The following is a 72,089-nucleotide window of genomic DNA, read 5'->3' on the forward strand; positions in this document are numbered from 1 at the left end:
CGGGAAAGGCTGGTTCTGGCCCGACCCGAATATAATGAGATGTCTATCCCTGCTATCCTTTCCACTCTTGCGGCAATAGAGAGGGAAATGGATAGAAGAAAACAAGACAAGGCCAAAGTTCTTATGTCCCAGACCCCACACGAAAAACCAAGGGATCTGGGTCACAGGAAGGATAGGCCCCCACCCAGGTGCTTCCAGTGCCACCAAACGGGGCACATGAAGAGGAGCTGTCCCCAATTACCTAAAGGTCGGTGGCAGTTCATTCCTGATGAGTCCTCCGCCCCTATGACCACCATGGTAAGTAACTCCTATGAATCCTCATAGGAAGTTGGCAAATCAGTGTCGGCCCAGATCCATCTTTTTCGAGAGGAATTAAAAAAAAATCCCCTCCCTTGCCTCACCGACACCAGTGCAACAAGAACGGTCCTGCGAAAACAGGACATCCAAGGCAAGGTACCCCTCTCAGGGGAAAGCCCTCCTAACCCCTACTAACCTCACTATCAAATGATGCACTATTCTTAACCCAGCTTCTCTTCTTCCTGTGTTGGAAGATGAGAAGGGGGGGGGAGGACAGCAATGACAGTGCTGAATTTTGCAACACGACTAACAATACTAACACCTCTTCTGCTAACATGTCTTCTTTGTCCACTACTAATCTCTCTTCCAAAGGACACGACTGCATTTCTTTGGTGGAACTGGAGTCAGCGGCGACACACCCCATATCACCCCGAGAGTAGCGGTAAGGTTGAACGTCTTCCGATACCCAAAAACCTTGGCCTGAGTGTCTCCCCATTGCCCCCTATTCCATCCGGAATGCCCCTCGGCAACCACATGGGCTGTCACCCTACGAGGTGTTGTTTGGGGGACCTCCCAAAACAGGGTTGTACTTTCCTCAACAGTTGTCGTCTTTGCATTCACAGCTTACAGGTTATGTGCAATCTCTGCAACGGGAGCTGCAGAAGATACACCATCGGGTTCGCGAATCGCTCCCCGATCCAAATGCAATAACAGGTGTTCTTTCTATTGAGCCAGGTGATTGGGTCGTCCTAAAGAAACATCAAAGAACCGGACTCGAGCCACGGTTCACCGGACCATACCAAGTCCAGCTGACGACACCTACCTCACTCAAAATCGAGGGACGAGACAACTGGGTGCACGCAAGCCACTGCAAGAAGCTTTTCAGCTACACCAGAGAATGAGGGGTGTCATTTTCCTTTTTCTTTTTGTTTGTATGTCATACATGTGTGTGAACGGAGGAAAAGACGGCAGATACCCCAACCTTTTATTTAAAATGCACCTGCGTTTAGCCAGAACCGCCAACAAAACCAACTGTTGGGTATGCTCTAAGCCCCCACCCAGTCATCACATGTCCGCAATGGCCACTGTTCATGCCCTATATGACATCCGCGTCGGCATGAAAAAGCAAGGGACCCCTGGTCAGCCCCCACGTAGACATTTGTCGGTAGAACTTAATGACACATTTTTAGCAGGTAACATCAGTTTCAGCACCAATATTAGCTCTAGCTCCTGTAGGACCCTCGTCAGTCCATTATGGGTAACTGGACAGCTAGGCAGCCCTCAGGTGTGCTTTAACATCAGCTTTGGCACAGGTAACAAGTTTGTTGGGACTACCACCTGCGAGGGAGGTATAACTGTCAATCTGACTAACCAGACTTCCTTTCTGAGTAACCACACTGACCGACCAGACCACGTGTGTTGGAAGGACGGATGTGATGTGCAGACTGAGGGAGCAATCCCCCAGTCTGTGCAACTGTTGCTCAGTGCCAGAGGCCGAACGAGGAACTCTTCCTGCTCTGCTCTGACAGGTCCATACTATTTTCTGTGTGGTTCGGCAGCCTATAGAACATTTCCCCAGAACGCGAAAGGTTCGTGTGCCCTCATAAAGCTAGTCCCCGCATCCTATGTAGTGATGGACCATGAAGAGTTGATGGTCCACAAGAAGGTAAGGATGGCAGGGAGAGTTCGCAGGGAACTGTTCTCTGAGGGCGACCAGGCATGGGCTTGGTTCCCCTCATGGACAGGATGGGGAATAGAACTTATGAAGCGCCTGAACAATTTTTCTGTCATCGTGGATAGTATGTTTAACGAGACCGTAGAGGCTGTCAGAGAAATTGCCCAAGAACAACGGCAGATGGGAATTTTAGTGCTTCAGGAGAAGATGGCCCTTGATTATCTTTTAGCCGCCAAAGGGGGGTTCTGTGAGTTCATCGGAGAGGATTGTTGTACTTGGATAGAAGACACCGATGACAAGGTCCAGGCCCATATGGACAAAGTTAGTGAACTACAGGGAAAAGCTAGAGCTATAGCTAGTGAGGGTTGGAATCCGTTCAAGGGTTTGGGAGGATTGGGAGATTTCCTGTTCTCCATCGGATCTTGGTTGAAGGAAGTGGGAGTGTATGTCCTGATGCTTCTCTTTTTCATCTGCCTTTTATATGCCGCGGTGAGATGTTCCTGTTGCCTCATCGACCGTGTAAGCCAAGCTCGGGCAGACGACCACATCTCCATGCCCGCTCCGGGGATCCCACTCCAACCACTGATCGGGGGAAGACCTCACCAACCAACCACCTTCTCTACAGATTACGTCCTGGCTTCCCTCTAATTTATCTCTCTGAAGACCACATTCTCCAAGACCTTCAAGCAAGCTTCAAGCCTCATCATTGTTTGTGTCTGCGATTTGGAAAACTGTCTGGGTCGAGACCAGCCTTGTGTGGCCCCGTCTGCAGGGGCAATTTGAGAATCTGTTGCTGGATCTCCCCAGACCACCGTGGGATCACAAGCTTTATTCATACCACAAGTCTGTTTGTGGTTTTTGCAAGAGCCTTCCTGTAGTGAAGGTTCCAACGCTCTTGAGGATCATCGCTTCAATCAAGCCTGTTTGCGTCGAGTCTGCGTCGGGTCTTGTTGTTTCAGGTACCCCGTGGAGCTTTATTCTCAGGGACAACTACAGGAACTCTTTGAAGTTTGAGACTACACCCATCAAGCTGAAGAAGATCAAGAAGGGACACGAGGAGAATATGATAAAACAGGAGGGAATGTCATGGAAATTTTGTATTGTTGGTCGAACTTTAAATGTGTCATATATTCGTGTTATTCATATGTCTCTCGTGTGGCTTAATTAAAGCTCTGAAGGCTGCAATTGGGCCATGCGCATGTACAATGTATGTATTACAGTACTCGGCTTGGTAATGGATGAGATGGCAGATCTGCGCTTATAGACCGGCGTGTGTACCACCACAGCATTCCATGCGAATGCTGCTGTCAGTAGACCGTGGGCCTGTATCCACATATCAGCAGCATGGTACCACATGGGCTTCATAACGCAATGCGCAAGCGGTGTGAACTCCACGTGTAGGCTTATGCATATCTTACAACCCATTACTAATCTGAACTGTATCTCGGATGGATGTGTTTTAATAAAGATCGTATCGGGCCCATCCAGGTACAGACTGGTATTTTTAGGAGATGCTTGTGCAGAGAATTTTACATACCAATAGAAGCTAGTAGGACAGGAAATATGACCTCAGATGGCTCATAGGGGGGAAGGGGAGGAAGTCTGCTGACCTCAGAAGATTCATGGGGGAGGACCAGTGATAGATAATAGCAAAGGCTATGCTCCAATTGGAATGTACATCCTCTGTATAGGCAATCCCCATTGCATTGTTCGGTGGGAGGGGATTGACTTTATTCATGTGGGGGGCATGTGTGTATTTTTAATAAAACAGAGAGCTGAGCCTAAAGCCGGGCCTTATGTGGATTGCAACCAGCCTTAGAGTGTCGTGTGATCATTCTAGGGTAACGGAGCTCCAATTCTCCCACAATTCAACAGAACCAAAGTATTTGGATGGGCAGGAATCGTGTAGTTTAGCTGCAGTCGTGGTAAGCGGGATTCGCACAGCTTTATGGGGGATTTCTGCGCATCCAACTGCGAGTACTCACGGTAAGGAGAAATTCGTTAAAGCGAATTTCCAAGACAATGCTCAGAATCCTCTGGCCTCTTCACTAGTGTACCTTTCGTTGGACATTTTGGACTCTAAATTTACAGGTACCTAGTGCGACTCATGGGAAAAAGAGCACCTGGCTGTCAGGGACTGCTTGAACCGCTACAAAACAATTTACCTGTGCAGGCCTGATTCTGTGAACACTGCGGTTTTGTGTGCAATGTATTATAGGTGACAGTGATCAGAAATTATACTGACAATGCACTTCTTGTTATGGGTGGGGGGCGTTGGGGCTAAACGCTAGTGCTGGCAGTGAACAGGGATGATCCTGCTAACTTTGCATTTTTGGGGACACTAATACTAAGGAGGCTCTGGTATAGATTTGCTCGTGATCAATATATTGATCCTTACAAACACTATACTAGTAATGACGGTGATCAGCGACCTATAGCGTGAGCTTGATAGTGTGCAGGAAATCTAATGCTAGCTGACCCTAGATGGGAGGGATGCTAACTGACCCTGACACTATCTGACATCACTAGTGGCACTAATACAGTTATCAGTAGAAAATACTGTACTCTGACACTGTACTAACAGCACTGGCAAGGGGCAATCAAAGGGTTAAATGTGGAAATCAAGGGGTTAAAATGTCTCTAACATGTGTGGGTGTAGTGCGCTGCTTTTACTCACATGTAATGTCTTTCTTCTCTCACTGGAACAAAATGGTGCCATGGATGGAAGAACCAGCTAGATCCTGTGCCTGTATTTACAAATACAGGCACAGCTCTGCATCTCCATTTGCTGTAGGAGATCGACAGAGTCCCGGCCAAAATCACTGGCCGAGACTTGCTGACATACACCTCCTACAACAAATGACAGCGGGGGCCACCGGGGGCCACCTGGAGCCACGGGGGGGGCGCGCACATGCTCGACCTAAACCCGGAAGAGCGAAGCGATGTACGGGTACGTCACTTTGCCTGCAGCTGCTGCCCGTCCACAGAACATTGTGGGCGGGCGGGAAGTGGTTAATTTTCTTAGGTGCAACGTAGCCTGGCCCAGAAACCCATTGGTCTTCAATGGCTTTTGAGATTGGTTACAGCTGCACCAAAAATGTTGTGCAGCTCCAGAGCTTCATTATTCAGGCAGAACCTCAAAACAAATATTTTGCCTCTAGACTAAGTAAAGGAACTGTTAGAAGTTTATTGCCAAATCTTCAGGTTGATTTACGCTTTGAGGCATTTCACAAAGAGTGTGTGCATTCCTTCCAATGTATGAATTCACTGAGCATATCTATTTGTTGAAACATATTATACAGGGTTTAAAGCATGGACCAACATAAGTATGGCCATACCTGTGGGAGAATCACTGTAATAGTCACTGCTACTAGAGTGATCGCTGCTGTCTTCTGGCTCCCATGCTCAGCGGTTGCCCTGCTGCATAGAGTACATAGGGGATCCCTCTCTTGGCCTAGGCACTATTCACAGATTGCCTTGAATTTTTCCTATCTGGAATTCAGCTCTAAAGTGGGAGCCCAGCTTGGGATCGAGCCCACACGAGTGCCCAATAGGTATGGGGGCACTCGGAAAACAGAAGGAGCCAAGAGCACCAGCAGGGGAACCCAGAAGAGGAGGTTCAGGGGCTGCTGTGTGCAAAACCATTGCACAGAGGAGATAAGTATAAAAAATGCCTTTACAATCACTTTAAAATATTCTAGGCACAGTTAAATTTAAAGGTGTTATAGTTCTTTTTTCTTTAGAAAGCAGCAACACCCTTAATAGAAAAACCTAAATGCCAGCATGCTGTGGAGAAGGACCATTTATTTCTGCGTAGTGGCAGTAGTCTGTAGAGATCTGCAGACATTCTTCAGTCTGCAAGATTCATGCTCCCTGCTGGTTGGCAAGCTGTATTTATGGACCTCTGCAGAGACCACACAGAGAGCAAGAGATCTTTTCTGCAGCATGCTGGCAGGGAACAGCTACGGAGTCCCGTGGTCTCGGGATACAACCAGGGATTGTGACGGTGCGCGGCGTCAGACCCCAGCCCTTCTCACCAACTTGTGACCGAAGGGCCAGCCGATCTTAGACTGCGCTGTCACTTGCATAACAATGCCACTCTCAGCTGCGCCCTGCACAAAGATTTTCCAGCTCGCGGGGCCACAATCTATGTGCCAGCAGCCTGAGAGCGATTGTTACTGGGTCAGGTTAATTACGCAATTAACCCTTCACACTGCCACCACCACCTTTTTACAGAGAAGGAGGAAACTCACAAATCTTAGCAGTAACACTATGATATTAGTATAAGCGTCTGTAACACATACTGTCACCACAGACAGATGTATTCAGAGGATTCATACATACAGTAGCACTCTTCAGAGACAGGGATTCTTAGTTTGCATTAGGTGCTTTAGAAACAGTTCAACACTTTTCAGAAAATAGGATTTATTACTAAAAAGGTCAAAATGGTGCAATTAAAATATTTACAGAAAAAGATGTAACAAATATATATATATATATATATATATATATATATAAAGAGAGCAATAGAACAACAGTGAAATAAAAGAAAGAAGTTTCAGAAGGCAGAATACTTGCAAGAGTCCAAGCGTCCAAACAAAAAGGTTGCCTTTCTCCCAAAGATGGTTCCTGATGTTAAAAGGGAGAGATCTCTTACTTTTCTCCAGGCATGTCAGTCTTTTTTCTATTATCTCAAAGGGGTGTCTCCTGAGAGCAAATAACCAATCGCCTCATTTGGGGATGGGTGTTAGGCGGTGACCAAGGTTATGACCAAATCCCTTACAAGTTCATACTATGGTCAATAACCTTCAATAGGTACAGGTAGCATCCTAGCAACTGGCAGATTAATATGTAGAATCATATTCCAAACGCACAGACATTAGTCATGAGAAACATTAGTCATGAGACAAAATGGTAGACCTAACAAAATGGTTGCCAGCGTCCATGTGTCTAAGCGCACAATTGCCACAGGGATGACCTATATTCACTACCTCATGTGATCATATTTGTGTCAGTCGAGACACTAAGCAATGTGAGTGGTTTTATGCTTTTATTGGAATAAAAGGCAAGCACATACGGGGAAAAATAAAAACGCTCAATTTTAAGAGAGCTGTTTTTCCAAGGCTGAGAGCTGCTCTCCAAGACTTGTACTGGGAGGGAATATTGGCATCAATCAACACAACACAGAAACGGGAGTTCTTCAAAAAGACTGTATGTGAACAAACTGCAAAATATATTCCCATGGGCAACAAGTTTAAAAAGATAAAAATCAAACCTATGTGGCTTACGGACAAAGTAAAAAAAGCTATAGATAATAAGAAAAGAGCTTTTATTAAATATTAAAATGAATCAATGCTATCATCGTTTAAACATTACAAAGAATATAACAGAATATGCAAAAAAAGGAAATAAAGGCCGCAAAAGTTGAAACAGATGACAGATTGCAAATGATAGCAAGACCAACCCCCAAAAATTCTTCAAATATATTAATAGTAAAAATGTCCGGTCCGAGCATGTAGGCCCTTTACAAAATAATCTAGAGTGGGTGACTGGGGACAAAGAGAAGGCACATTTATTAAATACCTTCTTCAGCTCTGTGTATACAAAGGAGCATGGGGGAGCTCTTGTCTATAATAGGTATGGTATTGACACAGCTCCGGATGATCCACATTGGCTCACAATTGATATGATCCAAAAATATTTAGACAGAATAAAGTTGAATAAAGCACCTGGACCAGATAGCATACACCCACGGCTCCTTAAAGAATTGAGCTCTGTCATTTCAAAGACATTGTTTCTAATTTTTAGGGACTCTTTAATGACTGGCATAGTACCACTGGATTGGCGTAAAGCCAATGTGGTGCTTATATTTAAAAAGGGTCAAAATCGTTACCAAGTAATTATAGACCTGTTAGTTTAACTTCTATAGCTGGGAAAATACTGGAGAGCTTAAGAAAAGACCACATAGATGAGATCTTGCTGGAAAAAATATTTTAAGCAACAGACAGCATGGATTCATGAAAGACAGAAGTTGTCGAACAAATCTGATTTCTTTTTATGAGGAGGTGAGCAAAACCTAAAACGGCTAATGTGTAAGGTAAAGTCTACAGGCTTGAAAAAATCTGTATGTAAATGGATAGAAAACTGGCTAAAAGATCGTATTCAGAGAGTAGTGGTTAATGATTCATACTCTGAATGGTCTGGGGTCATCAGTGGTGTACCCCAGGGTTCAGTGTTGGGACCCTTACTTTTTAATATATTTATAAATGATATAGGGTCTGGGATTAAAAATCCCACTTCAGATTGCAGATGACACCAAGCTGTGCAGTGGAATAACGTCCTTACAAGATGTCTCCAATTTACAAGCCGACCTCAATGCACTGTTTAATTGGGCAACTACAGTTGCAAGAAAAAGTATGTGAACCCCTTGGGATTACGTGGAGTTTTGCATGAATTGGGCATAACATGTGCTCTGAACGTCATCTAAGTCACAACAATAGAAGAACACAGTCTGCTGAACATAATACTACACAAATATTAGATGTTGCCATGGTTTAATTGCACATAACATGTAAACATTCACAGTGCAGGGAGGAAAAAGTATGTGAAGCTTTGGACTTAATAACTGGTTGACCCTCCTTTGGCAGCAATAACCTCAACCAAACGTTTCCTGTAGTTGCAGATCAGACCTGCACAACGATCTGGAGTAATTTTGGACCACTCCTCTTCACAAAACTGTTTCAGTGTAGCAATATTCTTGGGATGTCTGGTGTGAATCGCTCTCTTAAGGTCATGCCACAGCATTTCAATCGGGTTGAGGTCAGGACTCTGACTGGGCCACTCCAGAAGGCGTATTCTGTGCTGTTGCAGCCATTGTTTTGTTGAATTACTTGTATGCTTTGGGTCATTGTCCTGTTGCATCACCCATCCTCTGCGGAGCTTCAGTTGGTGGACAGATGGTCGTACGTTTTCCTGCAAAATGTCTTGATAAACTCTGGAATTCATTTTCCCATCAATGACAACAATCCGTCTAGGCCCTGAGGCAGCACAGCAGCCCCAAACCATGATGCTCCCTCCGCCATGTAACGTTCAGAGCACATTTTATGCTCAATTCATGCAAAACTCCACGTAATCCCAAAGGGTTCACATACTTTTTCTTGCAACTGTATGTGGCAAATGAGGTTTAATGTTGATAAATGTAAGGTTCTGCACTTGGGGGCTAAGAATATGCATGCATCATACATACTAGGGGGAGTACAACTGGGGGAATCAATGGTGGAGAAGGGTCTGGGAGTTCTGGTAGATCACAAGCTTAATAATGGCATGCAATGCCAAGCTGCAGTTTCTAAAGCGAGCAAAAGCCTCTCTTGTATTAAGAGGTATAGACTCCAGAGAGAGAGATATCATTTCACCCCTGTACAAATCATTAGTAAGACCTCATCTGGAATATGCCGTTCAATTTTGAGCACCAATTCACAAAAAGAACATTGGGGAACTGGAGAAAATACAGAGAAGGGCAACCAAACTGATAAGAGGCATGGAGGAGCTCAGCTATGAGGAAAGATTAGAGGAACTGAATTTCTTGTCTCTTGAGAAGAGGAGATTAAGGGGGGATATGATCAACATGTATAAATACATCAGTGGTTCATATAGTGAACTCGGTGTAGAGCTAGTCACCCTGAGGTCATCACAGAGAACAAGAGGGCACTCTTTACGTCTGGAGGAAAAGAAATGTAATCTCCAAACATGGAAAGGTTTCTTCACAGTGAGAGCTGTAAAAATGTGGAATAGACTCACTCAAGAGTTCTGGCCAGCTCAGTGGATTGCTTTAATAAAGGCCTGGATTCTTTCTTTGATGCACAGAATATAACTGGATACTAACATTACTAGGTAAAGTTGATCCAGGGAATATCCGACTGCCTCTCGGGAGTTCAGGAAGGGATTTTTTCCCCGCAGGAGCAAATTGCATCATGCTTTGCTGGGGGTTTTTTTTTTGCCTTCCTCTGGATTGATCCACCCTGTGCATGTAGGATTATAACTTTTTTTTTTCAGTGGTTTCACTGGATGGACTTTTGTCTTTTTTCAGCCAGACTAACTATGGAACAGTATGGTTTTACATTATGGAAGTTCCTCTTTTCTTTTCCTTACAAGTCAATATAGGATAGAACCATATTGGTCCTAAGAAGCCTTTGGAGATAGGATTACAAGCTGCAGATCGTCACTACCAGAGCTAACAGGTACTTTCACTGGTTTATAACCTGACCAGCATATCGCTCTGGTGAGTTTGTTTAAGCTATTTGGTGGTGAATGAGCACTGTATGGTGATTGCAAAAGAGTGCCACTAATATAGAAGAATATATACTGGACTTTGCAACTTGTTAGATGTCACATCACTTGCACTTTATACATGATTACACTGGACACTTTAATATTTTCGATCTATGTTATATAGAGGTCACTGATTGATTTGCACTTTAATTTGCACTGAACTTTTTTTTATATACATATGCTTTTTAAGTTGAATGTATTTGTGATGAGTAACTCTTAAGGCCTGGCTAGTAGCTCAGGACCTGAAATTTTGAGCCCTGACATATAACATGGTCTTAAAGGTGGAGTTAACCTTTAAATTTCAATTGTTCTCTCTGTTTTCAGGTGATGTTCACAACTTTTCCATTTGTACCAGAAAAATGTGTGATGTCAGAGACATCTGAAGTGGCACACTGATATGGAGCAGATCTGATCTATAAACTTCATACGTATGAAATATCCTGTACAGGGGATGAATATGAATTCACAAATGACTAGGATCTCATTAAAAAAAAAAATCTGGCCATAACTGCTGAGACCATCTAAGCACTAATAAATCCTACGTATAAATCTATGAAAGTGTTCACTATAGTGACAACAGTTCTCTGTAGCAAACACAAGTGTCAGTGCTCTTTCTACTTATTTGTAATTGTCTTTTTGTGATTTGTCATTTTTGCAATTGTTTTTTAATTGTAACTGTCATTACTGTTTGTAATTGTTAGACACTTTAGGTTTCTAGCTCTGTTCATTGCGTGTGCATGCTTGTACCCGTTGCTGAGAACTAAAGTCTCCATTATCAAAAATATCCACATGTTGAGTCTAGGAATAATAAATACAATACAGTCACGGAGAACAGACACAAAGTTTGGAAGACAGTGAGTACTACCTTTTTATTTTGTTTGCGTAAATGTATGCACCTGTCCAAATATAAACTCTTGACATTATAAAAGAAGTGATTGAGGTTGCACTGCGGATTGTCTTCTATGTAAATTTGCTTTTATTACAGTTCAGTGAAGCAAATCATTGTGTAAATTTTATAAAACACTAGGTGGAGCTGGAATACAAATAATGTGACTAGGAAGTGTTAAGTTTTACAGAGATGTGTTTCTCTGCTTCCATCTTATGTTTTCCATCCTTAAAGGTAGAAACAGCTTAACCACTTGCCCTTCAGAGGATTTACCCCCCCTTCCTAAACAGGCCATTTTTTGCGATATGGCGCTGCGTTAATTTAACTGACAATTGCATGGACATGCAACTCTGCACCCAAATGAAATTTACGTCCTTTTTTTCACACAAATAGAGCTTCAGGTATTTGATCACCTGTGTGTTTTTAATTTTTTTGCGCTATAAATAAAAAAAGACTGACAATTTTGAGAAAAAAACTATTTTTTTTACTTTTTGCTATTAAACTTATCCAGTAAAAAAATTTAAAAAATCAAATTTCGTCATAAATTTAGGCCAAAATGTATTCTGCTACATGTCTTTGCTAAAAAAAAATTCCAATATGTTTAAATTAATTGGTTTACGTGGAAGTCATAGCGTTTAGAAATGGTGGTATATATACTGGGCTTTTTTTTTTTTTAATTTTTACTAGTATTGGGGGTGATCAGCGACTTATAGCGGGACTGCAGGTCTGCAGCATTCTGACACTGGGGGGAACTGACTTGGTGTCACTGACATCAATACAGTGATCAGTGCTAATAAAAAAGCACTGACACTACTAATGGCACTGGGCATGAACGGGTTAACATGTGGGGCGATCAAAGGGTTAACTGTGTGCTGTGTACCGTTTTACAATGTGTGCTGTGTTTGTGCTTCACTGTAAGCGCACTGCTTTGCATGGCGGTGCTGTGTTGGAGATCCTCGGAAATCCCCGGGCGCCAGCTAGTAATCCCTTCCCGGAAATGTAAAATCACGCATATATACGTGATTTTCCGCACAGCTGCCACCCTGTAGCAGTATTTCTGCTATGGGGCGGAGCTGAACAGGTTAACAACATGAACCCTCACACCTGTATACTCCTCTGGACCAGAGCATTTTTCATTGTATTTATTGGTCTATTTATTCACAATAACTTTATCATTTCTCATTATTTATGATAGCAAAGTAATACATATTTTTTTTTTTTTTAAAAAAGGAATTCCTTTGGCATTTTTATTCTTAAAAAATATTTTTTATATATCATAAAGACAAAAAATAAAAAAAAATACTTTGATCAGTGGCAGTTTAAAAAAAAATGCTGATAAAATATGTAACATCATTTGTTTTGCAACAGATAGGGGGATCTTATTAACATTTTCATCCAAGATTCACACAGTTTAAGTTAACATTCTATTATAAACATGTGTGAATCTTTGGTGAAACTTGTGTGACTCTTTAGTTAATTAGACTTCAAAGTTTTCATTTTGTTTTGCACAAAATATTTATTTGCAATGCTAACTAATAAAGGTAAAAAAGATATAAAAAAATTCCAGTTGCAAGTTTGACCAGTCTTCATATAGAACAAGTGTTAATGTAGATACAAAGTGATAATTTAATGTTGTAGTTTGTCCTGTTTAAAACAATACTAAAATTATGTTTCCGGTACGAAGTATTTACGATATAGTTATTTCTTAATAATACTGGATTTTTTTAATGCAATGCTACGAAAAAAAACTAAAAGGTTTACATTTGAATTGCAAAAATAAAATAAAAAATATTACAATTAAATTGAGGAGCCAAAGCAGTATGAATATATAGTATGGACTAATTGTAAAACTGGAAATTAGGGATGAACATTGAGAATCCTTTGAGGTGTTAAATATTATGTTATTTTTATATTTAATCTTTTTACTACCAAGCCTGTTTTTCTACAATCTGCATTTTTGGCTAGAAAATGACTTAAAGAAGAAGTAGAGCCAAAGTTCTTTTGGGCCTACTTTTCCCGGGGATCACAAGAGTACACTTCTCTGACCCATTTTCGTTACAGAACCGGTCCAGGCTCCAGAGCAGGGGTAGGCAACCTTTGAGAGGTGGAGATCTACCTGAGCAACAATGAAGAGATCAAAGATGACCCTCCCCCCCTTTTTTTAATTTTTTTTTTTTATTAACTAGCAAGGCCCCAATAAAAAGGATGGTATAAAGAAAACATCACAATATAAATAAATGTAAAAAAAAAGCTGTATATACTTAGTTATTTTCAGCGAGCCCCAGTCCGGTCATGTGATCTTCCCTGCTTCAGCCAGTGATTGCTGCAGAAAAGAGAGCACTTGACAATGGCTGATAAAAACTGGAGCAGTGATGTTACCATGCCATGTCCCAGTCATTGTTGGCGCTCCCTCCTCTCCCCTACGTACACCACTGGATCACACAGGTGAGATAACGTGACCAGAGCAGAGCTCCCTGAAAAAAGGTTAGTCACTATAGATGCTAGGAGGGGGGAGGGGCATTTTTAAGGCTAGTTAGGTTTAAGTTGGATATCTACTTTAACCACTGTAAGACCGTCTTTGCGGATCATTTCTGGTTTAAAGTGGTATATTGGGATGATGCCTGCAGCTACAGACATCATAACAGTATTGTTTTTTCAGGTAGGCAATGCTGTTTTTTGTAAAAGCAATCCTAGCGGCTAATTAGCCGCTGGATTGCTTTTAAAGGTGGCGGAAGAGAATGCCTCTCTGTACTGGTGGTAGAGTTAAGCTGGCCATAGATGGTTCAAATCTTGGCCGGTTCAACAGGGACCTGCTGAGATTCGAACCCTGTATGGGCAGGCTGAATGTACACAAGTTGGTCGATCGAACAGCTTGGGTGCAACTAGCCTGTTGAACTTTACTTGCAATTATTGCTAGCCGCTAATATAGCCATTAGCAGTAATCACTTTGTTCTCCCGGGGGGAATGGTCCCCCCCCCCCCCCGCTGGGAGAACACAATAGCTTCGCTGAAGTGATTCCAATCACGACCCTTGGTTGCAAGAAAAAAAATCACTTAATCTATGGCCAGCTCCCTATTAGTGGGCAGTGGCCATTAATTAACCCCTTTGTGCTGCATTAGTGGCACCAGTGTTAATGTTAGTTACCCCTTTGTCTTGCATTAGTGGCACCAGTGTCAGTGTTAATTACCCACAAAGAAGTTAATTAACTGCCACTGGTCACTAAGGTATCAGTGACCATTAGGAGCACATTGACCTTTGACCCCTTCATGCTGCACATTACTAATGTCAGTTTTAATCCTCTCTACTGAGAGTCTGAGCCAGCCCAGCCACTTATGCCTCCTGCACAGCTCAGTGCTCCATTTAGTGTGTGAGCAAGGTGAGAACCTACAACGGGGAATACAGACTGCACCTGCCTACAAGCGCTGGAGGGACAGAGCAAAGAGCTGGTGACTGACAGTCACCGTCTCTCTGCTCACCGAAGACCAAGAACTGAGCAATCAGCAGTCTTTGACTGATCAGTTCTTTGCCTTAGAAGTGGTGGGGGACAGATGCAGCATCAAAGCAATGCTGCATCCACCTAGGTGATTATGATTGTGTTTTTTTTCCATATCCATAATCCCACAACATTATATATTTTCAGAAACTGTACTGTAAAAAAAAGATACAAGTGATTGATCAATGGCGTGATGAAATAAAGTAAAACAGAAATACAGGCTGTATACATCTATGGTGGTGGATAGACATCTACCATCTAGAGATCATTATTGGGGGAAACATTATTGGGACAGGTTATATACTTGTTTAGATCACTATTGTTGTCCCCTGAGATAAGCAAGGTCAGAAACATCTGTGTGCAATGCTTTCATTCTTTCTCATTATAAACTGACATAAACTTGCAAGACTGGCAGAACTAACCTTGCAAGGTTGAAAGACAGCCTGAGGATAGTTAGCCTGTTACTTTACATGAGCACCCAACCTGCCTATATTGCCTTATTCTGCTCAAATTAAAAAAAAGGCATTAGTATAACCTTAATCTGTCTTTCCATATCTATCTTTCCATATAAATTAAAAATAAGAACTATTGTGCAGGTACCTTCTTACATAGAATCTCTTAACCCACAACTTCTTGATGAGGACACACCTTATTATGTGTGGCCAGGATAAAGTTGAACTCCAGGAAAAAAAAGTTTAAGACACAGTTGAAATAAATATTTAGGAGTTGTTTTATTTGCCAAAAGATTTGTAATTTTGCCCAGCCAGTTGTGAGATTTACACAGCCCTGCTAGATAGCAGAACCAGATTGGTGGCCTCACTTTTCTCTTTTTTCTTTGAACAAAACATCATGGTCAATTCCTGGCCCCCAGGACAATGAAGGAGCAGCCCAGTTGGATGCGGTCATTGGTTTCTAGTACTAACCCTACCTCTCCCAGTCTGAGTTTAACTGTGCAGGAACTTTCAAGGGGCTGATATTAAGACAGATTTGGGTACTTTCACTAGTTAAATTTCAAAATAAATTGAATAAACTTAAACAAATACATTACGTCAAAAAAGTATGTGTTTTTTTTAACTGTATGAAGTCCAGCTCTAAAAGTTAAAACTGGCCATAGATGGATTGAAATTTGGCCCATCCAGCAGGGACCATCTGAATTTCTATCAGTGTGTGGAAGTCAGTTGTTAGATCAACTTCTGCCAAATGGACAAGTTTGAAAACGTTTGTCGATCAGCTGCTGCAGCCACTGATCACTGTATTCTGACAGAGCCAAGTCCTGCTGTCATAATGCAATTTCCCAGTAGGGGGGATTCCACCATCCATCTAGTTTGTGTGGTTTTCCGCTGGCAAAAAGAAAAAAAGCTACCCATTTATGGCCAGCTTCAGTTCACAGAAAACTTGATATTTCAGTTTTGGGAAGGTAGATTTATTGCCTACACATAATTAATGTCTGTGCCTCCCAAAGTGTGCACAAATGTACAGCAACCTGTGTTCTAAATGGAGGTTGTTCTGCTTAGCTGTGAAATCAAGATAGACTTAGTGGATTCTAGACTCCTTGCTTTGATACCAGGGAAAATGCAGTAGTAGCCCTTATTCTGACTGTTGGGGTTTTTCCGTTTCTTACACTGCAGAGGAGGCAGCGGGAGCAGTAGAACTGCAGTACGATGAGTTCATCATAAGAGGCATCAGAGAGGGAACTCCTGTGTGCAGATCTAATTTTTGAACTCTCTAAAGATATAATGAGAGAGTGATTAAGTCACCAACAAGTTTCCTTAGGGATGGTTTACACTACCTGCATGGTAAGATGCCACATTTTTCCCATGCAGGTACTGTCATTCTGGTTGGCAGTGCCTTGCACTAAAGTGCTGTTTACTTTTTTAAACTTTATTTAAATATCATAGTGTGACACCTGAGCTGGGGTGCATAGAAATGCAGACAGAAATGGCGCTGCAGGGGGCCATGCATGCAGCTGAAGATGGCGGATGTGTGAAGCCTCAGCGCTGGCACACTCCCGCTGACCCTGATAGACAGTGATCCAGCCCGCACAATAGCTTGTTTCAGCTTCTGCCACCCTCTGGACACGGTATATGGCCAAAGGCAGGCTGAAATCATCTTCACAGCCGCAACTGGGAGTTATAGCAGTAGACGCGCAGGCCCCACCACAAATAAGACTACAGCCACTCTTTCAGACCCAGGAGGATTTTCAGTTGGCAGGGATGGGTGAGACAACTAATCATTCTCAAGATACACCTGCTTCCCCTGCAAGCGATCTATTTTCCTTTCAGGCCTCTGATATGGATAAGGCACTCTGTGAGATAGTGCTAAGCCAGGGGAGCATGGAAGACAGCCCTCCCCCCACAACTAAATGCAAAGAAAACAAACAGAGGGTGCACCGGCCTAGTGCATTACCTTAAAAAACATTTATTGATAAAAGGGGATACATAATATACTCACAAATGACAATAATGTCAAAGGCACATCATAAAAGCACTGTCCACTCCACACTAAGTGACTGTCCACAATGGGAACCCTGGACCTCCAACAGGCTAACGCGTTTCAAGGACTTGCCTCTTATCAGAGCCAGCGCACGCAACACCTGTATCCTCTCTTATATATTCTGACATTCAGTTCAAATACAGCAAGTGGGCCATCACTGGGTAGCTCTACGCTGTATGTATCTAAATAGAGGTGGGTTTGGGAGTCCCTCACTTCCTCCACTATTATAGAGCTGTGCAGTTGGTTCAACTTTACCAAATTTTTCCTACAGCTTACAAACTTGATTGGGTCAGGCTGGAGGTGCAAGCCAGCTCTCCACTCCCCACTGACCTTCTATTATTGTTATTCACCCGGGAGCTTAAGGTAATTCTTAGTCTTTCCCTCTCTCACTCCCTGAGCCTTTGGGACACACTGTGCAGGATATCCTAGATTGTAAGCTCCAAGGAGCAGGGCCCTCCTATCCCTCTTGTATTGAACTGTATTGTTGCTGTATTGTTTTCCGTTATATTGTAAAGCGCTGAGCAAACTGTTGGCACTATATAAATCCTGTATAATAATAATAATATACCCTTTGAAGTCACCACATACTCCAGTGGCCCCCCTTTTTGGGAACCCCTGCTTTTTTCCTGGACAAAACCCTTAACATTTTGCATGGTGGGTCAACAAGGGTCTCTATAGAATAGCTCACTTTATAGACCACAAGGAAATTAGACAACCTTCTTATTTCTGGGGGATTTTACAAATGCCCCCTTCAGAGACCTTCTGCTTTTGCCAAATCACTCATTTTTTAAAGACTTTGGGTCTAGATCTGGGGGACATTACTACCATAACCCTATATGAGAATAGATGTCTGTGCAGCCCGGGCATGTACAGCAGTATCTCAGAATTATACTCCCTGTTTGCAGACCAAGGCCCCAAACTCTCTTACCAGGTGACTTGAGAATTGGAGTTAGGGGAATCCATAGAGGAGGAAGTCTGGTTTCAGTGGTCAACTATGGTGCACAGGGAAATTCTCAATACTTCCTTGGTGGAGGCAAATCATAAAGTGTTGTCCCATTGGTATCTTGTTCCAGAACGGTTAGCCAAGATCTATCTTGATGCCTCACCATTATGTTTCAGGGGGTATGGGCAAGAAGGCACTATGTTCCACATCTGCTGGACTGTCTGGACATGTCCAAAGGTCCAACGGTTTTGGACCAAAATATTTAACCTACTTTATTCAGTAACTGGGCTGAATATCCCCAAAAATGCCATGACAGCGCTATTCTCTGACCTGCCGAGCGAGTTACCCAAATATCTCTGAATCCTAGCCTTCTATATCTTTTCAGCACCCAAAATCACTGTGGCATGAGCATGGAAAACACCTGTGGTCAACCTTGCGATACTCAAACACAAAATCTCCTGGATTATGATTAATGAAAAATTGGTCAGTATCCTCCAGGACAAACAGCCTCGATTCGAAAAATTTTGGATTCCCTGGATCAGGTATTGTCAATCTCCCTAGTGGGTGGAGTGGCCTAGGGGTCGGTAGGCAGGAACGGGGCGATCTGTCTCATTCTTCATCTTTCTTCTTCCTTTGCTCCTTTTACTATTTTATTCCACCTTTTTCCTATATTCTGACTTTTTTACTGACCTTCTATTAATGTATTGTTACAAGCCTGAATTATTCCCTAACCCAACATGGTTATGGTTGGTTACAGGGAACTTCATGTGGTTGTGTAGTCATAGTTTATTTTACCTTCACACTCATTAGTCTCTTTACATACAATTTGTATCTGTTGGATATTCTGTGATACTTAATCCCTATGTCTTCTATCTAGGCATAGATGGGACCTCTCTGTATTATCAGTAGGATTCACCCTTCACCTTAGGGCACAGCTAATGATGGTCATCATCTCCATGGTACTGGCCTGTTGGTAGTGAGGAGTGGGGGGAAGGATTCAGTCTTGTCGGCTAATGATGTATATGTAGTGATTACCTGACACTTATTTTGTTGGACTTTGTGCCACACTGTCTTGAAAAAACTTTTTTTCAATAAACATTATTGGAAGAGAAATGGAGCTGCAGGTAGGCTGCGATGCAGGATGAAAAAATTCAGACCTATTGCAGATTTCCATGCTGCACCACAGTTCACCCGAAGGCTGTATTTAAGTGAGAATTAGGCACATAGAAAACAATCTGATCTGCTTTTTTCTGCTCTAGATTTCCACACAAGGGTGAATGAACCGTTAAACAAAACAAGAATTTTTGTATGAGCTGATTGTTTAAATCTTAAGCATTTTGAATAGCATATCACTTGCTGTACAATGTAACATTTAAAGTGGAGCTCCACAAGGTGGTATCGTGAAGGACCACATAACCATCAACTATAATAGGTCCCACGTCCCCAAGGCTGACTAATATCATCTGCTGTATTTATATAATAATTATAGTACCTTCATTTGAAGTAGTTTCCTTTTAAGGATTATTGGTTTACCCAGAAAACGACAGTGAGGCTGATTTATTAAACAGAAATAAATAAAAGTAGGAATAAACCACAAGCATACAATGGGATGAGTTTGCTCACATACATAGTTGCCATTTATGAACCTATCTAGCTGACCACTCACTGATGTTCAGTGCTTATGGAGGGGTGCTGTGTGTGTTTTACATCCAAAAAGCATTGTCTACTGTTTCTTTGAGGTGCACCTTAGAATATGCAGAGCAAAAAAAATTTTGAAAACAAAAAGTTGAAGTTATTAATTAGCAATGTGCCAAGTTAAAAAAACACATAGATCACCTGTATGTACTGTATTTGTAAGTATGTATCAATGGAATCTGTTTTCCAAGTGCCAGTGTACAGAATCTCATGAGCTGACTGTTCTTTGAATGTCTCGGCATGCACACAAAGATTTGCAATTGTAAAGCACTATATCTCAATGAGAATATTTTTTACAGTCTTCTTTAACTATTACCATGTGCACTTTTGTACTTTATGTTTGTCCATTTATAAATGTTAACAGTAAAACCTTTGAAACTGTAAATATTAACAGTAATTAGATTACAAAATATTGGAGAAAATCACATTTTTATTTAGGCGCTTAACTGCTGTACATTTATACAGTGCAGTGTATATTCTATAGGAAATCATCCTTGTTAATAAATTCTGAATTTATTTGCTATAGCCTTTGTGCATGCATTTGTGTACATCATGGATGACAAATAATATTTTTATTTGCTTGTGAACCCAGCATCAATGCGTGAACATATGCACATGCCTACTAGTAAATCAAGCTCTTTATACGTGTATGTGTACTTGTACTTCAACAGAAGTGCTCTTAGTTCAGTTAAAGCTCTCACTTTGCTGGATATTTATAGAACAAATAATAGGACTTGGTCATTGCCCACTGTAATTTTTTATTAAAGACATAGATTTTTAAAAATAAAGTACCTTTTGTTATGGCATAATTATAGCAATTTCTCCTGCACTTTTTATCCATGGCACTGCAGTAACAAGCCTGCTCATCACACCAGGGTGTGCTCTTTAAAGTATGTTTTGTACTGGGTGTGCACATGTGATTTGTATATAAGTATGTGTAATATAAGGTGTTTACTCCTTGTTAATGGATGTGTAATGATGTGGTTAATGGTGATGCAATGTCTCTATTTTCACATTAATACAACTCATATAAAATCTATCTATTCATGTTCAAAAAAGGTGTCAGTAAAAATACAGATATCTTTTTTTCTTTTCTTTTCTTTAATTCATGGGCAACGTACTGGTTTCAATTAAATTATTTAAAACCAAGATGGTTCTTAACAGCATTGAAATACAATACATATTTCTCATGTTTGTGTCTACATCAGCTATCAAAGTAGAACTGTAGACAAAATTATTTTATATGCTTTCAGGTAAAGCAACAAAGGGTTAGAACCTCCTTTTAGGTCTGTGACCCCACTAGTGAGGTTCCCTACTATTGCACACCTTCCTGCTTTAAAGGGCACACAAAATCTCACCTTTGACAGTTGTAAATGGGACATGCACCTTTACTGGGGGATTTCTTTCTTCTCTATGCCTGTTCCAATGACATTTCCTCTAAATTGACACAGCTGCTAAATATACTGTGTATATATATATATATATATATATATATATATATATACTCTATATTGCCACAGTGATGAGACATCCGTCCAAATCATTGTATCCAGGTGTTCCAATCACCTCCATGGCCACAGGTGTCTAAAATCAAGCACCTAGGCATGCAGACTGCTTCTACAAACATTTGTGAAAAAATAGTGCAGGCCATAGACGGGTCGAAAATCGGCCGATTTTTCTTAAAAAAACGAAAAATCGGTCGTTCAAGTGGCCGACGTTACCAGCAACGGTAAAATAAATCGGCCGATTTTCATCCCGTCTACAGCCGTAAAAAAGTGTCCCTGCAGAGAGCTCCGCTATTTCTTTGACAGTTCCTTGACATTTATAGCGGTTGCAACAATGTATCTATTTGTATACATTTAGGATACAGATGTTTTTATTCGGAAACAAATAGATACATTGTTGCAACTGCTATAAATGTCAAGGAACTGTCAAAGAAATAGCGGAGCTCTCTGCAGGGACACTTTTTGCCGGACTGGAATTCCTCTTCTTCTTCATCCTCTTCTTCTTCATCCTCTTCTTCTTCTTCCTCTTCTTCTTCTTCATCCTCTTCTTCTTCATCCTCTTCTTCTTCTTCATCCTCTTCTTCATCCTCTTCTTCTTCTTCCTCTTCTTCTTCTTCATCCTCTTCTTCTCCTTCCTCTTCTTCTTCATCCTCTTCTTCATCTTCCTCTTCTTCTTCATCCTCTTCTTCTTCATCCTCTTCTTCTTCTTCTTCCTCTTCTTCTTCTTCTTCCTCTTCTTCATCCTCTTCTTCATCTTCCTCTTCTTCTTCATCTTCTTTTTCATCCTCTTCTTCTTCATCCTCTTCTTCTTCTTTTTCTTCCTCTTCTTCTTTTTCCTCTTCTTCTTCATCCTCTTCTTCATCTTCTTCATTCTCTTCTTCTTCATCCTCTTCTTCATCTTCTTCTTCTTCCTCTTCTTCTTCTTCATCCTCTTCTTCCTCTACTTCTTCTTCTTCTTCCTCTTCTTCATCCTCTTCTGCATCCTCTTCTTCTTCTTCCTCTTCTTCTTCTTCCTCTTCTTCTTCTTCCTCTTCATCCTCTTCTTCATCCTCTTCTTCAGCTTCTTCATCCTCTTCTTCATCCTCTTCTTCTTCTTCATCCTCTTCTTCTTCATCCTCTTCTTCTTCATCCTCTTCTTCTTCCTCATCATCCTCTTCTTCTTCCTCCTCTTCTTCTTCATCCTCTTCTTCTTCATCCTCTTCTTCCTCTTCTTCTTCATCCTCTTCTTCTCCATCCTCTTCTTCTTCTTTATCCTCTTCTTCTCTTCCCCTTCTCCTTCATCCTCTTCTTCTTCATCCTCTTCCTCTTCTTCTTCTTCCTCTTCTTCTTTTTGTCTTCCTCTTGCAGGTCACTGCTCATGCACAGATTTTTTTATCGGTAAAAGATCGGCCAATTTGCCCATCATTCCCGCGAAAATCGGCCGATTTTTTTCCAACTTTACCGATAAAAAAAATCTGCCAAAATACTGAAAAACGGCCGAACATTTAGCCCACTAACGATCCGAAAATCGGGCAATTTTATTTTCGGCCGAAAAATCGGACGATTTTCGACCCATCTATGGCCTGCATAGGTCACTCTCAGTAGCTCAGTGAATTCAAGTGTGGTCTTGTGATAGGTTGCCACCTGTGCAATAAGTCCATCCATGAAATTTCCTTGCTGCTAAATATTTCACGGTCAACTGTTAGTGGTATTATAACAAAGTGAAGCAACTGGGAACAAGAGCAACTCAGTCATGAAGTGGTAGGCCACATAAAATGACAGAGCAGGGTCAGCGCATGCTGAAGCGCACAGTGCGCAGAAGTCGCCAACTGTCTGCAGAGTCAATAGCTAAAGACCTCCAAACTTCATGTGGCCTTCAGATTATCAGAACAACAGTGCATAGAGAGTTTCATGGAATGGGTTTCCATGGCCGAGCAGCTGCATCCAAGCATTACATCATCAAGTGCAATGCAAATGTCAGGAATGGACTAGCCAGCAATGGTGGGACTCACCTGCCTTTTGATCTGCAGTACCAGGGCTGGCCAGCGGGTGCTCCCAGCAATCAGAGACTCAACTTTGCAGCCAGCTAACACCTGGAACTGATTATGCTGGGGTATTTAAGGGATGGCCAGACTTGCAGACTCTGCCTTGGTGTTGTGTTTGTCCTGGGCCCTGCATCCTGTTTCTGTCCTGCATCCTGTTTCTGTCCTGCATCCTGTTTCTGAACCGCTGCTGACTTCTCCTGCTCTGATCCCGGCTCGCTCCTGACCATCCCTCTGTCTGACCCTCTGTACCACGCTGCTTGCTACCTGTTCTGATCCCTGGCTTGTGACCCTGATCAATCTCCGCTTGCTCCCCCTGTACCTACCTGCCCTATTGATATTGACCCGGCCTGCCTGACGACGCTTGCTTGTATGTACTGTTATCTGTGGGTGGTTTGGTTGGGTTTGTTTGCACTGTATTATGTTTAGTATTGCACTGCGTTTATGTTTGTATTGTTAGTGTTAATAAATTATATTGTTTATAACATATCTGAGGTCTGCGTTTCCCTGCGTCAGTCACACATCTCTGGTCACACCTGGGAGCCCTGACAGCAAAGCATCGAATGCATGGGTGTAAAGTACACCACCACTAGACTCTAGAGCAGTGGAGAGGTGTTCTTTGGAGTGATGAATCATGCTTCTTTGTCTGGCAATTCGATGGACATGTCTGGGTTTGGCTGTTGCCAGGAGAATGGTACTTGCCTGACTGCATTGTGCCAAGTGTAAAGTTTGGTGGAGGAGGGATTATGGTGTGGGATTGTTTTTCAGTGGTTGGGTTTGGCCCCTTAGTTCCAGCGAAGGGAACTCTTAAGTCGTCAGCATACCAAGACATTTTGGACAATTTCATGCTCCCAACTTTGTGGGAACAGTTTGGGGATGGCCCGTTCCTGTTCCAACAAGACTGGGCACCAGTGCACAAAGCAAGGTCCATAAAGACATGGATCAGCGAGTTTGGGGTGGAGGAACTTGAGTGGCCTGCACCTCAACCCGATAGAACACCTTTGGGATGAATTAGAGCGGAGACTGTGGGCCAGGCCTTCTCGTCCGACACCAGTTCCTGACCTCACAAATGCGATTCTGGAAGAACGATCAAACATTCCCATAGACACACTCCTAAACCTTGTGGATAGCCTTCCCAGAAGAGGTGAAGCTGTTATAGCTGCAAAGGGTGGATCAACTCAATATTGAACCCTACGGACTAAGACTTGGATGTCATTAAAGTTCATGTGCGTGTAATGGCATGCGAAAATACTTTTGGCAATATAGTGTGTGTGTGTGTGTATATACAGTTGTGTTCAAAATAATAGCAGTCAGACATCACTAACCTGATCAATCACTGGTTTTGGTAGAAATGATTTTTCTATATGGGAATTAATTTACTAGCAGGTGTAGTAGAGTAATAAAAATCCAACAGACCCAACAGTCATGACATGCATGCTGCTGATTCTGTGTAATTGAATCACTAATTGAAAGGGGCATGTTCAAAATAATAGCAGTGTGGAGTTCTATTAGTGAGGTCATTCATTCTTTGAAAAACAGGTGGCAATTATTGCCCTTATTTAAGGAAGGATGGCAGCAAATGTTGTACATGCTGGTTACAGTGTTTTTCTCTCTGAAATTCGGAGGAAAATGGGTTGTTCCAGACATTGTTCAGAAGAACAGCATACCTTGATTAAAAAGTTGATTGGAGAGGGGAAAACATATAAAGAAGTGCAGAAAATGATAGGCTGCTCAGCTAAAATGATCGCAAATGCTTTAAAATGGCAACCAAAACCTGAAAGACGTGGAAGAAAGCGAAAAACTACCATTCAAATGGATAGAAGAATAGCCAAAATGGCAAGGACTCAGCCAACAATCAGCTCCAGGAAGATCAAAGAAGGTCTAAAGTTACCTGTGAGAACTGCTACAATTAGAAGGCACCTATGTGAAGCCAAGCTATCTGCAAGAAGCCCCCGCAAAGTCCCACTGTTGAAAAAAAGACATGTGCTGAAGAGGTTACAATTTGCCAAAGAGCACATTGACTGGCCTAAAGAGAAATGGCGCAACATTTTGTGGACTGATGAAAGTAAGATTGTTCTTTTTGGGTCTAGTGGCCGGAGACAGTTTGTCAGACGACCCCCAAACACTGAATTCAAGCCACAGTACACTGTGAAGACAGTGAAGCATGGTTGCGCAAGCATCATGATATGGGGATGTTTCTCATACTACGGTGTTGGGCCTATTTATCGCATACCAGGGATCATGGATCAGTGTGAATACATCAGAATACTTGAAGAGGTCATGCTACCTTATGCTGAAGAGGAAATGCCCTTGAAATGTTTGTTCTAAGAAGACAACGACCCCAAACACACCAGTAAACGTGCAACATCTTGGTTCCAGACCAACAAGATTGACATTATGGAGTGGCCAGCCCAATCCCCGGATCTTAATCCAATAGAAAACTTGTAGGGTGACATCAAAAATGCAGTTTCTGAGGCAAAACCAAGAAATAGAGAAGAACTGTGGAATGTAGTCCAATCATCCTGGGCTGGAATAGCTGTCCACAGGTGCCAGAAGTTGGTTGACTCCATGCAACACAGATGTACAGCAGTTCTCAGAAACAGTGCTTATACAACTAAATATTAATTAAGTGATTGAAAGGAAAGCAAAATCTTCAAACATTTTTCAGTTTATATAGTGAATGTTTGAGTTTGTAAAGAAGAATACAAACACTGCTATTTTTTTGAACAGTCTAGTATTCACTATTCTTCAATTTTTTTAGAGGAACAACACAAATTTGATATATTTTTCTTCATGTTTTGATTTGGAATAGAATGTGTAGTGTTCCCAATGCATTTGTGTGTATGGAAATAAAAGCTATTAGAAGGATTTTGAGCTTTATTCACTTTTTTTCAACACACTGCTATTATTTTGAACACAACTGTGTATATATATATATATATATATATATCTCAAAAGATGTTTTCAGAAGTAAGTGACTGCTATTGGATAGAAACTTTATATGTGTCTTCTGCCAATGCCTTCAATGTATCTGCTGCAGAAAAACACCTTTAAAGCATTACTAAACCTAGGACCCTGCATTCACTATATCTTGTCTCAACCAGTACACAGAACATGGAAATGCAATAATTTTAGTAAATATAAACTGCTAAATACCTTTTCCTGATGCCAACATGGCAGCATACATTTGATAAATCTCCGCCCCTATATCCACCCACAGGACCTGTGTATATCTATAAAAGTCTGACTGAGAGCAACCTCCCCCCATTCTCCTTTTTGTCCTTAAGATCTCCATCTGCAAGACCATGATGTTGCGATAAGTCTCTAACTGCAACTGAGTCGGAGTCCGCCTGGGTTCAGCCTGTCCCAGGCGCTTTCCTGCATCTTAGGTTGCTGAATGGATCAGCAAGGTGGGTAGCCCCTTCTGGTGGTCTTTTGGGGTTGAGGAGTTCTCTAACCAGAGACATCAGAACCTCATGTGTTATGCCTGAGCAGGTGTTTGTTTGCTGCAGGCCATGCTGCATGTGTTTCTCTGCACACCTGAGCAGGATCATGGTGCTGGAGTTAGTGCTGCCTTTTTCTTTTCTCCAACAGGTTAGTGCTATCCCATTTTGTCTTCCTCCCTTGCCTCTACCTTCATTAGATTTTGTCATTTTTCCTTTGTGAGAGTGATTTGAGGGGTTTTCTTTTGTCAGCAGTTTTCCTTTCACTTGTGGCCAGCGTGTGTACACGATCCGGTCCGGGGTTTGTGGCCATTTCCGGTCTCATGGCTGGCTATGGCATCCACACATACACTGTGCAGAGGGCCTCTTGTGGCGACCATCTTTGTTAAGGCATGTCCAGGCTCACGCAGGTGCAAGGTGAGTTTGCACTGGAAACATCTTTTTCCCTTGCTTATGCTGCAGATGAATGAGAGGGGGAGGGAAATGATTCAGGCACATGTCTATGATCTGTTGCTTCTTTCTCTTAGTCTTTCATTTTACTTTCTGCGCAGTGCTGACATCCTTGCTCCAACATGAGCCTTCTGCCACATAACCAAGACCTCCATGTGCTCAGATAGGGACCATCAGTGTGGGCAGAGTTTTGGACCTGCAAGTGCTTCAAGCTACAGAGTCCTACATCTTCTGTCTTCTAAACAAGTTGGGGCCTATGCCCCTTGAGCACCTTTGTCCCCGGGTGGCTTCAATTTTCATCTTACAAATTGGTGATTCCATCCTTTCTGGCACAGATGGTACCTAACCTACACAAGCTGGATGTACCAGGTATCTAAGATTCTTGCCTTCAAGCTGCTTCCTTGTTTAAATCCTCCGGGAGGCTGTTCGTGTTTTCATCAGGCAAATTCAGAGGAGGAAGCTGCAGTAAATCTTGTCATCTTGGAGTGTCAAGGTCATCCTGAAAACATAGTGCAGCCAGGCAAGAGCCTCCAGAAATGGTAGAGGCTTATTCAGCCAGGTCGATCTCTACATTCAGGGCAGCGCATGCAAAGTGTCTATGAAGACTTTTGCAAAGCAGCAGACTGGTTACCACATTGCACCTGCCTCAGGCGCTACAGGGAAGATCCAGAGGTTTATACGCTAATGGACTTCAACAGAATGGTACTCTAGGCTTCCATGTTCATTGTAATGCAGTTTGATTATACAGTTTAGCCCTCCCTGTTTAGCTAGTTATTTATCACATGTATGCTGCCATGTTGGTGTCAGGAAAACGGAAAATTGTATCATACTTACCGTAATTTTCCTTTCCTGACGCCAATCCATGGCAGCATACGAACCCTCCCTTGTTTGATATTGATTGTATGGAGAATGGCGGAGGTTGCTCTCAGTCAGACATTTATAGATATACACAGGTCCTGTGGGTGGATATAGGGGTGGAGATATATCACATGTATGCTGCCATGGATTGGCTTCAGGAAAGGAAAATTACTGTAAGTATGATACAATTTTCCGTTTTCTCATCAGCAGTATATAGCAGTCATATAAATTCAGTGTCCAGGCGAGTACTGGTTCAAGCTTGTAGAAGGAGTTTTCATTCTCTCCTGATTGTCATAGGAGGCTGCATAACCCCTGGCCCTCTTTCTGGACAGTGCTGATTGGCCCTGTGCTAATCACATGCACACTCCCAAAGGAAAAAGAAAAACTCTTTAGCCATACACACTAAATTGAGCATGTGCAGCTTGCCCCCAAGGCTCTGTTCTTCCAGGACATGGATTGGGGACAGTAGAAGAAGGGGAGGATTAGAGAAGACAGGATCAAACATCCTATTTAAACAATGTGGAGAGTTAACCCCTTAGGTTCCACAGTGAGTATAACAAGCATGCTTTACTGCATACGTATACAGACTGATTTTACTGTTGTGGGTTTAGTAACACTTTAAGCACGTAAACGATTAACTGTCTGCTATGCATGTGTACTTGTGTTGTGTACTCTTAGTATCTGTATGATTCTGAATAGTTAAATCAAATGCCAGGCTAATGCAACTCTATCCAGCATAGGAAGTAGTAGCCTCATTAATGGCTGCACAAGGACAAGGCCAAGGATGAAAGACGCTAGTTATGGAAGAAGTATTGCCGAATATAGAAGTTGAGCATGATGAGCTGTAATCACTGCAGGTGGTTAAACTCAGAGGTACGTTTGCCATAATGTGCATGTATGCTGTGCCTGCACCCCCTCCCCACTTCCTTCCTGGCTAAATTCCCCTTTAAGCGAATAAGGGGTAACTTTAGCAACGAGCAGGTTATAACAATAAAGAGGCAAATGAGAAATTATTGTGTACGTATTACATTTAGTGAGGATGTTACTGACTGGCAAGAAGCTGTATTTGGAAGGGAAATGGTTGTGGAACAAGACTATACAGCAGCCTTTCTCAACCAGAGCTCCTCCAGAAGTTGCTAGAGGTTCTACCTCTTAGATAATTTACCACTGACAACAATAACTTTTTTTTTAGCTATCATTAATGGGGAATTCTTCCCAATGACCACAAATGTAAGGAGCATTCTTTCTAGTGACCTTCACTTGAATGTACCATGAGCTGGAGGTTATGTATAATTATTAGCAGGGATTCTTTGAGACGGTAAAGTTATTTCAAGGGTTCCTCCATACATTTCCTCCGTTACATATTTAGACAGGTTTCAAAAACTCTATCTAGTTCAACCAATAGAAAAATACATAAATAGAATAAATAAATAGAAAAACTCCCCCTACAGAACCTTGTAATCACAGATGACCAAGAGAATGTAAAAAAAAACCCTATAGGTTTTTGGTCACACCAATCTGATTTTATAATAATGCAACTTCCAGTGAAGTCGCACGATTTCAAAGTTGGATCTCAGTCCGACATCAGGTGTGACTTGCAAGACATCTGCGACTTGCAGGACACAGATGTCTATGCAAGTTACACCTGAACTGGCAAAAAGTAGTGCATGCACTACTTTCAAAATCAGTGTGTCTCTGACAAAGTCGGAATTGCACCGGTATGACCACTTCAACTACGGGCAATAGGATGCGATTTGAAACTATCAAATCACATTACAAGTCATATCGGTATGACCGGGCACTTAAGCATGGTCCAAATTGCTCAAGTTGAGGGAAAAAAAACTTTTCTGAGTCCCTGAAGGCTTTTGGATTGTCACTGGATCAACAATCGCTGGGATTATTATCTATATATGTTAATATCCAGTTATATTTTGTCCATATAATAGAGAATAGATTCAGTTCAGCTAATTTTTCTTTATAGCCCTTTTCAATTTGGTTGCCCTTCTTTGCACTTTCTCCAGTTCCCCAGTATCTTTTTTTAAACAGGTGCCCAAAACTGAACTTAATATTTCCTTTTGAGGTCTTATGAATGCTTTGCAAAATGATGACTTCCTCTGGAGTCTATACCTCTTTTACTACAAGAAAGTATTTTGCTTCCTTTAGAAACAGCAGATTGGCATTGCATGCTAATAATAACCACTTGAGCTCCAGAAGGTTTTATCCCCGTCATGACCAGGGCATTTTTTTTGCTATTCAGCACTGCGCTACTTTAACTGGAAATTGCACAGTCATGCAATGCTGTACCAAATACAATTTCTATAATTTTTCACACAAAAATAGCTTTCTTTGGTGGTATTTGATTATGACTGGATTTTTTTATTTTATAAATTAAAAAAGACTGAAAATGTTGATAAAAAAAGAATATTTTTTTACTTTCTGCTATAAAACATATCCAATAAAGAAATTTGAAAAATCAAATTTCTTCATAAATCTAGGCCACAATGTATTTTGCTACCAAACCAAATTCCAGTAAGTGAATATTGACTGATTTGTGTGAAATGTATAACATCAACAAGCTATGGTATATATACTGGAATTTTAATAAATTAATAATTTTTAATGTTAGTAATGGAAGTGATCTGTGACTGTGACAGTGTGGCCGGCAATCTGACACTAACTGGCAATGGGTGGGAGGTAGACTAGCTGACTAACTGACACTGATATCACCAATGACACTAATACAGTGGGCAGTGATAATACTATACACTGTCACTGTACTAATATCACTGGCTGGGAAGTGGTTAATATCTCGGGGTATTCAAGGGGTTACTTGTGTTCCTAACAGGTGTTCATTTGTGTAATATGTGCTGCTTTTTACTAAAAATGTGTTTGTTCCTTCTCCCTGCTTTGCAGAGAGAAGAAACAGCTCGTTCCCTCTGAATAGAGCCCTGTGCGCTTGTCAACACAGAGCTCTGGGCTGTGATTGGACACAACTGATCAGCAGGCTGAAACCTGCTGACAAAATCCAACTGTGTCCAATCACAGTGGGAGTTGGCAGGAAGGGGGGAGGTTTATGCGTGCCCCATGAACCCCGAAAAAGGTGCCAACTTACAGGTATACCTGATTACTGCGGGTGGTCGGCAAGTGGTTTTATATATATATATATATATATATATATATATATATATATATATACAGTCAGGTCCATAAATATTGGGACATCGACACAATTCTAACATTTTTGGCTCTATAAACCACCACAATAGATTTGAAATGAAATAAACAAGATGTGCTTTAACTGCAGACTGTCAGCTTTAATTTGAGGGTATTTACATCCAAATCAGGTGAACGGTGTAGGAATTACAACAGTTTACATATGTGCCTCCCACTTGTTAAGGGACCAAAAGTAATGGGACAGAATAATAATCATAAATCAAACTTTCACTTTTTAATATTTGGTTGCAAATCCTTTGCAGTCAATTACAGCCTGAAGTCTGGAACGCATAGACATCACCAGACGCTGGGTTTCATCCCTGGGGATGTTCTGCCAGGCCTCTACTGCAATTGTCTTCAGTTCCTGCTTGTTCTTGGGGCATTTTCCCTTCAGTTTTGTCTTCAGCAAGTGAAATGCATGCTCAATCGGATTCAGGTCAGGTGATTGACTTGGCCATTGCATAACATTCCACTTCTTTCCCTTAAAAAACTCTTTGGTTGCTTTTGCAGTATGCTTTGGGTCATTGTCCATCTGCACTGTGAAGCGGCGTCCAATGAGTTCTGAAGCATTTGGCTGAATATGAGCAGATAATATTGTCCGAAACACTTCAGAATTCATCCTGCTGCTTTTGTCAGCAGTCACATCATCAATAAATACAAGAGAACCAGTTCCATTGGCAGCCATACATGCCCACGCCATGACACTACCACCACCATGCTTCACTGATGAGGTAGTATGCTAGGACCATGAGCAGTTCCTTTCCTTCTCCACACTCTTCTCTTCCCATCACTCTGGTACACGTTGATCTTGGTCTCATCTGTCCATAGGATGTTGTTCCAGAACTGTGAAGGCTTTTTTAGATGTCGTTTGGCAAACTCTAATCTGGCCTTCCTGTTTTTGAGGCTCACCAATGGTTTACATCTTGTGGTGAACCCTCTGTATTCACTCTGGTGAAGTCTTCTCTTGATTGTTGACTTTGACACACATACACCTACCTCCTGGAGAGTGTTCTTGATCTGGCCAACTGTTGTGAAGGGTGTTTTCTTCACCAGGGAAAGAATTCTTCGGTCATCCACCACAGTTGTTTTCATTGGTCTTCCGGGTCTTTTGGTGTTGCTGAGCTCCCCGGTGCGTTCCTTCTTTTTAAGAATGTTCCAAACAGTTGTTTTGGCCACTCCTAATGTTTTTGCTATCTCTCTGATGGGTTTGTTTTGCTTTTCCAGCCTAATGATGGCTTGCTTCACTGATAGTGACAGCTCTTTGGATCACATCTTGAGAGTTGACAGCAACAGATTCCAAATGCAAATAGCACTCTTGAAATGAACTCTGGACCTTTTATCTGCTCATTGTAATTGGGATAATGAGGGAATAACACACACCTGGCCATGGAACAGCTGAGAAGCCAATTGTCCCATTACTTTTGGTCCCTTAAAAAGTGGGAGGCACATATGCAAACTGTTGTAATTCCTACACCATTCACCTGATTTGGATGTGAATACCCTCTGCAGTCTGCAGTTAAAGCACATCTTGTTCATTTCATTTCAAATCCATTGTGGTGGTGTATATAGCCAAAAATGTTAGAATTGTGTCGATGTCCCAATATTTATGGACCTGACTGTATATACACACACACATCGCATATATCATTATATATATATTATATATATATATATATATATATATTATATATCATTATAAACACCCTTTTTCCCTTTTTATATAACTAATCACATACCCTCTGTTCTCCGCTGCATAAGCAACTCTGAGAACTGGTGGAGAGCTGGAGAGGAGAAACTACAGAACACTGCTCTTCCCAGTGAATGGCTGTGCAGTTGGGGCATGTGAGCACAAGTCTGATCATTGGAGGAGAGCAGGTTCAGTTCTCAGCACAGCCAGAACACTAACCACAATGTGCTCTCATGCCTACTGTGGTCAGTTTTTAATAGTAAAGCAGGGGGACTGGCAGGATCACCAGGAATTTCACACAAAGGAAGCAATATAAAGATAATAGGATACTTTTTCATACAAGTAAATAGTACAGCAAGCACATATCAGGAATATAAAATGTTGGGTTTACATATTATTTACATGATCTATCAAACTGTTATGGGTAAAGCCCCACTTTAAAAAATAAGGGTTCCAACACTGAAGCTTGAGGTACACCACTAACCTTTGACCATTCAGTTATTAGTATTTAGTCATCAGTCATTATTCTCTGAATATGGTCTTTTAGCCAGTTTTCTCTCCATTTACAAACTGAATTTATTAATCCTACAGACTTTAACTTATACCTTAGCCATGTGTGGGGAACACTGCCAAACTCTTTTGCTGAGTCCAAGTATACTATGTCCACAGCCACTCCTTTGTCTAAGCTTTTGCTTACTTCCTCATAAAAAGAAATCAGATTTGTTTGCCAACTTTGGTCTTTCATGAATCTATGCTGACTATTGCTTATATTATTATTTTCTAGCAAAAACACTTCTATGTGTGTTTTTAATAAACTCTCAAGTATCTTTTAGACCAGGGGTCTCCAAACTTTCTAAACAAAGTTACTGTCCTTCAGACTTTAAGAGGGCCAGACTGTGGCCATTTTGAATAGAAAATGTCCCGGCATCAGATGGAGTAAACAATGCCCCATCGTTGGTGTAACTGGTAGGAATTGGTCCCCATTATTGGTAGGAATTGTGCCCCAACATTGGTGTCATTAGGTACCATTGTTGGTGTCACTGGGAGAAATTGTGCCCTGTCATTGGTGTCAATGCTAGGAATTGTGCCCCATCACTGGTGTCATTGGGAAGATTTGTGCCCCGTCACTGGTGTTATTTGGCCCCATTGTTTGTGTCATTGGGAGGAACTGTGCCCCATCATTAGTGTCATTGGGAGGAATTGTGTCCCATCATTAGTGTCATTGGGAGGAATTGTGTCCCATTGTTGGTGTCATTGGAAGGAATTGTTCCCCTTTGTTGCTGTCAGTGAATAAAGTAGTTCTTCAAAGGCCAGATAAAAGCAAGCAAAGGGCTACATTCGGCCCTTGGGCCACAGTTTGGAGACCACTGTTTTAGACTATAGAAGTTAAACTAAATAGTCCGTAGTTACTTGGTAGAAACATTAATCATTTTAAATATAGGTACCACATGAGGCCTCATGGGTGTATGCTATCTGGTCCAGGCACTCTATTTACTTTTATTTTGTCTAAATGTTTGTGGACCATATAAATTATTAGCCATTTTGGTTCTTTTAGAACTATCTCAATACTATCCCTGTGAAGGATCTGAGGTCTCCTATTTTGCTTTGTGTACACAGAGCTGAAGAAGGTGTTTATTAAATCTACTTTATCTTTTTTCCCAGTCACCATCTCTACGTTACCTGGTAAAGGGCCTACATGCTCAGACCCATTTTTATATTTGTAAAAATCCTTTTCTTATCTTTATGGCTTTTTTAACTTTGGGCATTAGCCACATATAGGTTTTACTTTTGGTTTTTAAAACTATTGCCCATAGAAGTATATTTATCAGTGTGATTGCATACAGTCAATTGGAATCATTCTCATTTCTGTTTTGTGTTCTTTCATGACAATATTCTGTCCAAATCTAAGTCTTGTAGAGCAGACCTCTGCTTTGGAAAATTTACACTCTTAAAATGAAGTGATTTTTTCTTTTTTAGTATGTGCTTGTTGTTTACACTTTTATTAAAGGAAATCATGTTAGTCACTGCTACCCATATGTTCTTTTATATAAATATTAGTAAAAAGTGCCACGTGGTCTGAGAATACCAGGTCCAGCAGAGCATCATTTCTAGTTGGGGTTGCTCTAAACTGTACCCAAAAATTGTTTTACAATAGATGAATCGATTTCTGCTGTTTTACTGTTTCAGCATTGCCATTACTCCTGTCCATTCCAGGGTATTTAAAATCTTCCATTATTACTGATGTTGTAGCCCTTTCTATCTGTGCAATGGGCTGAGTTTCTATTATCTCATTAACACTGGGAGACCTGTAACAAAGTCCAAAAATGTACAGTAAGGGCTCATTCACGCCATACGTGCATGAAAACTGACGGCAACTGATGTGCAGATTTCACTTGCAGACACATCAGTTTACATCAGTTTTCATGCAAGCCTCAATGCGTTTTATACACGATGCAGATTCCTGTGAAGAAAAAAATCTGATAATAGAGTTGTGGTGTGAACAGGGCACATAGAGAACAATTTATTTCAGTGTGCCCTTGCAGTATGCATGCAGAAAAACTGACATCTCCGCACCATGGTTTGAACAAGCCCTTAAGTATGCACACCTATATGCAGTTCCACCTATAATGCTTCTGCACCATCCCACTCTCCAACCACAAGGTCCTTGTTCACACTCACTTTTAGATCACCTCTCACACAGACATAGACAACTCCACCTTTTTGTTTTACCCTATCTCTCAGAAAGAAAGCATAACAGGGAATACTAATAGCCCGGTTGTGTGAAGAATGAAGCCAAGATTCAGCAATACCAAATAAATAATGTTTTTTTAAAGGTTGATAACAGTTGCTATACAGAAAGTGCAGATATGATGAAGAAGGAACTTTCATAGTTTATTAGATGTACATTCTTTATATATTATGCTTATGACTTATAACTCATCCCTTAGTTGCTAACTTTCATGTACACTAAATAACTGAGACAGTGATGAATGCATTTTTAGGTGTACTCAACCACTTGCTCTCCAGAGGATTTACCCCCCTTCCTAACCAGACCATTTTTTGCGATACAGCGCTGCATTGCTTTAACTGACACTTGCGTGGTCATGCAAAATTGTACATAAATGAAATTTATGTCCTTTTTTTTCCCCCACAAATAGAGCTTTCTTTCGGCGGTATTTGATCAACTGTGCGTTCTTAACTTGTTGCGCTATAAACAAAAAAGGACCAACAATTTTGAAAAAAACCCCCAATACTTTTTACTATAAAACATATCCAGTAAAAAAAATTAAATAAAATTTCTTCATAAATTTAGGCCAAAATGTATCCTGCTACATGTCCTTGCCACAAAAAAAATCCCAATACGTGTAAATTAATTGGTTTACGGGACAGTTATAGCATCTACAATTGGCGGAATATATATTGGAATTTTTATTTTACTAGAAATGGCAGCGATCAGCGACTTATAGTGGGACTGCGGCAGGCATTCTGACACTGGGTGGGAACTGACTAACTGCCACTGACATTCCCAGTGACACTAATACAGTGATCAGTGCTAATAAAAAGCACTGACACTGTACTAATGACGCTGGATAGGAAGGGTTTAACATCTGGGGCGATCAAAGGGTTAACAGTGTGCTGTGTGTGTTTTACCTTGTGTGCTGTGTGTGTTTTACTAGGGAGACAAACTGCTTTGTATTGCTCTGCTGTGAAAAGCAGCCTGTTCGTGCTGACAGGGGAGAGATCTGTGTTGTTTACATACAGACCTCTCCCCTGTCAGCTCCGCCGACGATCACCGGTGATTGACATGCCAATTAAGGTGCGGGTAGCGAACACGTGTGTGCTCCCTCACTGCCCATAAAAACAAAATCACGTATATATACGTGATTTTGTGCACCCCTGCTTATAGCAGTACTTCTGCTATAGGGTGGTTGGGAAGCAGTTAAAGTAAAAATCTGGTCAAAACCTAAATTTAAACCTACTCCCAAACCCATTCTAAGCTCTATACTAACTACTCTGTAAAGGTAAGAGTAACTAGTCTAGAGTGCACTCCAGGAGAATGGTTAGGATATGGTGCAGTGTCCCCTGAGAGGTACTTCTTAGCATACGCAATAGGAAACATTCTCTGTGTAACAGCTATAAAGGGCAGTCTTTAATCCTAACTCAGCTGGCTAGCGTCAGGTCCCAATCGTACCATTGGTGCACATGGGATTAGTCCCAGTCAAGCCTGCAGGAAGGAATAAGGCTACTAGATGGCTGTATGCTCAGTTACTAAAGGGCTCAGTCTTCTTTAGCAGCAGATAGTAAATCCCCACAGCAGCAGCTCATCATCCCAGTGATATTTCAGCTTACCATCCGGTCACACACAATGATTTATCCACTCTCTGCTCTGCACCCACGTGACTCTGGATGTTGACACACCTAGACTCAGCACTCTGGATTCTGCCCAGGCTGCTGTTATGCAGCAGTGGTGGTGCACACTGGACAGCGATGTCCACTTTCTGGGGCTCCCTCATGTCAAGAGGAAGCTGTGTCCTTTATAGCTTGAGAAATTTCAGTTCTTCCCCTCCTCCTGGCAATCTCCCTCTAGGAAACGCAGCCCAAAAGCTCTTCATTACAGGGTAGTCTCTCTCTTCTGGACTACAGTTCCCACAGTTCAGTGCTGCCTGACTGAGTCTATTCAACTCTTCCTGCTCAGCAGCTCCCTGCTCTTGTTGATATAACTGTTAACCAGTTCAGCAGCTCAGTGCAGCATCTACAGAGAGCAGCTGCAGCCAGTGTTTCTCTCATTCTCCTTTCTTAACCAAGCACCTGACTACATTGTAATACTAGAGTCCCTTTACAATGATTTAACAAAATTCCCATCTTCAGGATAAAACAGTCCAGTAGCTCTAACTGCTCATTCTTGTCTTTATTATATCAGCAAGGAATGTGAAAATAGGCCCTGAGTACTTATATTGCCAGGGTAATAATTCTCTGATATGTATAATCACTAATAGCACCTTGTTACAGTGCAGGAACAACGACTGGCTAATTTGTATGATTAGGACATCACCTTTGTAGATGTAATCATAAAAATCACATTAAAAGGCTTCCATTCTTCCAATGCCATGTATATTTTAATGATCCAGTTTCTTAGAAAGATTACATTAACATGAAGTATATGTACTCCTGCCTGTAATGCATTTAAATGGTGTACATTGATGGATGGCTATTAAGTTGATGAACTCAATATTTAGCAATGAAAAATCACAGTGCCTTTGGGTACCTCAGACAAACTCATATTTTCAAAGACATAACTCCAAAATAAAATGAGAGGTATGAATGAAAGGTGGCCAGGGCTTTTTTCTACAGGAATGCAGGGAATGCTGTTCCCTCACCCCAGTACTGATTATATGTAATGACAAGGGGTGGTGGGGTGTGCTGGAGAGTCTATTGTTGCTGGGGGATTTTTTTATATGGGTGGAATCTATTGTTGCTGGGGCAGTGTACTGTTGCTAATGGGGATCTATTGTTTCTGGGGGTGGGATTATGTTGCTGGAAGGGTCTATTGATGCTGGCTGCTAAGCAATCTATTGTTGCTGGGTGTTGGTATTGTGGGTATTGTTGTTGGTGGATCTATTGCTGCTGGGTGTCTATTTTTGCTGGCAGCAGGGGATCTATTTTACTGCTTTTCTTCTTATTAACAAAATCCTTACAAACTACTTAGCACCGCAAAATGATACTTGGTTCTTTATTCAATAAAAGGGGCAATAATGGGAGGGGGGTAGGGGTGGAACCAAGGATTGGAGCTCAGAGGTGGGTACAGGGATGGAAACAAGGGGTGACTTAGGAGGGAGGGAGTACCTGTACCTATTCTCTGAGAAAAAAAGCCTTAGAGGTAACACCAGTCATTTTTTTGCAGATAATGCTCAAAATGAAGGAAAAAAAAATCATTAAATATTTTCAATATATTTTATTTACATGAATGGAAAGACCAGCCTAAATATTAACTATCATTATTTTTTCACTGTTCTGTCACCCATAGGAAAAAGTGTATATGGTACTTTGTGCCATATTACTGAATACTTCCCAACCCGCACTATGAGGGCAGGCTGGGTTCTCCCCTCACTCCTGCTGCCATTCAACAGTATAGCTGTTTCATAACATCCACTTGCCTCTGCTCCAAGCACTATTCTAAGACAAGTGGAGGCAAAAAGCAATGTAGAGGAAAAGAGGGCAACTCAGCCTCCAGTCCTGAGAAAATGCTTGGAGTCAAGACAAGCAGCCATTATGAAGGGACTGTCTTCTTTTAAGCTATGCTGTCAGAAAGCCACCGGGGAACCTGAGAAGGGGGGGGGGGCGCCTATTCTGACCTCATAGCTAGGGTTAGGAAGCACTTAGCAACATGAGACAAAACTGTGAAAAAATGTGATTCTTCTTTAAAGTTAAGTAAGAATCAAAGTTTGGACTGAGAAGGAAAAAAAAAAGCAAAGTTGATCCTAGTTCCAGTTCCCTGTTTATGAAGATAATAATTCCACAAGACATGTATGCATGCATTTACAGTTAGTTCCATATATATTTGGACACAGGCACAATTTTAATTGCTTTCAGTTATTTACCAAAACATAATCAAGAGATAGTTATATAATGGATATGGGCTGAAAGTGCACACTCTCAGGTTTTATTTGAGTATATGTACATCCACATTGGAGGAAGGATTTAGGAATTACAGCTCTTAAAGAGTAGCCATCCCCCTTTTTCAAGGGATCAATAGTAATTGGACAATGTTTCGTAAATATGTAACAAGATAACAAAGGGGGTACTATGCCCCCACAGACCCGCACATGCCTTTTTGGGGACACGATGTGGGTATGTGCCCCCTCCTTCTTTTGGTACCTTCCCAATGTTGAGGGCAAGCCCCTCTCTCTTTCTTGTTCACCTAGGCTGCATTCCTAGTTAAAGTGATTCTAAAGGTTGTAATTTAGGAAAAAATAGCAAACTTGTTATACTTACCTGCAAACTTCTTACTATGGGGGCACTCGAGAAGGCTCGCTCCAGAGCCACACTCCTGTGAATGGAAATTGTCCATGCACACAGAGCATGGCTCGGCCCTCCCCCCACTATGTCCCAAATGGCTCCTGCTGCTGCGTGAGTCAATGAGGATAGAGAACTAAGTGAGCAGCGGCTCTCATGCACATCTCTGGATCAAGATGGGGCTCAGGTAAGTATAAGGGGGAGCTGCACCCAGAAGGTTCTGTACCTTAATGCATAGAATGCATTAAGGTTAAAAAAAACCTTCTGCCCATTATTCAATAATTCACCGATTATTTGCTTCCGAGAGATCTGGTGTTCTTTTTATTGCATCAGCACCATATCTCTGGAAAGAATTACAGACAATCCATTCTGCCATAATTAATTACTGCAGCTAAAAGTTGCATTGCGCTTTTTCCAAAATAAATACAAGCACTATTGGTTTCCGTCTGGTTGAAATGGGTTGATGAAATCAATATTGTTGAAGATTTGGTCCAACTGAGAAGGGCCCCAGAGAAGAGTGGTTTTACTGGCACAAATTCATATACTCTGAGGAATATGCATCCTTAGTATGGTAATTCTGGCTTAGAAGGAAGGACGGTGGAGTGAAGAGGAGGTTTTTCTTTACCTGCCATTACTCCCCTATACTTTTCTCCTTTGTTCCTTTATCCCCCCCCCTTTTTTTCTCCGCTTCTTCTTTCTTATTCCTTTTCATATTCCCTGTTTTATGTGTTCTTTAAATGTAAAAGCAGGGTACAGGGACCACGTACATGTGCATCATGCAACTTGTTCCAGGTTAGCGGTATGCATGCACGTGCCCCCTGCTAATCTGCACTGTCACTTGCTACAGTGGGATTTTGTTAGCAGGTCCCAGCCAACAATTTATGGCTGAGATCTGCTAATTGGCTGTAGCAAATCACAGCACAGAGTCCTCTGTTTACAAACACTCAGGGCTCTGTACACAGATCAGCGTTCTGGCTGTTTCCTCTCCCTGCAAAGCAGGGAAAAAAACAGCCAGATCTATAAGTAAAAGCAGCACATATTACATGCATTACCCTTGTTAAGCACACAGTTAACCCTTTGAGTGTTAACCCCTTCCCAGCCAGTGTCATTAGTACAGTGACAGTGTACAGTTTTATATCTGATCACTGTATTAGTGTCACTAATAATGTCAGTGTCAGTTAGTGTACCTCCCAGCAAGGGTCTGTTAGTGCCAGATTGCGCTCCACACTACCATAGTCCTATTATTTCTTTTAATTTTTAATTTATTTATTAATTTTTCCAATATAAAAGGGTACGACCCCCCCATTAAAATTAATATACATCAATGTCATAAATCACTTTTATACTTTCTTACCTCCCCCCGCCTCCCACATATTCCCCACCCAAAATTACCCCAGTCCATATCTTACTTAACTTAAACAACTTAATTTTAACGCCCCCTGTATTTATCTATCCTTATCTGTATCCCTTTCCTCATCTCACCCATTTTCACTCTTCGTGTTCTTCATTGAGTTTTCTCTGGGGTTTTCTCCTCCTAACGCCTGATTTCCAAATATTTCTTAGATGTTTTAAATTCTAACCAACATACACACACTATCCCCAGTTCTCCTTTTTTATCTTACACTGCATGACACAGCTTCTCCATCCTAAAGATATTTTCCACTCTAATTAAGCAATCCTACATTCTGGGTAGCTCCGATATTTGCCAGAACTTCGGGATCAGGCCCTTGGCTGCACTAAGTAGATGATATAATATCTTATTTTTACTGTTTGTAACTACAGATTCTAAAAAAAATAAACACATCCACAGGTCTCTTTGTATAGTATTCTCACTGATTTCCTGAATGCGCTGAATTATTTCCTTCCAATACTCTTGAATTTTTGGGAAGTCCAACCAAAAGTGTGCCATTGTACCTTTTTTCCACAACCTCTCCAACACAGAGGGGAAGCATCAGCCTGCTGCCTGTGCGCCACACTCGTAATATACCATCTCATCAGACATTTATAATTCATTTCTACTGTGCTCTCTGTTGCCTCATGTATACAATTAAATATTTTATTCCATTGTTGTACCTCTAATTTTGTTCCCAGCTCCCTTTCCCAGTTTTCCAAAAACCTGGGAAGACCAGCTCCCTTCATATCTAGAAGGATCTTATATATCCTAGAAGTAATATGTTTCGGAGCTATGTTAACATTCATCAGTTTTCAAATTTATACATATCCTCCCCAGTCCCCAGTGGATAGGGGAGCAATTAAACAAAATGTCTTAGTTGCTCATTCCACTCAAATAATGTGAAAAATAAATAACTTTTCTCCCTTAACTCTTCATATGTGTTTAACTTCCCCTTTTTCAAAATATCCTTTAAACGTGCATTTTCATCCTTAATCCATTTACCAAAAATTATATCTTTCCCCAGGGGGAAATACTCCGTACCCACCAAAGGAATCAATACTGAATTATATTTCCATCCATTCTGCTTATACATTCTATCCCAAAACCTTAGTACTTTTTTTGTGAGAGGACTCATACCTTCATCTAATAAACAAAATATATGTGGTATCCATACCATCTTCCCTAGTGATGCCTTACTTAGTGTTTCTTCCATGTTTACCCACCCTTTCACTTGTGAATTAAATGTCCAATCAACTATTCTTGATAATAAAACCTCTAAATAATATTTTCTAAGGTTAGGCAACCCCATTCCCCCATTCTTTTTTACCCTACACAGTACCTTATGTCTAATTCTTGGTTTCTTATTTGCCCATATAAACCTGAGTATCAACTTCTTTATTACCTTGAAAAAAGACCCTGGCAAACTGATTGGAAGCATGTGGAACTTATATAGAATTTTTGGGACTATGACTACTACTTTTACCAAGTTTATACAACCTAATCAGAAAGCGCCCCCCCCCCCAAAAAAAAAGTCTCTTTAGCTCGTCCTTTATTTCATTTATCAAGGGGATATGATTTACCTGGTATAAACTTTATGTTGTGGACGTTAGTTTTATTCCCAAATAACTTATTTCTTTATTCTTCCACGTGAATGGAAACTCCTTTTGAAGACGCAAAATCTCTTGTTTTAGGATATTAATATTTAAGATCTCTGATTTTGCTGGATTTATTTTCAAATTTGACAGCTCTCCATATCATTTTAAAGTCTCATTAAATTAGGTAATGTTATTCTAGGATTTACTATATAAAATAATATATCATCTGCGTATGCTGCCACCTTGTGCTCCACCTCCCCCACTTTCACTCCTGCTATATCTGCACTCTGTTTAACATTTGCTAGAATACAGTTGCAAAAAAAGGTATGTGAACCCCTTGGGATTACGTGGAGTTTTGCATGAATTGGGCATAAAATGTGCTCTGAACGTCATCTAAGTCACAACAATAGAAGAACACAGTCTGCTGAACATAATACTACACAAACATTAGATGTTGCCATGGTTTAATTGCACATAACATGAAAACATTCACAGTGCAGGGAGGAAAAAGTATGTGAGGCCCTAGCTTAATGACTTCTCCCAGAGCTAGGAGTGAGCCAACCTTGACTCCAATCAGTGTGATGATATTGGATGTGTTGCTGACAGCTGTCCTGCCCTTAAAAAACACACACCTGTTTTGGGTTTACTGGTTTCAAGAAGCACTGTCTGATGTGAACCATGCCTCGCAGAAAAGGGCTCTCAGAAAACCTATGATCAAGAATTGTTGACTTGCATGAAGCTGGAAAGGGTTACAAAAGTATCTCCAAAAGCCTTGATGTTCATGTGTCCACGGTAAGACAGACTGTCTACAAATGGAGAAAGTTTAGCACTGTTGCTACTCTCCCTAAGCGTGGTCGTCCTGTAAAAATGACTGCAAGAGCACAGCGCAGAATGCTGCATGAGGTAAAGAAGAATCCCAGAGTGTCAGCTAAAGACCTACAGAAATCTCTGGCACATGCTAACATTTTTGTTGACACATCTATAATAAGGAAAACATTAAACAAGAATGGAGTACATGGGAGGACACCACAGAGGAAGCCATTGCTGTCCAAAAAGAATATTGCAGCACGTTTGAAGTTTGCAAAAGAGCACCTGGATGTTCCACAGCACTACTGGCAAAATATACTGTGGACAGATGAAACCAAGATTGAGTTGTTTGGGAAGAACACACAACACTATGTGTGGAGAAAAAAAGGCACAGCACACCAACATCAAAACCTCATCCCCACTGTAAAACATGGCGGAGGGAGCATCATGGTTTTGGGCTGCTTTGCTGCCTCAGGGCCTGGACGGATTGTTGTCATTGATGGGAAAATGAATTCCAGAGTTTATCAAGACATTTTGCAGCAAAACATACGACCATCTGTCCACCAACTGAAGCTCCACAGAGGATGGGTGATGCAACAGGACAATGACCCAAAGCATACAAGTAATTCAACAAAACAATGGCTGCAACAGCACAGAATACGCCTTCTGAAGTGGCCCAGTCAGAGTCCTGACCTCAACCCGATTGAAATGCTGTGGCATGACCTTAAGAGAGCGATTCACACCAGACATCCCAAGAATATTGCTACACTGAAACAGTTTTGTGAAGAGGAGTGGTCCAAAATTACTCCAGATCATTGTGCAGGTCTGATCTGCAACTACAGGAAACATTTGGTTGAGGTTGTAATAACCTTTGTAATGCCAAAGGAGGGTCAACCAGTAATTAAGTCCAAAGGTTCACATACGTTTTCCTCCCTGCACTGTGAATGTTTACATGTTATGTGCAATTAAACCATGGCAACATCTAATGTTTGTGTAGTATTATGTTCAGCAGACTGTATTCTTCTATTGTTGTGACTTAGATGACGTTCAGAGCACATTTTATGCCCAATTCATGCAAAACTCCACGTAATCCCAAGGGGTTCACATACTATTTCTTGCAACTGTAATGATAACACGAACAACAAAGAGGATAGTGGTCAACCCTGTCTTGTACTATTATACATTTTAAACGACTGGGAAAGGGATCCATTAACCTTCACTTCTGCTGTGGGGCTGTTATAGAGCCCTTTTATCCAAGTAACCATTTTGGGCCCTATTCCCAGGACCTCTAATGTCTCAAATATAAAACCCCAATCCACCCTATCGAATGCCTTCTCAGCATCTAACGACAGGAATAATGTCGTCTGGTTCTCGCTCTTAACTTTTTGCAATAAGAGCAATGATCTTAGACTGCTGTCCCTTCCCTCTCTTCCAGGAATGAATCCCACCTGATCCAGATGTATCCACTCCTGCCTCTTCATTCTCATTGCCAGGACCTTAGTATATCGTTTTGTGTCAGTGTTTAATAAGGATATGGGCCTATAGATTGCGTACTGCCCTTTCCTTCTTTGAGTATGATAGTTATATGTGCTTGTAAAGATTCTCCTCTCATTTGCATCCCTTCCCCTATTGAATTCATATACTCGCACATTTTAGGGACCAGAAGGTCTCTACATTTTTTAAAATAACCTACGGTGAATCCATCCGGCCCAGGACTTTTTCCAGAAGCCGTATTCTTCAGGGCCATGTTAACTTCCTCTGGGGCTATAGCTCTTTCTAGGTCTAATATCTTCTGCTATTCTAGGCATCTCTAACCCTTTTAAGTATTTCTGCCTCTATTTCCTCTTCTCATCTTCCGATTCTTTTTGGTTTGTGGAACTCACATTATAAAGCCTACTATAATATTTTTGGAACCTACTGGCAATATCAGTGGTAGAATACATTAAATCTCCTTTATCAGTTTGTATTTTATCTATAAAATGTTTTTGTGGAGTGTACATGCGCGGATGGCCGGATCACATGTCCCAGCACTAGCTCTGCACACCCCCGGCACCAATAACCGCCAATACACGGGCACCGAACCCCCACTGCTCCCGGGACTCTCCCCGGACCCCCTGGAATAATGCCAGAGCGGACGGCAGGGAGGAGCCACGGCGGCTCTCAGCTCTCGATCCCTGCGGGGAGCAGAGGATCCAAGATGGCGCCTGGCTCGGCATCCACGGCTCCTGTCACCTCCTTTGCTAATAATAAAGCAGCACCTCACCCTCAGAGGGTGAAATCGGGCCCTACCCCCATCACTGGCCAGGACCGGGCAGCAGCAGCTTCCCCATCTGGGGTGAGTGACTCTCCACAGCCCCCCCACTCGCCTTCCAGCCCTGCACTACCAGAGTCCCAGGCTTTGGCCTGCTCACTAGGCCGCAATTCCCCTGCCTCTTCCCCATTGAAGAGTGAGATGGTGGCCATCTTCTTTAGCCAGAATAGTGGCCCGAAACCTGAAACTGACAGCCCTGCTCATTCACCAGCAATCCTTCCAGATGCGACCTTAATAGCTCGGTTCACTGATTTACTGCAATACGAACTGGATAGAGCTACATCAAAACTGGCGGCTGACCTTAAACAAGATTTTCAGGAATTGGGCCAACCATAAGGTTACATCACATCCATTAGCTGATTACAACATCAGAGGGTTTGGTTTTTTTTTTCTCTACTGCTATTTGATATGTTATTAATGGGTTATTGTCCTTGTTGGTGCCGGGGAGTGTCTATGGGCCCTCCTCGATTGGAATACTCTGCCCCGAGTTGTTCTCTCTGGGTAGATCCATTCCTTTACAGGGCTATAGCCCAGATATTACCGGTATATTGTTCGAATTGCTTATACTATGTTATTATGTATACTACCATTTGTTACTCGACACGAGGATTTTTATATTCCGAATGTCTCTTTTTTTTTTCTTTCTTTCTCTTTTTTCTCTTCCCCCCCCCCCCCTTTTTTTTCTCTTCCTTTTCCAGGGTCAGCTGTCAGTATACCTGGATTCTTTGGACCATTTTTATTCTCCGAGAGCGGATGGTTCCCATCTTACATAGTTCCTTAATTGTTGATTATGTCTTCTCTACGGTCTAATAGCGAAGCTATCCGTTTACTTTCTCACAACGTTCAGGGACTCAATTCCCCCTCCAAACGTATAAAGGCCTTTAACCACTTGCCTACCAGGCACTTATACCCCCTTATTTACCAGGCCAATTTTCAGCTTTCAGCGCTGCCGCACTTTGATTGACAATTACGCGGTCATGCAACATTGTACCCATATGAAATTTTGATCCTTTTTTTCTCACAAATAGAGCTTTCTTTTGGTGGTATTTAATCGCCACTGGGCGCTTTACTTTTTGCGCTATAAATTAAAAAATTGCAAAAAATTTGAAAAAAAAAAGTTTCTTTGTTTCTATTATAAAATTTTTCAAACAGGTAATTTTTCTCCTTCACTGATGTGCGTTGATGAGGCAGCACTGATGGGCACTGATAGGCGGCACTGATGGGCACTGATAGGCAGCACTAAAGGGCACTGATAGGCAGTACTAATGAGGTGGCACGGATAGGCGGCACTGATAGGCAGCACTAATGAGGTGTCACGGATAGGCGGCACTAATATGCAGCACTGATAGGCGGCACTGATAGGTGACACTGATGATGGGTACTGATAGACGGCACTGACTGGCATCACTGCTGGGCACTGACTGGCGGCACTGACTGGCACAACCGCTGGGCACTGACTGGTGGCACTGACTGGCAGCACTGCTGGGCTGCACTGGTGGGTGGCACTGGTGGGCAGCACTAGTGGGTGGGCACAGGTGGGTGGCACTGGTGGGCACAGGTGGGTGGGCACAGGTGGGTGGCACTGCTGGGCACAGGTAGGTGGCACTTCTGGGCACAGGTGTGTGACACTGCAGAGTGGCACAGGTGGGTGCACTGCTGGGCACAGGTGGGTGCACTGCTGGGCACAGGTGGGTGATCTGCTGGGCACAGGTGGGCGGAGCTAGTGGGCGCACTGCTGGGCACAGGTGGGCGGAACTTGTGGGTGGCACTGCTGGGCACCGATCATCAGGGCACTGATCATCAGTGCCCTGATGATCGGTGCCGATCCTCGCTCTGACAACTGCCGGTTCTCGGCAGTACTTTCCTCACGATCTGACAGCGTGAGGAAAGTGCAGCCGAGAACCGGCACTTGCATTTCCCTGTGATCAGCGTGTCATTGGACACCGCTGATCACGTGGTAAAAGGCCGCTGTGATTGGCCTTTTACCACATCACGTGATCAGCTGTGTCCGCAGGAGAGCGCGTTCTGGGAGGATGTCATATGGCGTCCACCCAGAACTGGCCGGCCGCAGTGCAGCCGTCATTCGGCTATCTGCGGTCGGCAACTAGTTAATTCATACTGCTCTTTTGGGGCGGACATAGTTGCCCTGCAGGAGACACATTTTCCCCCTTCATTCGCCACGATATGTCTGTTATTTTGCTAATGCTACAGAGACAAAACGGGGGGTTGCTCTTTGCTTGTCTCGCCGTTTGTCCTTTACCGAATCTAAAATTATCCGGGATAAGGAGGGACGATATCTTCTGGTGAAAGGCCATTTAGGGGGACACCTACTCACTTTTTTAATCTACTACACTCCAAATACAAATCAGGTGGAATTTTTTCAATCCTTATTGAGCTCCATGGCCTCGGAATTCTAAGGTGATGTTATGTTGTCTGGTGACTCTAATTTAGCATTGGATCAGATTTTGGATCGTTCCCGAACCGCCATGCTTCAGCCCCCTTCTAGACAGAGCTGTAGGTTTGCCCAGCTATTGTATCGTTATGACTTTGTCGATGCTTGGAGAGAAGCTAACCCAACTTCTCGAGATTATTTCCATTATTCTAGGGCTCATAATTGTTATTCTTGCATCGATCATATATTTCTTCATACACACACTGTCAGGGACTGCGGGTCTCGCCGCGGCGCACAGGTCTGCGCATGCGCAGATTGCCTAGGCGCACTAATGTGCAGGCACTAGGACCTGGGCGGCGGCGGCAATTGCGGCCACGCATGCGCACTCGTGCACGTGGGCGTGCGCCTGGCACCAATGGCGGTGCAGGGCGCACTATTTAAACTGGCCATGCGGTGATCAGGTCGCAAGGTCTAGTTTCTGTACCTGTGTTTCTGAAGTGTTCCTGTTGCCAATCCTGCTTGTCCTGATTTGTGTTGACCTTCTCCTGCTCTGACCCCCGGCCCGTCCCTGACTACTCTTCTGCCTTTTGTTATATTACTATTGGACCCCCCGTTGCTGAACCTTGGCTTGTGACCCGGCTGCTCTCTGTCTACTGCTTGGTACATATCTGCCTCCACCATTACCGACCCGGCTAGTCTGACTACGCTCATTCCTGACTGTCATCCATCCATCCCGCTTGGGACCTGGACTTGTCAGCCTCTTCACATCAGGCTCACCCCCCGGCACATACCCTCAGTGGGACCCCTCTGCTATAGTTGGGTGCACTCAGGGGTCGCGACCTGGTTTCAGTCTTGCACCAAGTCCATTCCCACCATCAGGGGCTCTGGTGAAAAGGCACACTGGGACTTAGACTCCACGTCCTGGGGAATCCCGTTCTGTGGATCACTAGAGATCCGCCGGGCGGTGTCTGACAGTACCTTGCGGCCATGACTGAGCCTGGAAGGGGAACTTCCCCTCTGGATGACATATGTCGACATTTGGCGACCCTCACAGAAGGGGTTAGGGCCCTACAGGAGGGTTATACAGAATTGGGCGACCGCATACAGACTTTGGCCACAGCTACCAGGCAGTATGGAGAACCCTCTGGGGGAACACTGGTTTCGATACCTGCACCGGAACCCCGTGTTCCCACGGAGATCGAGGTAGATTCAGGAGTTTCCATAATTCCTGTCAACTATACTTCGACCTCCAGCCTCGAACGTTTTCGTCGGAAACTGTGAGGGTCGGGCTCATTATTTCCTTATTACAGGATGAACCCCAAAACTGGGCCCACCGACTACGAGAAACCCGAGACCCACAGTTAGAAACGTTAACGTCATTTTTTAAAGCCATGGCGCTTTTGTATGATGACCCACAGCAGGCCGCGACGGCTGAGATGACCCTACATATACTAAGGCAAGGTCACCGAGCAGTGGAGGACTACGCAGCCGAATTTAGGCATTGGGGTAGTGATACCCAATGGACTTACGCTTGAGGAATGCCAGAGGTGTCAGGTAAACCGTCTTTGCCTCTATTGTGGGGAAGCAGGGCATGTAGTGCGTACCTGTCCAGCCAAGATGGGTAAGTGTTCTGCTGTGTTTTCTACGGTTACTTCTAAGAATAGAAGCAACATCAGTTATTTAGCAGTACCTATTTCACTTCAGCTACCGGGGAAAACTGTGGTAACCACGGCAATTGTGGACTCTGGAGCCTGTAGCTGCTTTATAGAACTGGACTTTGCAGCTCAGCAGCAGATCCCCTTACAGACGAAGGAGGTGGGTTTAAATATATTTTTAGCTGACAGGTCCCGTATCAGGTCAGGGGTAGTGGACCAGGAAACCCCACCTATTTGCACTACAGTGGCAAACCATCACCAGGAATTCCTCCACCTGGATGCCATTGCATCCCCTTTGTTCCCGGTTATCCTGGGACTCCCTTGGTTACAAGCCCACGATCCGCAGATTGATTGGAAGGCGGGATCAATTCACTTTCAGTCACCGTATTGCCAGCAGCATTGCCTCCCTAGGATGCCCTCGGCGCCGCAGGCCTTGCTATGTCTGGATGCGGATGCAGGACTAGTCCAAGTCATTCCTTCGGCCTACCATAGCTACTTGGACGTGTTTAGCAAGCGGGGGGCAGATGTCCTGCCCCCGCACCTAACATATGACTGCCCGATCGATCTTCTCCCAGGTTCGGAAATACCATTTGGGCGGATATTCCCTTTGTCCGAGCGGGAGTTAGGGGCCCTAAAGGAGTATATATACGAGAGCCTCCACAAGGGGTTTATTCGGCCCTCCACATCACCAGCTGGGGCTGGCATTTTCTTCATGGAGAAGACGGACAAATCCCTACAACCCAGTGTAGACTACTGAGACTTGAATAAAGTGACTGTAAAGAATCGTTACCCGCTACCTCTGGTCCCTGAACATTTTCAAAGATTGAAGTCAGCTTCCGTCTTTACTAAGCTGGATTTGAGGGGTGCATACAATCTAGTCCGTATCAGAAAGGGGGATGAATGGAAAACAGCATTCCGTACCAGGTTCGGACATTTTGAATATTTGGTCATGCCATTCGGCCTATGTAACACGCCCGCCTCTTTCCTGCACTTCATAAACGACGTGTTCATGGACTATCTGGACATCTTCGTTGTCGTCTACCTGGACGACATCCTGATCTTTTCCCCGTCATTGGAGGTCCATAGAGGTCACGTGAGGTGTGTGTTGGAACGGCTCCGCCAACACAGCCTATATGCCAAGGCAGACAAGTGCTGTTTTGTACAGCATAGTATCTCTTTTTTGGGTCTGACCATCTCCACCACGGGAATAGCCATGGATCCTCAAAAAGTCTCAGCTATCTTAGATTGGCCAGCACCTACTGACAAAAAGGCGGTCCAACGCTTCATTGGCTTCTCAAACTTCTATAGGAAGTTTATCAGGAACTTTTCAGGCCTGGTTTCCCCGATTACCCAGTTGACCAGACAGGGGGTCAGTTTCCACTGGACACCGGAGGCACAGGAAGCATTCACGGCTTTAACCACTTCCCGACCGGCCGTTGTATATAAACGGCCGGACGGTGGCACTGCAGGGTCGGGTGGCCGTCTATAAACGGCCTCCCCGCACCCTGCTTGTGCGCGCTCCCTGGGAGCGCGCAGCACCGCGATCCGGTGCCCGCTGTGTCCTCCGGACACAGTGAAACACCGATCGTCGGACGGGACCTCTGTACGAGGTCCCGATCATGTGATCACTGATTGGCCAATCAGTGATCACATGCAAAGTAGTAAGCAAGATGTCACTTCTGACATCATTGCTTACTATGTGTGAAATCTGTGAATGATCACAGAGGTCACATGGTACAAGGCTATTCACAAAAGCCTTGTACCATGTGACAAGCTGTGACCAATCACAGCTCACTCTGTATTTCTCAATGAGTGCAGGAATGCACACAGAGAGAAAGAGAAATGATTGCTTTTACATCCTATATGGGTGTAAAAGCAATCAGTGTAAAAAAAGAAAAAAAAAAAATCTTTATCACCCCTCACAAGTAGTACAGTACATTTTTACTTATAAACTAATTTGGATTTTTTTTTTTTTTACTAAAAAGATAACGGAATACATTTTGGCTAAGATTTATGATGGAATATTATTTATTTGCAAAATTTTATTAAAAAAACACTTTTTTTAAAAATTTTTGGACATTTCATTTACATAGCAAAAAAAATACAAATCCCAGTGGTGAATAAATACCACCAAAATAAAGCTTTATCTATCTAAAAAAAAATGGTAAAAATTCATTTGGGTACAGTGTTGCATGACCGCGCAATTGTCATTCAAAGTGTGATAGCGCTAAAAGCTGAAAATTGCCCTGGTCAGGAAGGGGGTAAAAGTGTCCGGTCTGGAAGTGGTTAAAGAAGTTGTTCACTGAAGCCCCTATTCTGAGCCATCCTGACCCATCATTACCCTATATCCTGGAAGTAGATACGTCTGAGAACGCAGTTGGGGCAATTCTGTCGCAGAGGAAGGGCATTAAGGAGCTCATGCACCCGGTGGCCTTTTTCTCTAGAAAACTGACTTCTGCAGAAAGGAATTATGACCGGGAGCTTCTGGCGATCAAGGTAGCACTAGAGGAGTGGAGGTATTTACTAGAGGGGGCCGTACACCCAATATTAATATTTACAGACTACAAGAATCTCGAATATTTCAGGACAGCAAAGCGCCTAAGACCACGTCAGGCCAGGTGGGCACTCTTCTTTTCGCGATTTGCCTTTCATATCACCTATAGGACAGGGTCAAAAAATACAAAGCCCGATGCGCTCTCCCGCATGTTCGGGGACCCTGAAGAGATGCCCAAACCTGACACCAACCTGTCCTCGGGAAATTTTCTGGCCCAAAATCCGAGCTCCGCTCGAAACTGCAGACCGCATCCGTAGGTGTTCCCTTATTGAATAGGGAGGGGCTTCTTTGGAAAGAGGATCAGATTGTGGTTCCCGAGGAAGCCCGTACTTTGGTACTTGGATACTGCCATGACCACCCGTTAGCAGGGCATTTTGGAGTACGCAAGACCCTGGAACTGTTGCAGCGTACATTTTGGTGGCCCAATATGGCCAAGGATTGTGAGTCATATGTTAAGACTTGCACCATTTGCCAGAGGAATAAATCTACTAGGAACAAGGCCTGGGGCCTATTACGCCCATTACCAATACCTGACAGACCATGGAGTATGATCTCCATCTATTTTATTGTGGAACTTCCACCCTTTCAGGACCACACAACGATCTTTGTGATCGTAGACCGTTTGTCCAAGATGGCCCATTTTGTACCTTTAAAAGACACACCTACGGCCCTTGAGACAGCACAGGTTTTTATCAGGGAAGTGGTGAGACTCCATGGGATTCCTAAGGATATCGTGTCAGACAGGGGGGTTCAGTTCACATCTAGATTTTGGAAGGCTCTATGTGAAATGCTTGGGATCAAACTGTCGTTCTCCTCTGCATATCACCCACAAACCAATGGCCAGACGGAGCGAACGAATCAGACCCTGGAGCAGTACCTCAGGTGCTATACCACCTTCCTCCAAGATGACTGGTTGACCCTCCTGCCACTAGCGGAGTTTGCATATAACAACGTGAATCATTCCGCTACAAAGCAGGCTCCCTTTTTCGCAAATTATGGGTTCCACCCCGTATTCTTACCGGATTTGATTCCGGAAGTCACGGTCCTGGCCACGCAGGACATGTTAAGTTTTTTATCCTCTAATAGCAAGGTGCTGCAAGAGGCGATGGCAAAGGCCCAGGAGGACAATAAGAGGGCTTTTGAATAGAGGAGAAGGGGAGAATTAAGCTTGCACCTGGGGGACCAGGTCTGGTTAGCCACAACAAATCTTAAAATGTCCTGTCCATCAAAGAAACTGGCACCTAAGTTCCTGGGTCCGTTTCTAGTAAAACGTAAAGTCAGAGGTGGAGTACGAACTTATGCTCCCCAAATCTTTTAGGATGCATCCGGTCTACCATGTGTCACTATTGAAGCCGGAGACACCAGACCCCTTTCCGGATCAGAGGTCTAAACCTCCAGAGGTGATAAACATCGACGGAGAGGAGGAGTTTGAGGTAGAGGCAATCCTAAATTGTAGGAAGAGGAGAGGCCAAACTCAGTTCTTGATCAAATGGAAGGGGTACGGGGCTGATGAGAATTCATGGGAGCCGGCCCAAAATGTTCATGCCCCAAAACTCGTTCAGGAATTTTTCAGAACCAGCCATCTAGGAGGGGTCGGTTGGGCATCCGGAGGCTGCCCGTGGGGGGGGGGCCATGTCAGAGACTGAGGGTCTCGCCGCGGCGCACAGGTCTGCGCATGCTTAGATTGCCTAGGCACAGTAATGTGCAGGCACTAGGACCTGGGGGCGCTGGCGGCAATTGCGGCCGCGCATGCGCACTCACGCACGCGGGCGCTCCTGGCACCAATGGCGGTGCAGGGCGCACTATTTAAACTGGCCATGCGGTGATCAGGTCGCCGCACGGTGTAGTTCCTGTACCTGTGTTTCTGAAGTGTTCCTGTTGCCGATCCTGCTTGTCCTGATTTGTGTTGACCTTCTCCTGCTCTGACCCCCGTTCCGTCCCTGACTACTCTTCTGCCTGTTGTTATATTACTATTGGACCCCCCGTTGCTGAACCTTGGCTCGTGACCCGGCTGCTCTCTGTCTACTGCTTGGTACCTATCTGCCTCCACCGTTACCGACCTGGCTAGTCTGACTACGCTCATTCCTGACTGTCATCCATCCATCCCGCTGGACTTGTCAGCCTCTTCACATCAGGTTCACCCCCGGCACATACCTTCGGCACAACCCCTCTGCCATAGTTGGGTGCACTCAGGGGTCGCAACCTGGTTTCAGTCTTGCACCAAGTCCATCCCCACCATCAGGGGCTCTGGTGAAAAGGCAGACTGGGACTTAGACTCCGCGTCCTGGGGAATCCTGTTCTGTGGATCACTAGAGATCCCGCCGGGCGGTGTCTGACACACTCACTCCCCAGACTGCTCACTGCTAAAATCCTCTCCACGCCTTGGTCTGACCACGACCCGATTTCTATAACACTGTTATCCTGGACTCTTGGTAAGACTGCTTATTACTGGTGCCTTAATGAATCTATTTTGGGTAACATCTCATATTGTCAGGACATCTCCTCACATCTACAAATGTACTTTGAACTCAATAAAGCAGAGGATTCGAACCCGGCCATTAATTGGGCAGCTCATAAGTCCTCGGTTAGGAGGTTTATTATTCAACTCTCCTCACAAATTAAAAAAGCCCGAAATGACCTACTCGCCACTAAAACTCAAATACTGACCTGGTTGCCCAGCATAAGCAAAATCCCAGTCCGGATCTGCTGATTAAACTCGATGAAGCCTGATTGGAACTTAATCTATGTCTTACTACCACAGCTGACAAACAGTTACGATGGTCTAACCATAAATTTTCCACTTGGAGGGATAGACCAGGCACCTTATTAACACGCAAGTTGACCCCTAGACATTCCCAGATGGCTCTCCCTAAACTCAGACTGAATAACGGTACTCTTTCTCAAGATCCTAGTAAGATTCTCCAAAAATGTCATTCTTTTTACACTGACCTATATCGCTCGCTTTAGGGAGATGTTTCTTCGGCTCCCGACAGCTTTTTGAGCTCTGTTGCTCTTCCTTCTCTTCAGGAGGCCCATAGGGAGTCGATGGAAAGCCTATCTCGTGCGAGGAGATTTGGAGTGCCTTGAAAACTCTTGCCCCTCATAAATCCCCAGGACCAGATGGTCTCTCTTATAACTATTATAAAGTTTTTCCCGATATCCTGATTCCCCATATGGCTCATTATTTTAATTATCTACAGGATAGGGGACTGATGCCTCCTGATGAAAACAAGGCATTCATCAATGTTATCCCCAAACCCCTCAAGGATGCTACTATAGTCTCTAATTATCGACCTATCTCCTTATTTATTTTTTATTTATTTCAGGTACTTACAGTTGTGTTCAAAATAATAGCAGTCAGACATCACTAACCTGATCAATCACTGTTTTTGGTAGAAATGATATTTCTACATGGCAAATAATTTACTAGCAGGTGTAGTAGAGTAATAGAAATCCAACAGACCCAACAGTCATGACATGCATGCTGCTGATTCTGTGTAATTGAATCACTAATTGAAAGGGGCATGTTCAAAATAATAGCAGTGTGGAGTTCTATTAGTGAGGTCATTCATTCTTTGAAAAACAGGTGGCAATTATTGCCCTTATTTAAGGAAGGAAGGCAGCAAATATTGTACATGCTGGTTACAGTGCATTTCTCTCTGAAATTCTGAGCAAAATGGGTTGTTCCAGACATTGTTCAGAAGAACAGCGTACCTTGATTAAAAAGTTGATTGGAGAGGGGAAAACATATAAAGAAGTGCAGAAAATGATAGGCTGCTCAGCTAAAATGATCGCAAATGCTTTAAAATGGCAACCAAAACCTGAAAGACGTGGAAGAAAGCGAAAAACTACCATTCAAATGGATAGAAGAATAGCTAAAATGGCAAGGACTCAGCCAACAATCAGCTCCAAGAAGATCAAAGAAGGTCTAAAGTTACCTGTGAGTACTGTTACAATTAGAAGACGCCTATATGAAGCCAAGCTATCTGCAAGAAGCCCCCGCAAAGCCCCATTGTTGAAAAAAAGACATGTGCTGAAGAGGTTACAATTTGCCAAAGAGCACATTGACTGGCCTAAAGATAAATGGCGCAACATTTTGTGGACTGATGAAAGTAAGATTGTTCTTTTTGGGTCTAGTGGCCAAACACTGAATTCAAGCCACAGTACACTGTGAAGACAGTGAAGCATGGTTGCGCAAGCATCATGATATGGGGATGTTTCTCATACTACGGTGTTGGGCCTATTTATCGCATACCAGGGATCATGGATCAGTTTGAATACATCAGAATACTTGAAGAGGTCATGCTGCCGTATGCTGAAGAGGAAATGCCCTTGAAATGGGTGTTCCAAGAAGACAACGACCCCAAACACACCAGTAAACGTGCAACATCTTGGTTCCAGACCAACAAGATTGACGTTATGGAGTGGCCAGCCCAATCCCCGGATCTTAATCCAATAGAAAACTTGTGGGGTGACATAAAAAATGCAGTTTCTGAGGCAAAACCAAGAAATAGAGAAGAACTGTGGAATGTAGTCCAATCATCCTGGGCTGGAATACCTGTTCACAGGTGCCAGAGGTTGGTTGACTCCATGCAACACAGATGTACAGCAGTTCTCAGAAACAGTGCTTATACAACTAAATATTAATTAAGTGATTCAAAGGAAAGCAAAATCTTCAAACATTTTTCAGTTTATATAGTGAATGTTTGAGTTTGTAAAGAAGAATACAAACACTGCTATTTTTTTGAACAGTCTAATATTCACTTTTCTTTAATTGTTTTAGAGGAACAACACAAATTTGATATATTTTTCTTCATGTTTTGATTTTGAATAGAATGTGCAGTGTTCCCAATGCATTTGTGTGTATGGAAATAAAAGCTATTAGAAGAATTTTGAGCTTTATTCACTTTTTTCAACACACTGCTATTATTTTGAACACAACTGTATATAGCGCTGTCAATTTACGCAACGCTTTACAGATATTGTACATTCACATCAGTCCCTAACCCTGAAGGGGCATACATTCTAAGGTCCCTAACTCCTTAATTAATTGTGATCTAAAGATTTTTACTAAAATCCTGGCTTTACGCCTCCACAAATTTTTGTCCCTTTATATTCATGATGATCAGTCAGGATTCATGAACAGTCGACAAACATCGGACCAAATTCGTCGGACTTTGGCCCTGCTGTCAGCCGTACAATCCAATTGGGACAAATCTTCACAGAGGGAAGTCTTACTGTTATCACTAGATATTCATAAAGCGTTTGACAGTTTATCTTGGGATGACTTATTTCGGATGTTAAGTAGGTTAGGGTTTGGCCCTTGTTTCATGACATTATTACGGGCCCTTTATTCTAACCCTTCAGCTCAAGTCTCCATTTGCAGATATAAATCAGCCTCCCTTTTGATAGAGCGAGGTACTAGACAGGGATGCCCTCTTTCTTCACTACTATTTGCTTTGCCAATGGAACCACTTGTGATTGCCATCCGCTCTGATCCCACAATCTTGGGTATCTGCTGCGCTCAACGAGACCATGAATGTGCCTTATTTGCTGATGATGTCCTTATGTACATATCTAATCCTTGAACATCCTTACCTGGTTTCCTCCACCTGTTTCATTGTTTCTCCGAGGCTTCTGGTCTTACGCTTAATTCCTCTAAAACAATTGCTTTAAATATCTCTTTACCTGACTCAGAGGTTCATCACCTCCAGGACAATTTTGACTTCCAGTGGGCCCCTCGTTCTCTCCCTTATTTAGGGATTCACCTCACGAACTCTATTTGATCGTTATATAAGACCAATTATCCACTGCTCTTCAAACGACTCAAATCTGACTTACTAGACTGGGAGGATCTTCCACTATCCTGGTTTGGTAGAATTAGCTCTATTAAGATGACCTTTTTACCAAGACTATTGTGCTACATTAGGACGTTACCGATCATGGTTCCCAAACGGGCACTGTTACTATTACAAACAGCAGTCTCTAGATTCATCTGGAGGGGAAAACGTCCTAGGGATAACAAGTCAACTCTATGTTCCCTAAAGAAGCATGGCGGTTTGGGACTTCCTAATCTCTTGGGTCTATTTTCAGGCAGCTCAAATAGCACAGTTATCTTGCACTACCGCCAGGGGTTACGTCCCCCAATTGGTTGGCATCGAGGCCTTATCTTGCCATCCTTACGCTATTGGTACTCTCACGTGGCTCCCCAGTCGACTGCGTCCTCCTATCCTATGTCCTACATTGTCTTATTTGTTAACGGTGTGGGATAGATGGCGGGCTCACAAAACTTTCTGCTCCCCACATACCCCATTAGCTCCAGTTTTTTGTAATCCCGAGTTTATTCCTGTCTTGCATATGGAGAAACAGAAAAAGGGTGCACCGACCTAGTGCATTATCGTTTAAAATATTTATTGAAGAAACAAAGTAAGTATCATACTTACAATAGACATATAAACACAGGAATGTCAAACTGAACAAGGGCAGTAGTGAATAGATTTTGGATCCGAATGTTTAACTTCATCTATTCGGTAACAGGAATTAATATTCGTAGATCACCGGAAGTGGCTCTATTTAATTTGTTACCCGCTGACATTCCCAAAAAATTTACTAAATTATGGAATAGCTGAATGGACACACGGATCAGCGGCTGGGGAGTGTGCATGCTCGGGTGCCCCCATACCAAGCTACTTGCTATGGGGGCACCCGACAGGAGGGAGGGTCCAGGAGTGCCGACGTGGGATCCGAGGAGAAGAGGCTCTGGGCTGCTGTGTGCAAAACCACTACACACAGCAGGTAAGTATAGACATATTTGTTATTTAAAAAAAAATTAAGCCTTTATAATCACTTTAAGTACTTCAAACCACAATAGAAAATCTTAATTTATGTGTGAAAATCAATCCAATCTTAGTTTATGAGTGGAAATAAATCCAATGTAATATTTGTCCAATCTTTGTCCAATCTAAATAGCAGTTTAAGAGTTCTAATTCATTTTGACACCATCCCTGTGCGCCACACTCTATACAGATCATATGTACACCTTGGGGGCATCTCTGAAGTCAACACCATCTGCATGAAGGCTTGGGAAATTCCACTGGGCGTTGCTAGTAAATGCAACATTCAGCACCCGTTTACCATTTATGCACAGCTAAATATAGCATTGGAAGGTGATTCTATATAAGACCTTCAAGATGTAGAGAGTGGAGTTTTTTCAAAATAATGAATGATTCCTCAGTTTTTCTGTTTACTACCAGTGAAATTGCCTATGTTACAGTATATACTGTTCTAGCTTTAGTAATTGTGTCATTTAACCTGTTTGTCTTAGTCTCTATAATAATGAAAAAGTCTTTGAGAAGTGAAAACCGGTTCCTATACATGCTTAGCACCTGCACCAGTGACCTCTGCACTGGCTTCTCTTGCTTCTACTTTGGGTGGCAGGGCTATAGCCAGGACATGTATTCATCCCATCCAAACACACGCTATATAGTCCCTACTTTTCTGGGTCTATCTTACTTGGTGACATTAGCTGCACAGGCAGATAGGTACCATGCAGTGTGCTCTCCATATAAATACCCCTGCAGGATGACTGTGACGAGAACTGTAATTCTGATTTTCGGACTTTGGGTTTATGCCTTTATTATTGTGGCTGTTAACAATTTAGTCCCATCTAATATGGCTATCAAGGTGACAAGCACAGGGACGTTTTTTTGTTACCTGTTTACCATGGTGATTATGATTGGTCTCAACGTCAAACTGTTTATGATTGCAAAGTACCACATAGAAAGAGACCCACCTACATCTGAAAGGGAGGCAAAGAGGTCCTCCTTGTATTTGATTATAGTTGTGTCAGGGTTTTTCCTGGCAACCTGGCTTCCCTCTATCCTGCAAATCAGTTTATGTGACTTCATTGCTGTTCCTTGCCAAAGTATAAAGACAGAGGGCATTGCAGTCCTAAAATTCCTGCCAAGAATGAACACTGCCATCACTCCAGTCCTATATGTGTGTGGGTGTACCCCTCTTAGACACAATCTAGTTAAAATCTGGAAGCCTGTTTGCAGACATGTGAGGTAAGCACATAATTCTACATCCTGTGCACCTGTTTTTTTTATCCATATCATCCTATTTTATTCCCACAATTCTACATAAATAAGAGAAGAAGTACTGAAATGCTAATTTTACTGTGATGATCACAAATTCAATCTAAGCAGCTATTCGTGTAAATCTGAAGTAATCTTTAGCTTCCAGATAGCTATTAGCTTTGTTTGTTCATCTGGAAACCTTTATGGAATTAGGCATATTTTATAATCAAATTATCTGTTAACAAAATATGTATATTTACTGTAAAAGATAATTCAACTCTTGGGTTTAGGGGTTAAACACTTAAAATAGACCTAAATTATATTTTTAGAATGTAAAATCCCTGTGCTTTTTAAAATGCTTCCAATATACATTCCCTAACAAAGTGTCCACCACCCTTAACCATCCTGCCAATCTTTGATTTTTAATAGAATAATTAAGTACAGTGTATGCCACTACTGTGCCAGCAAGCAAGGGTTACTATTTCGAGGGCATAGCACATGGCAGAGATAACCAGTATAGACGGTGACTTGACTAAGATGCCTGAAGATGGAAGATCTATGGACACCCTACCACCACCACAACAACTTCTTGCTTTGGGATAGTCTTTTATTCATAAAAATGTGTAAGATTTGGTCAGCTACAATTAATTAATAATTCATTTGTTGTTGTTTTGCTTATTTAGCACATTCAGATTTTAACTTTGATGCTGGTGTTATATACGGTATATCCAAAATGTTTTGTTGGGACATATGCACACACATGCACACTGCTAATATAAAACATAATTATAGAAATTATATTAACTCGTTCATCTCTCATACCTGTACACCCCCTGTGGACCAGAGCATTTTTTACATTTCTGCTACAGGCCTATTTTTCAGCAATAACTTTGTTGTTACTTAGAATAACAAAGAAATACATGTATCTTTTATTTAGGACAAACAATGTTTATTGTGATATTATCTTGTAAAAATGATTGTATTTTCTGTGCAGTCCATAGAAAAAAAAGTAACACAATTGATAAAATGCCCTTTTTTCTATTTTGATCACTGTTAGTCTTAAAATAAATATGGCTACTGTCAATAAAAAGTATACATTGTATTTTATAATTTGTCCTGTTAAAAATGACACTAAAATTATAATGAAGTGAGAGTTTTTTTTCTCATTCCCAGAGTTCAGGTTTAAGGCTTTTTTGCCTTTATATTTATTTGATGATCCTGCTACAAACAGACTTCCTGTTCAAGGGTGACAAGCTCCCCCTTTGTACTGTACCTATGAAGGTGCAGAGTGGTCACCTTGTGTTGCTCTTTTACATTTTTGTGTTTAGGTGTAGATATAAATTAAGCTGCATGTGTTACCATATTCTGCTGAGGAAGTACAACATGGGATTGCTTTAATATGTCATATATATGTAAAGCACTGCGTAAATTGATGGCGCTATATAGGAACCTGAAATAAATAATAAATAAATACTTTTTTTTTCTTATTTTCCCAGGTCTTTGTTTATTTGTACAAATAGGACAGCACAGAATGACCCTCAAACCAGATTCATTGTTGCAGTCATTAGCAAAATGGACATGTAACATCAAGGAGAACATTCAAATGTCTTTAACTCTTTTGTTTGAAAATGTCCTTGCAAAAAGAGTTCTTGCTGACCATAGTAACTAGTCAAAATATCTGTTTCCTGAACAGACAGTTGAAAGCTTACTAGTTGATATGACAAAAATAGATTTTCAACGTTAGTCTTATATCTTTTGATTTAATTATTTATTGTGTTTATTTTTTTGCCATTCGAATGACATTGGTTGATTTAAATAGACTAGATGCTCTTTAATTTTTTATAAATATTGTATTATTTAATAATTTGAAACTGATAGTAATTTCATTTCAGCCACAAAATACATATTATTTTCAGGCATGAACAGAAGTGGATTACAGTAAATAGATTTTTTGTCAGTTTATTATTATTATACAGGATTTATATAGCGCCAACAGTTTGCTCAGCGCTTTACAATATAACGGGAGACAATACAGCAACAATACAGTTCAATACAAGAGGGATAGGAGGGCTCTGCTCCTTGGAGCTTACAATCTAGGAGATGTTTATGATGTTATCAAGTTAAGAGAAAGAAATGCAATAGCAAAAATGTTTTAAAAATGTGCAAAATAAAATTTAAAAAATACAAAAAATGTGATCTGAATAGATGTTTGATGTCTAAATATATTTTACATTTTAACATTTGTGAAAGGTTTATTAGATTGCTTTGGTATGAGTCCATGTCTTGGAAAAATATTAGATATGTAAATTATTATTTTACATTTTATTAGATATGTAAAATATGTAACTTTCGCCCCAAAATAGTTTTTTTTTTCAAAGAATCAAATATGAAGAGATGTAGTTATTAACAGACCTCTGCTCATTAAAGAAGAACTCCTTAAAATGTATTTCTTTGGATGAAGGGGGGTAGGAGGTAAGAGTAAGGTGTAAATTACAATTGCCTCCAGGCCTCTTACAATCAATAAGTCATCTCAGTGATTCTACTTTCCTGTTGCCTGTTTCTTTCATTGCCTTTTCACACTGGGAATAAAATGACTCTGTTATGAACAAAGTATGTGGGTTGCCATTGCTGCCCCTCTGTAAAAATGCTGGCTGCCTGGTTGGTTGTGTCTGGTGCTCGCAGTAAACATTATGGTTTCTTTTATTTGTAGACAATTTCCAAAACAGAGTAGATGCTTGGTGATCTTGCCAGTCCATTTAAAAATGAAGGGCTTTCTTTTAATTTCTGACCACAGTAACCACAGAAATTGATCCATGGTAGCAAGATCAAGTTGTGGCCATTCTTTTTCTTAGGGACCTACAGGAAGCAGTGACAACATACAGTGTGCCTGTAGTCCTGTAGCAAGCCTACAACATCATGTGCCCCCAGCCCTGTTCAACTTGACTGGCAGTGACACTGGCTGGATCCTTCTGAATTAATGAGCTCAGGCATGCAGAAGGCAGATATGAATGTTTTTGTGGTCATGCGACCACTGGATATTACTTCTTTTTCAGGTGCTTGGCAGTGTTTTGTTTTGAACATTACAATGGTGTTTCCATATTGTGGAGTGCATATGACCTGATAACCTATTTTCTATTTGCAGAAATCAGATAACCTTTAAATAATTAGCCCCATTGAACTGTTTGACTGTTTCCCAATTTTTCCATTATACGGCACTTTGATGCACAGTAACCAGAAGCGCATTGGAAAGCTAGCACGTAGTGGGAGGAGCTGAGTTTTTTAAGGCAGATTATCTTTTGGTGGATGCAGGGCTGCTGTTATAAACCATGGGGCCCCATACAGGCAACCTGAGGCCCCCCCCCCAAGAAAAAAATGTTTACTGTGGTTCAGTTATGCATGAATACAGTGAGAGATCAGAATTGATCACTTATTGTGTTTATTTAGGAAAGAAGTGGACTGATAAATATGACATGTTTATCCGACTCTTCCCTCACTCTTCATCCTGAAGGATCCTATTGTGTGCGAGCAGATGTCGGTAAGAAAGAGGTACACAGGGGGGCCTGGGCAGCAGGGGAAAATGTATCGTGCACAGGGAGGGTGATGGGTATGGTGATGGGCAATTACAGGAACCGATCCCCTGTATGGCTCTCTCTGCAGCAGCTGAAAGCCATTGGTAGGGAGAGGAGAAGAAGCCAGCTTTCAGCTGCTGCAAAAAGACGCATACAGGGGATCGGTTCCAGTAATGGCCCCCCGCCGTGCCAATCACCCTCCCTGCCCTCATCCAATTCACCCAGCTTCCTGGGCCCCCCTGCTGGCCTGGGCCCTGTACAGGAGGACTGGTGGTACCCCCATATCCACAGCCCTGGGTGGATGCCATGGTGGTAAGTTTAGATTACACCTTACACTTATCTAAACTGGATGTGATGGAAGGTAAACTTTCTGCGGTCCTAATTTGATATAGAACTATATGGTGAAAGAACATATTGGTGCCCTATCACAGAGTGTATAGGAACTAATAACATGCTTCCTGTGATGTGTACAATATTTTCTGTTGAGGAGATACCATGCACAAAGTACTATACAGTTGCAGAGCACCCTTATTTTGCACATCAATTGCACTCAGTGGGAGCGCTTCAATTGATTGTTCTCTAGACCTCAGAAAGAATCATGAAAGTGATATTCATTGTCTTATGTTGTTGGTTCAGAAACTGTCTCAAAGTTGGAATGAGGTGGAAATTGAGGCCCTAAATGAAAACCTACAGTCACAGCATACATTTTCATTTTATAAAATAAGTATTGTAATCACAATACAAACAATAGTCATTTTTGACAATCCAATATAAGCTTACTTGTAAAATCTTCTTCCATGTTGTGAGTACTGCCTGTCTGCTGACCATCTCTTTACACACCTTCCTTGGATCTCCTTCATGTGTTGCAACTTCATCTTTGCTGTTTACTTTCAATGTCTAAGGACCGCTTATCTCATGGCACCTTGCCATCTGCAAGCTGTGATTCCTGTACCTACTACTCAACCTTCTGAAACTCCTCAGCTCCTCTGTAATTGAGAAGACAGGTTCTATGAAACGTGTGACACAGCAGGGAAGTAAATGTGTGATAATCTTCACAAAGTATGTTTACAGACTTTTAGATTGTTCAGATTAATAAGTGTAGCTAGAATTCCAGGCAAAATGCTTAACATACAGATATGGTAACTGTTTTACATGCCAAGACTTTACATTTCTGTCCATTCATTTATAGAAATTGCACACTCCTGTAGAGGAGGAAGAATGGGGTAAATCTATAATGGAGAAGGATCTGGATGTCTTTGTAGATCATAGACTTAGTAATAGCATGCAAAGACAATTAGCAATTTCTAGAAACAGCATGATGCTTTCTTGTATTAGGTGAGCTAACGGCTCAAGAGAGACATAACCTTGTCCTTTAAAAAGTATTCGTAAGACCTCATCTTGGATACATAGTTTGAGTAATATTAAGGGCTGGTTCACACCACAAAAACGCACTCCAGATCTGTTCCAGATGCGTTTCTGCATGCATGTTTATAACATGTTTTTGATGTGTTCCGATGCATTTTTGTTGTGTTTTTGATGATTTCCACATGTATTCCAGATGCTTTTTTTCTTCTTTTTTTACTGTTTTTTTTGTTTCACTGTACTTGGATCCGATGCGTTTTTTATGCATTCCGGTGCATTTTTTATGCATTTTACCACTTTCCAGTACAGTCCAGTGCAGGAAAAATGCGGCATGTTCTACTCTTTTTTCTGGAACTGGAACACACTGAAATTGACCACACTGGTGTGAACTATGCCACTGGAAACCATATAGCCTACTGTAGCACCATCTTAGTTTAGCTAGAGGGAGCTAGACCCTAATGGTTAGTGAGGAGCTGGTTAGAAGCTCAGGTGAAATAGCCAGAGGGGTCAAATTCTGGACTGAGAGACTCTGTAGGCCAGCCCCTCTGGAATTTCCCCCTGCTCTGAGGCTTTTGGAGGGGCCTTGGAAGCAGTGGGTGAATCTGAGGAGTGGTTGGTTGCATGCTTGAGGGACCTTAGCCAATCCACAACAGGAGGATTGGCAAGGGGCTGGGACTCCCTTAAATATAGAAGAGCGTGCTCAGTGGCAGGAGTATGCTGGTAGAAGAGGAGTGTGGAGCAGGAAGATGTGAGGCTGGAGGAGGAAGGCTGCAAGGAGGTATAGTGAGATGGGCCTGCCTGCAAGCTTGGAGCTGGAAAGGAGGAAAACGCAGGATTCACTGGCCCCTTGAGAGAGGACCACCTGTATGGTAGAGAAGGAGCAGCCCAGCTGATAGGCCTGGTAGCAGCAGCCATTCCGCAAGTGGTACAGGAGAGGATCTGAGTGAGTACACCTGCACCCCCTGGGCAGATAAGGGAAGGAGCACTCTGGTGGAAAACCAGATTAGCCCCCTGCTAGTGACTGTGCACCTTACTTAAAGAAACAGGAGCCAGATCCCCTGCTCAGGAAGAAAATCTCCAGATTGCTGGGTGAAGAGGAGTTCATCTAGGGTCTGGGGTGGTACATCTAGGAGCTGCTGGCTAGCACTCCAACAGAGACTGTGTCAGAGAAACTGGAAACAGTGTTGACAAGGGCATCTAAATGGTTGCAGTTATGAGTCAAGATTAATTGGCCTAACTGTATTCACTCTTGAGAAAGGTAATTAAGGGGCATATGGTCACCTTGCATACCAACAGGTCATTTTTGTGCTGGAACATGCCAGTTTCTGTAATGGACTGATCTTGTACAACATGCTTCCTATCCAGTAGGAGCTACTAAGTAGTCTATTGGTCATTTAGCAACTTCAGCACTTTGCAGGAGGAGCGGAGTCTGCAATTGGTTCAGGCATCTTCTCTTCATGCTGCTGCGAGGCTGGACAGGTCACCCCTCTTCTACTGAAAGTTTTGTTGGGAGGCAAGAGGTGCCCAAGGTGTGGTGTGTGAGGCAGCAGAGAGTGTGGATGGCTGGCAGGGGGCTGGGGTTGTGCTGGGAGGGCATATGGCTGGAAGTGTCATGTCCTGCAGAATGTGGGAGAAGATACTCATTCTGAGTTGTGGCCGGTCCAGTTGACAAATTCTATTACACATAAAATCAAGACACTCTCAAATGTTATGCCAGATTCTAGCATGCGTTTAGAAGTCTTTTTAACCACTTGACTTCTGGAAGGTTTTCCCCCTTCACGACCAGGGCATTTTTTTTTTTTGCTCTTCAGCACTGCGCTACTTTAACTGGCAAAGATCGGTCATGCAACGCTGTACCCAAATTAAATTTATATCATTTTTTTCACACAAATCACCACTGGGTTTTTAATTTTTTTTATATAAACGAATAAAGACCACAAAACAAAACAATATTTTCTACTTTCTGTTATAAAACATATGAAATAAAATCAAATTTCTTCATACATTTAAGCCAAAATGCTACATGTTTAAGCTTCTGCTACATGTCTGGTGAAAAAAAATCCCAATTGGTTTGTGTGAAAGTTATAGCATCTACAAACTATGGTATATGTACTGGAATTTACACAGCTATAGATGCTATATTAGTAATGGTGGTGATAAGTAATTTATAGTGTGAATAGTGTGGCTAACACTAACTGACACTGATGTCGCTACCGACACTAATACAGTGATCAGTGATAATACTATACACAGTACACTGTACTAATGACACTAATGGGTGACAGGGGTGATCAGAAGGGCAATCAAGGGATTTACTGTGTGTCTAACTTGCGTATGACATTGAGAGTCTGTGTGACCATCGTTTTATTGGTGGTCACAACGTTTGGTAAAGTGGATCTACACACAATGTGGCGATTTGGTGGAGTGTTTCTTGCTATTGTGGCTGGTGGAATTTCCATTTGAAAGGATTTATTTCTCCTAGTATAGGAACAACACTGATATATACACTTTCTGTGGTGGACTTTTTTTAACACAATTTTTTGGGGACTTTGTTGTGTTATTTGGACTTTTTATGTATATTTATACAGTTTTTTGAGGGTTACCATATTCACTGTATAATGTGCTGATATTTCTGTAGCACCACCCGCTTAGGAATTGCTGAGTATTTTGGTCGCCCTATAGTCCTATACAGCCAGACAACAGGCATTTCCTTCAGACTTGCATCAGAAGGCAGTAACCAGTCCATTATGCTTTGTCTTATTAGGGGAATTAGAACGTGGATGTGTTGAGGGGTGTATGGGATGCCCAAGGACAATCGCAACAGAGGACAAACTCCTTAGCAACTACGTACAAGTCTTTACAGCAAACATTCTTCTGGAGAGCTAGGCAGCATCTCCCACAGTACTGCCCCAGACCCCAGATGAATCCTCTCCTCATCCATCTGTACTGCTTGAATCTCTGGGCAGGGGATTCAGTGCCTGCCACCACAGTGTGACTAGTCCCAGGTAAAAAGCTAATCGAGTTTCCCACCAGAGTGCCTTTTTGCCCTTGCTGTCCCAGGGGGTGCAGGTCTACTCACTTGGTCCTTCTCCTGTGTTGCTGGTGGGTCGGTACTACCAGGCCTTTTAGCTGGGCTGCTCCTTCCTTGCCACACAGGTGGTCCTCTCTCAGGGAAATCCAACACAACAAACACTTTACTCCTGCGCTAGGAAAGGACTCAGTAGACCAAATAGGAATGTTGTGGAATTTTCTGGAATATGCACTGCTTGCTGCCCTCAAGAGACCGGGGTGGTCCAAATACACTGGATACAAATGGAGAAACAGAAAAAGGGCGCACCGACCTAGTGCATTATCGTATAAAATATTTTGTTGAAGAAACAAAATAGGTATCATACTCACAATGGACATAATAACACAGGCATGTCAAACTGAGCAAGATGTATGATCCAAACAACATCTGAGTCCATACGATGGAACCCTGGATGACCAACTGGCTAATGCGTTTCGGGGACACAACCTCTTCCTCAGAGGTCCTCTCTCAGGGGGCTGGTGAAGTCCCAAGCTTTCCTCCTTCCAAGGTCTCTCTCTGCCTGGCAGTGAGCCCCTTTCCCATCTGGGCCCCCTCGCAGGCTCCTGCCTTCAACCTCACATCCTCTTTGTCTTCCACCCGAACTCTCTCCCCCTGCTGAGCAGGCTCAGTTACTCTTAAAGGTTGTCCTGACCCCTTGCCAAGCCCCCCGATGGGGATTGGCCAGGATCCTCTAAGAGTACAGGCCAGCCACTCCTCAGATTCACCCACTGCTTCTAGACCTTTCTCCAAAGTTCTAGAGTAGGCGGAAATTCCAGAGGGCTGGTCTGCAGAGCCTCTCAGTTCTGACCAAAATTTGACCCCTACCAGCTATCACACCCAGGCTGCTACTCAGCCCTAACTAACAATTAGAGTCTAGCTCCCCTAGCTAACTAGGAGGGTGCTACATTTAGATATATCAAAAGTGTATTTATTATTGTTTATTTATAGTGCTGCACGTTTTTATATTTTTTGTTTGGGGTTAGTATCATAACTCCTGGTGTTACCTGCTGTGCTGTACATTTGATTTATTTACACCTAAGTGCAGGGTTTTCTTTTATATACAGTGTATGTGTGCTGCTTTTACTCACAGGATCTGGCTGTCTTTTCTTCCTGAATGCAGAGTTGATTTCAGGGAGCAGAAACAGCCAGGTTGCTGTTCTGTGTTCAGTGTGTTTTAAACACTGAACTGTGTACTGTGATTAGCTACAACCGATTAGCTGGTGTACAACCAAAATCATTGTACTGTTAGAGGGCAGCATGTGGTTAAAGTGGAACTTTACTCATAACAGTCTGATAACAATTAGTGTTCTTTACTAAAAAGAACATAAGTCCCACATTAATTATGCTACCAAAATTAATATATGCTGTAAATTTCCTCCAGCATTGCTCCTGTACTACTTGCTAGAAGTCGCCATTTTGTCAAAGCCCAGAGCAGTCACTTCGGTATTGGAAACTCTCTTCCTCTCCTTAGTCACATAAACTATATTGGCCTAGCTAGAGAGGAAGGCTGACAGAAGCTTTACAGTGCTGAAGTTCACAGGCTACTGGTGCCTAGGTAAAAAAGGAGAGAATATCAGGGAGATAAGTTAAGACACTATCCTTGTACATTTAACTCTTTTGTATATCCCTGGTAGCAGACTCTGTCCCGTCACCTCTACTGCTTTTCTTTTCTCCCTCCCCAGTCTGTGTTCCCTCAACACAGTCTGTGTCATGTCCGTTGCTTTCTTCCCCCTTCAATCTTAAAGCTTTCATCTGATCAGACTATAATTTAGGCACAGTGCCAATAAAAGAGAGCAACTAAGCATGTGCAAAAAAGGGTGCATTACTGAAGTTTAAATAGTATAGGCACTTAATTTTTAATTTTAAATAACTAATGTTCTGCTTTAAGGCAAGTGAGAGGAAGTCTTCCTCTGAAGACGTGCTTGGCACGGAAGGTCTAAGGAAATCAACACGCTGTGACGTCACGCCGCCGGAGCCACGTGTTGGTCCGGTGGCCATCTTAACTAATGGTCAATGCACCCATTTTATCCTTTACTGTCATTTTCTGGATTTAAATAAATTAATTGATTTGACAATACTACACTATGGGCACTTTTCTTATGGCTTCTTTATGGAGCCTTTGAGCCTGCAGAATCTGTGGAGAGCACAGTATCCAGAGGAAGGGAATCCCTGTAAACAGGTGGCTGACCCTATCCATTCTAGAGGGGACCTCTGGAGCTAAGCAGACATCATCCATTGACCGCAGAGCTGCCCATTCCTAGACGGATGTTCCATATACACCTACCACACATCACTACCCTAAGTTCCTGAGGTGGATATATTAACGCGCATAATCCATGCGCATCTGGTAAGCACGCAACCCTACCATTTTTCCGAAACACCTTATTATTGATATTGGCATACTCCAGGATTTATCATATCTTTACAGACTGATCCATATCCAGTTTCTACCGTGATTATATCTTTATTTATCCTAGTGCTGCACTTTATTATTTATTGTACGTTTAAGGTTTTATTTGGTTACCTGAGTGTATCAGCTGCTATACAAGAGAGCGCTCACTACCATTATCTTATTACGGACTACAAGTCCCAACAGCCTTAGCGGCTGTCAGCTTGTAGTCCTCAATCAATTCATTGAGTCTTCCTGTCAGCAAGTGTCCCGTATGAGATATACAAGCAAGCAGATACACTGACAGTGTGCAGGAGACCTGCATGGCATCAGTGATCTACTGATCGCTGGGGCAATGCTTCATAGGCTATTAACTTTTTGTGGAAAGGGGAATTATCCTTTAATATAGGGAAAAGTTCCAAAGTTGGGCTTAATAACACTTTAAGTCATACAATTGCAAAAATATTTAAAGGGATGCCCAGGCTTTTATATATATATATATATATATATATATATATATAATAAATGACCACATTATGTCTACTGGATGGTGCTTACAGCCATAAGAGACACAAAGAAGAGAGAAGCAGCACTATCGAAGTGAAACAATAAAACCAAATTATTTATTGGCACAAGATTGGCAACTCACAAAAGTGGTAAAATGAGCACTTGCCAAAGAGATAACACCATTGTGAGGTTCCAGTCAGGTCCTGCTGGATGCGGGTCCCCAATACACTGTCCCCAGCTATGCTGGTGGCTCCCAGCACTTCCTAGTCGGTGTGGGTCCACAGGACGGGCAGAGATAACCACTTCCCGCATTCATAGGTGGTGGGTGTCGCTCATTTTACCACTTTTGTGAGTTGCCAATCTTGTGATAATAAATAATTTGGTTTTATTGCTACACTTAGATGGC

The sequence above is a fragment of the Staurois parvus genome, unplaced genomic scaffold, assembly GCF_062004578.1.
Source record: "Staurois parvus isolate SC_StPar_1 unplaced genomic scaffold, SC_StPar_1.0 ptg000704l, whole genome shotgun sequence".
In the NCBI taxonomy this organism is placed as follows: Eukaryota; Metazoa; Chordata; class Amphibia; order Anura; family Ranidae; genus Staurois; species Staurois parvus.